Source organism: Procambarus clarkii, chromosome 38 (assembly GCF_040958095.1).
Source record: "Procambarus clarkii isolate CNS0578487 chromosome 38, FALCON_Pclarkii_2.0, whole genome shotgun sequence".
In the NCBI taxonomy this organism is placed as follows: domain Eukaryota; kingdom Metazoa; phylum Arthropoda; class Malacostraca; order Decapoda; family Cambaridae; genus Procambarus; species Procambarus clarkii.
The window spans coordinates 15,927,589-15,999,677 of record NC_091187.1 but is presented as its reverse complement, the minus strand read 5'-3'; the positions used below and the strand labels follow the sequence as shown (position 1 = coordinate 15,999,677).

Here is a 72,089-nt window from a genome sequence, read left to right as displayed (position 1 = left end):
GGGACGACGACGTTTCCGTCCGTCCTGGACCATTCTCAAGTCGATTGTGAAACGAAACGTCGTCGTCCCTTCACTTTCTAGTGTGTGGTTTGGTCAACAAAATGCTTATTATTACTAATATTGCAACTACTTCTGATTACAGCAGGCTGTATTCCCTCTTGTCACCCTGGCGCAGGTATGGTCGGCGGTCGACTGCGAGTCAACTCAGCCGCGAGGACAGCTGCCCACAGCGTGGACGCCCTCAGGAAGACTACCCTACGAGGTCCTACAGTCCTCATCTACCACACCCTCGGTAGATACGTGATAGTAGAACCCCTAGGTTTGCTGGAGTGAGGTGTTGTGCGTGCTTGTATGTGTTCGCGGAGAAGAACTTCAGATCTTGGGCCACGCTTCTCTAATTATTAGTAGTCGGACTCATTTACTCGGGGCTGGTTGGTTGCTGGTGTTGGGATTGTTGGCGGAAACTTGCTGGATGAGTTGGATGCTGGCTTGGGAGGGTTTGCTGCCTATGTGGTTGGTCTTTGTTGTGTGGGAGGGAGCTTGGTCGGTGTTGTGTGGGAGGGAGCTTGGTCGGTGTTGTGTGGGAGGGAGCTTGGTCGGTGTTGTGTGGGAGGGAGCTTGGTGGGTGTACTGGTTGGGGATACCACAGTCACTGGTGGGTGGAGCTGGTGTAAGGTAGCAGTTTGTTGGACTTGTGCCGCTGCTTCATCCTCTTGTGTCTGTATAATTACTGTTTCCCTGGTCTTACAGAAAGAAGTGATAACAATGTAGCTTCCGTGGCACAAGGTGCACCTGCGGTCAGCAGAGTTGGAGCATTTGTTTGGCTTACACACACACACACACACACACACACACACACACACACACACACACACACACACACACACACACACACGCCTGATTAATGATCGTAGCTGAAGCATTTTAAACATTGATTTTGTACTATTTTTGCAATGAGATTTAGTTTCGGGTGGATTTTATGCCAAAGGCTTAGATGCTAGTGAAGAGTGCTTTTGATGCTTCCTCTGCGGTTGCAAGAGTAAACTTCAGGCTTTTAGGGGATCAGTCTCCTCTTGATCACGAAGGAGTGGATGATATTGAGATCTAGGTTTTGTTTCAGTTATAATTTCTAAGTCAAGATGGGTTAACAAGGGGTTTACTCTGTTTAATGAGCATTGTTCTTTTAGCTTGCAACTAGGTTAGAGGGTAGATGATTAGTCCTTCATCTTTAAGTCTGTTGATGGATTCATTGGAAAGCAGATCTGGCAGGCTTCCAATCGTTCCAGCTGGGTAGAAGCAGTTTTCAGGGAAGATGAGTTTAACGTGGATATTGGTTACACCATAGACAGTCTTCAATATCACTGCAGTAGAAGAAGTTTATTAGGATGAGTCAGTGAACCAAACTTAATTAGCCATCATCCAGGGGAAACCAGATTAAGCTAATTCTTCCTGCAGAGAGAAATTTTGCGTCTTCTATCGTCCAGAAATTCTTATATAGCATATATAATGCTATATAAGAAGAATTTTTTTCAGCCACGTTATTGTGACTCTTCATCTGCATACTGTAGTAAGTTATTTTTTTTTCTCTCTCTTTCATAACAGGAGACAATGATTTGGCCTTCCTTGCAACGTCCCTTCAACGCAAAACATCACAGTTAGCCATCTTTAATCAAAGAGAATGGAAGCGCTTGTTTTGGGCTCCTGTCACAGAAAACGTATCAAGCGTAAGGAATCCCAGTAACTTAATAATTTTTGACATCTTAGATTTCATGTACATGAGACAACTGCTGTGTAAAGTGAAAGTTTTAGTGATATCAGTCTGTCTTGAGTCTTTAGATGCAATAGTACAGAGGCCAAAGATAATGTAATTAAGTGTGATTAAAAATATCCAAGCTTGTTCAAGAAATGAGTTCCCAATTGGCCTTTTCATTGACCTGAGAAAGGCCTTTGATATTGTAAATCATAACTACCACTTAAACTTCACTACCATAGTATCCAAGGCCTTGTTCTGAACTATATTCATTCACATATCAGTGACAGACACCAGTATGTAGCCATCCCCCCCCCCCCTATCATTTTTTTTTATTATTTTCTACCACAGACATGGCCACACATTTACAATGCTAAGCAGCATATATACATTTTCTTCTGTCCTCCATGGACAGGGTTAGAGATGTGTTAAACATATAGTTCAAGGGTTTATTGAACAATCAACCACAGAAGGTGATTCGGTGCTTTTAAAATGCTAAGCTAACCTACATACGTAAGTACATAGATACACAGATTTACGTATGCCCTATATAAACAGTAGGAGTGCCACAGGGCAGCATCCTAGGACCTCGCCTATTTCTTATATACATCAATGATTTGCCAAATGTTCCTAACATTCTTAAACATATACTATTTGCTGACGATACTACCGTCATTAATTCTGACCCCAACCCACAGACACTAAATAATACTGTCAATAATGAATTAAAAAAGTACATTCATGGATGTCAACCAACAAACTCACACTAAACATATTAATGACTTACTACATTTCATTTGGTAGTAATTCATCATATCAAAATCAACTTCAGATAGACAATGTTACCATGAGCAATAAACACGAGGGAAAGTTCCTTGGCCTATACATAGACAAGATTGAACTTCAGCACCCACATACAACACATAGCCCCAAAAAATCTCAAAAACGGTCGGTAAACTTTCTAAAATCATATATTATGTCCCCCCACTCTGCTTTCCTCTCATGATACTAAGCGCTAATCTATCCCTATCTAACATACGCTATCTGTGCATGGGGTTTAACCACTGAAAAATTACTTCAAGCCTATCACCAGTCAGCAAAAATCTGTTATCAGAACTATAACAAACTCTGTCTTCAGACAACACACACACACACAGCCCCTCTGTTTAAGTCCCTTAACATGCTAAACATACACTCCAAAAATTCTCATGTGCTATTTACATGTACAAAACATTGTTCCAACATACTAATCTTGATCTGAAACTTTTCCTTGATAGGTGTACTACAACCCATGAACACCACACCAAAAATAAATATCTTATATCCCCAGAGTCAAATTAAATCTGTGCAAACACTCCATGCAAATAAAGGGATCCAGTCTTTGGAACTCAATCCAGAGGCTACAGTTAATGATTGGCACCCGGTCAATCCCGGCCTGGATACGAACCCAGGTTAAAGTGCTCGCAAAACGTCGGGCGAGTGTTTTACCACTACGCCACGGGGACAAATGCTTTACCATATATTGAAAACAGATAATTGCCAGAAGAATAATTCTAACCAATCCTGTCTCGGCCTAACTATACTTAAAATAATACGAATTAATAAATTCTTTTTACCACGTCGTAGCTCAGTCGATTAAGACTGAGCTAGGTTCTCGGACGTAGGTTCGAACCCTCGTCACGGTACCTTGTGCATGTTCATTTAATATGAATTAATATTGATTTATATTCGAGAAAATATAGTTATGGCTAACGGGACCCAGCGCTTCAAACATAAGCCGCTCGTTGTGTTCTCAACACCGCCGACGACTCTCCGCTCCTCAAACAACACTCGAGCCTTGTGTCTCCAGCTATGTGCATCTGGAGCTGCTTAAATTTTGCCCCGAGGGGCAAGTTTGTTGGGCAGCGCCACTTATTCTCTGAGTGGACTTACCGCCAGAGCAGCAGTTGGCTCATTAATTCGTTCTGTAAATGGTTGTGCTCTATACGATTGTCAACACTGATATAGGTACGTAGGTCTCTTTGGATTAACCATCCTAAGATTACTGGATGCAATGTTCTCTATATGTAAGGTTTTATTGAGGCTTATTAAGTTGTCCATGATCAGAGCGTTCAAATATGAACGCTTTGATCATGAACAACTTAATTTAACAACTTTCAAAGCTAAATGTCCGCCGCTGGTCAAGCACTTCTCTCATATTGCGACAGATTAACTACGGGCTCACCATAGCCCGTGCTACTTGGAACTTTTTGTTCCAGGTAGCGAATCTTAAACAACAACAACATGCAACAGATTATTATCCTTAGTAAAGGAGACATTTGAAGCAATACTGCATCTTTATCCCCATAAGTCCTCAGTCGTAACTTACGTTCGCCGTTAGCCAGGTTTTCAGAATATAAAGTGAAACAGTTATTAGCATAGTTTCCAGAGAAAGGAATATGTCTCCTTTCATGAGACGCAAGTGTTTAATTGTTTTCATAAAACGCAAGTGTTTAACAGTCTGGATCAAGAGAAAACGGATGATTTCATTAAGTAATTAAGTTTAGGGAAAACTAATTCAAACATTCAGTGATGTTCCAACATTCCTCAAGTCGTCATGCCAGGAAGACAAGTAATAACTCTCAGTACTGTTTCAGCGCTGCTTCAGCGCTGCTTCAGTTATGGATTTCAGAAAGACCAATATAACTGGTGTTCCAGGAAGGCTCGTCATTGGATTCCAGGGAAAACAAAACGTAGTCTGAGCTTCCATTATCGTTCCAGAGATATCAAACGGTCATTAATGAGTGGTTTGGTAAGTAAGATTGGCAGTCGAGTAAATAAAGGCAATACTGCCATACCACCAAAGCTTCCTCATAAAAATGAAGTCGGGAGGCGGTGAGGAATGGAAGGTTTATGAGACCAGAGACCCACCCTCACACCCATAATGAAATGTCTGAGGTCGGCTCACAGCCAAGCAACTATGTCTGGAATGTGCTGGTGGTCCAGCAAGTTGGATGATCATACTTTCTCTCACACATTCTCTCCCTTCTCTCTCCCTCTCTTCTCTCTCTCACTTTCTTCTGTCTCTCCCTCTCTTCTCTCTCCCTCTTTCTTCTCTCTCCCTTTCTTCTCTCTCTCTCGTAAATTAAGTTGTAATAAAAAGTATTGTCTTGTTGCAATTTTAATAACACCATGACATCTATTTTTTAAATTGAATATTGTAGACTATTTTGTGCCTTTCCTGAATACTTCTGAAGACTGTGATGATATTAAAATGTTACATATTCTTCTGCCCTCCTTATTCTCTCACCTGTCATACTGTCGCACCTCATACTCTCACCCTAACACCCACGCCAGCACCTACACCAACATCCACTCCAACACTCACACCGTCACCCATACCAGTGCAACAGTAGAGGGATAACTACACCATATTTACACACCTCTGGAGACTTTTTCCTTAGACACCGGAAGACTTCACAGCACCTAATGTCCTAAATTGATATTCAACTAATAGTTCCCTGTTAGCTACATTCATCCACGTTCCTGTTCAATATTATCTAGTGTTTCTGTTCACACAAGAGCTCTTAAAACGCATATTTTGTTTTTAATTCTATTTGGGTAGTACACCTAAAGGGTCTAATCATATTAAGGCCCACCTCCAACCCTGTTTGTTTTACCCAAACAGTTTCAATGCCATTACAAGCATTTATTGCCCCATTTCTCTACATCCGTTCCAATTCACCGATTATCGAACGGTTTAAACCCAAACAAACCATTCCGACCCCATATTTCATCGAACAGGCAACAGGTATTAACCGGAGACTTATATAAATATACCCCATCCCGAGTATTCATATTCTTTCCATAAAAGCGTTCTCAGTTATCAATGAATGAAACTGCATTGTATTTGCAATATTTCTTTAGTCGGCAGTTGAACATCTAGGAATGTTTTACCTCCACGCGTCCTATGTGACAGAGCCAAAGTGCGTGGGAAGGGGGGGGGGGGGGATTGCGTGAAAATCCTGTTCCGGCTTCAGTTCAAGCCTCAGAAAATCCTTGTGTGTTCAGTAGAACTCCAGGTTGCAATCCTTATCCATGTTGTGGTCTAGTGGCTAGAAGCGTGTGCGTGGGAACACACACCGCATAGGTTCGACCCCTCACCACGGCTCATACGGATTTTCTCATTAATGTAGTCACGTTAGTGTGATTACTCTGTGTGGGGTTTAGCATTCTTCCAATTTCTGCACCACTAAACATCAATTGGACCTCTCTCAACACATCTGTATGGCTATCATTATAGCAATATATATATATATATATATATATATATATATATATATATATATATATATATATATATATATGAATGAAAACTCACACCCCAGAAGTGACTCGAACCCATACTCCCAGGAGCAATGCAACTGGTAACTACAGGGCGCCTGTAGTTACTGGTAACTACCAGTTGCGTTGCTCCTGGGAGTATGGGTTCGAGTCACTTCTGGGGTGTGAGTTTTCATTCGCATATAGTCCTGGGGACCATTCAGGCTTGTTCTCATATATATATATATATATATATATATATATATATATATATATATATATATATATATATATATATATATATATGAGAGTGTGTACATGTATATATAACATCAATAATTTTGTAACTAGCGTCAAAAACTGTTATTTGCTTAGCTAAACGAACTAGAGGGTTCAGTTCCTGAACCGATTATGTGCCTCTGTAATCCTTTACACCACCGCCCACGGGATGGGTATGGGGGGCATAATAAAGAAAGAAATTGAATTGAACCGTCTTACCTCGGGGATGACGGTGATGAGTTACTGCTCTTCCAGATGAAACCCAACTGATGACTATCTCTAGAAGGCACCTTAATATTGTCCTGGCATAGGACTAGACAAGAAAAAACTGATTTATAACCAAATAATTACACATGAGTAAAATTTATGAAAAATTTGCCTTCTAAAGATATGTGAATCAATGTACAATTGTTACAAATTAAATCAACAGACACGGCTGTATAAAATTCAAATAAGTTAAAAGTCTCTTAATTTATAACATAATGGATTAGAACTTACCTTCGTAAGAAAAGAAAGGAACACAAAATGCACACCTAATTACAGGAAAATTAACTCTACATAACGAAGAAGTTACAAATATTTGTATAAAAATAAAATAGGAAATACAAAGATTCTACAACGCAATACAAATTTTTTTTACAAAATAAATAGCAAAACCTGTAATTTCAAATTAAACAATTTAAATTCAAATAATAAAATAACTTACAATAAATTTGTAACCAGGATACACAAAAAATTAATGAATACAAAATATTAATCACTTAAAAATTTAAATAAAAAAAATAGCGTATTAAAGACGGGAAACTGAAGAATTTGGATTTAACCTGAACTGTTTAAAGTTGTACTGACAAGATTACTGGTTAAAAAAGACTAAGTTTAATTTATGCTTATTGTTTTTCTTGTTGATGTTGGTTTTTAAAGTTTTTTGTACATTATTTATTTTATTATTTAAATTTAAATTGTTCGTTTTAAATATTAATTCTTTTATATTTAATTTTAAAAGATTTTGTATAGATTTCTAGAATCAGTGTAATTTTTATTTAATTTTCAAATATGTAATTTTAATTTTACCTCAAAATTTAGACTGTATCCGTAGTTATAATTTTTTTACTATAGATAATACTGCATAACAAGTGAGTATATATATGTTATAGGTTTAAATGAGGGCCTTCGAATACTTGTTCGTCGGTTAAGGTGTTAACGTGTCTTAAATAACGTTCTTTAAGCGTTAAGCCCAACTCATAACTAAAATGTTACTTAATTAATTGTTCTGATATGACCACACTGTACATAGAAATTTAAATACGCTTATTGAGATATAAATACACACAATGGGATGAAGTAGCTCAAGCTATTCTCATCACAAACAATCGACATATTACGGAGCATTCTAAGTGAACTGTAAGTAGAGTTCTTTACTTTATTATATACAATGTACAAAACTTTACTTTAGTATCAGCTCATTATATTTTATTACTGGTGGAAATTTAACTTTCTTTAGACTCTAGCATGTTTTTTCGCTTGATTAAATTTATCTGTAACTTTAATATATTGTTTATTTTTTTTTTAGATGTGATGATGAACAGGGAGCTGCAGACGATGAGTCACAGTATATGACTGAAGAGTTAAGACTCATTCCACACGTCTGAAAATGAAGAAACGACGACGTTTCGGTCCCTCCTGAACCTTTATCAAGTTTTGAAATAGAGAATGAGAAAAAATAGAGTTGACCAGACCACACACTAGAAGGTGAAGGGACGACGACGACGTTTCGGTCCGTCCTGGACCATTCTCAAGTCGATTGTCCAGTCACAATCGACTTGAGAATGGTCCAGGACGGACCGAAACGTCGTCGTCCCTTCACCTTCTAGTGTGTGGTCTGGTCAACATACTTTAGCCACGTTATTGTAACTCATCGCCTGCAAAAAATAAAGGGTTTCCCCCATCTTTGAGGGGAAACAATGGAAGGGCCGAAAATGAGATGAATGAAAGATAAAGATGAAAATAGTAATAGGATGAAAGGTAAGAAAAAGATAAAAGAAACGAATAAGAGATAAATTTAAAAATAACGTTCTTAACGATAAGTTCATGGACAAAGAGATAAAGAGAGGCCGCAAATAGAAATTTCATAAACATGTGAGTTTAGACAATTTAAGGAGACAAATCATGACAAATAGTGGAAACTTTGACTTGTTCCCGACTTCCTGTCCTAATCAAAGTCACAGGAGAGATAGTGGCTCTCAGGTAAATTCAGGTCAACTGACAAACATTCAGTGAGTGTGTGAGCAGAGAATGTTCTCGAGGGTGAGTTAGTTGAAGCAAATACATCTCTCAGCTTTCGAAATAGACACAGCAAAGGAGATAATTGAGAGTGAAATTGCCCCAGATTCCTGACTGTAAACAACAGGACTCAGCAGCTCCTCTTCTACTGCCTGTCAGCACTAATAGGTAAGTATTAGTAGGTATGGGAGGCGGCGGTGAGTATCTCCACTCACTCTTTACCATGAGTAAATCTACAGACACACTCAAGTGACCTAAAAAATGGGTCCAAGTGCTGAAGCTCGACTCCACAAGCACATATAGGTGAGAACAGACACAATATAAGTAATGCAATGTATTTATCATTTGATTAATTCTGCTAGAATTTACCTACTTAAAATTATCTGTTAGATTAAAAGGACCTGCCCGAAACGCTGCGCGTACTAGCGGCGTTACCAGATTGTAAATACTATGCTATGTATTCTCACAAACCCAACGTACCTTCTTGTATATATATAAATAAATAAATAAATAAGTCCATCCTTCCCCTCTCCCACTCTCCCCCTTTCATCTCCCTCTCTCCCACTCTCCCTCTCTCCCCTCCCTTCTTCCCCGTTATACGCACATATCCGCCACGGCTTCCACTCCCTCTCTGGTCTAGGTATAATATCTCAGGTTGCCATGGTAACCATTATCCCAGCCTGGTGAGTCTTGAATGCTAATGTGTCGAAGATGCTCCCTCGCGCTTGAGCGGGAGGTTAGGATAGGTTCTCTCACGCTTGAGGGGGAGTTAGGATTGGTTCTCCCATGCTTGAGGAGGAGGTTAGGATAGGTTCCCTCACGTTTGAGTATCACCTAATTGAGCTTGAGGGGGATGAGCTCTGGCTCCTTGGTCTTTGAGTGGAGAGTTAGATTGGTGACCACGCGCTTGAGCGGAAGATTAGAATATGTTGTGTCACGCTTGAGTTGAGGGATAGGTGAGGCCAGGTTAGGTGAGGCCCCCATTCGTTTGAAAACTATCGCTTGAAAAGCCACTATTGCGTAATAGTGGCTTTAGGCATTGTATATACTAGCTCTATCTATAAATCTATCAATTTTTGTAAAATCTCTTGTATGTATGTACGTTACCTGACTAAACATTTATTTATTATTTATTTATTTATAAAAGATGGATAGGTTAATTATTTTAGCCATCCACACGCCTGATGGGTAGGGATAAGTTAGGCTGAAGTCCCACATCTTTAAGGGTAAACAAAACCTAGCCTCTCAAATTTGTCAACAAAACGGACTTTAGTAATGACTTTCTGGCGACAATGGAGGAAACTCTTGAGTGATCACCGTGCCGCTCTCAAGAGCAGGGAGGACTCACGCGCGCCACACTCGACTGTAACTGACGTATTGTAGCGAGGACATGGATCACAGGCTCATTCATAGGTGACTTGTGGAGCGTGGATGTGTTGATGATTTCTCTGGCATTGTCAGCTGCTTCAACCATACACTACAATGTTTCTGGTTGTTGAATGTAAGGACTTGCAGAATGACGATCAGCACTGAGAGAGAGAGAGAGAGAGAGAGAGAGAGAGAGAGAGAGAGAGAGAGAGAGAGAGAGAGAGAGAGAGAGAGAGAGAGAGAGAGAGAGAGAGAGAGAGAGAGAGAAAGAGAGAGGAAGACAATGAATCTCAAGAATTTGCTGGATTCAATAGGCCACGTTTAAAATATATATAATATATATATATATATATATATATATATATATATATATATATATATATATATATATTTATATATATATATATATATATATATATATATATATATATATATATATATATATATATATATATATATATATATATATATATATATATTTATATACAGTTCTTCGAGGCTGATCGTTAACTTCTGGTCCAGTAGAGATATCCAAGGAGATGGGAACCCACTTGACGATGCAGGGAGTGTTTTATCATGTTATGACATTTGCAGAGCTTCTGTGAGACACCCGAAGGATCCTATCAAGAAATTTAAGGATCTGTTGAATTCTACGACGACCTTCAGTGGGTGCTAAGAGCACGTTCAAGTGGACTCTCTCTCTCTCTCTCTCTCTCTCTCTCTCTCTCTCTCTCTCTCTCTCTCTCTCTCTCTCTCTCTCTCTCTCTCTCTCTCTCTCTCTCTCTCTCTCTCTCTCTCTCTCTCATACCGTACATTCTCTCACCCACTGTAAGGCACATCTACACTGTACCTGAAATGCAGTTTGGGAATAGTTTTTGGTGTGCTGAAAAATGCTTGTTTGGAGGCCAGTGTAACGGTCCCATTGATGTTGTATTTGTGTCTTAGTAATGTTGTTGGCGATGTTGTGGTGGTGGTGAGGCGATGTTGAGGGGTGGGAGGTTAGGTGATATTGTGGTAGTAGCGTGGCGTATATCCAAGAAAATCTTGAATATACGAAAGAATTCTTGCGTGTATTTTAAGAGTTCTGCTTCCAACGTCTGGTCTCCAGAACCTTTGGGGGATTGGCACCCAGTATTGACGTCTCCAGCTATCTGTCCCAGCCTGGCTATTGCCTCAAGACACATATATCTCTTTTTTCATCTTACTCTTAACCCAGGAAACATTTAGGAAAACTGGGAACGTTCCATTTCTTCTGCGTCTCCTGTGTCGACCCGGTCATTACTTTTCCTTATTTTAAGGCGCTTCCTCCCGCTCTCCTTGCTGAGAATTCCCTCTTCCCAAATGGCTACGCATTCTCCCTTTCCTCCTCCTTCTCGGTATAATCTCCTTCCACTCCCCTCAGCACGCGCCCTTATTCCCCCAACACACTTGACTGGCACTCGAGCAGTCTGAGTGGGAGGGCGCATAGTCTGGGACATAAGGCGAGTAGGAATTTAACTCTGAGAAATGCGTTGATGATTGTTGGCCCATTGGAAATATTTAAATGAAAGGCTCAAGAATCACCCATATTAGTTCACTTCTTCAACCCCTACCCACTCAGGTATTCATCCTAAAACACTTATGTATTTATCCAACAATTTCCTCTCACGTACTTATTCAACCACACCACTCATGTACTTATCCAACCAATCCCAAGTGTGTAGTTCCCTAACCACTTTCCCTCGGGCACTTATCCTCGGTCGCCTTACAGACCTCTGCTTCTTTATTCCCATCCTTTTATACAATAAATAAAGTGAATAGAAGATGTTAATATTTATAACTAGTAAATAACAATATATTGCAGCATATAACAGTCTACAGCAGTGTATAACAGTATATAACAGTATAATAGTGTATAACAGTATATCGTAGTCTATTTATAGCAGTATTAAAAGTTCATAATAATATATATAACATTATATTACAGTATATAACAGCACTAATTTATATGGTATACATGTATAAATGTTCCAGCAGTAATGCTAAGTATGTTGGAAGTTTCATTTGAAACTTACATAAATTATTTAAAATCCATTTAAATTATTTAAAATCCATTTAAAATTAGGATACTGAAATACAAGAAAATATTTTTTAGGACGGGCTTACCATCACCTAAGCCAGCATTTTCAGAAATCAGAAATAATTATTATAAGAACCATTCCTCACACAAATCTGTTTTTTCAGTGTTAGACATATGCACAAATGGCCAGTCTGACCTGCGAATAATGGAATCACTATATTATCAGAGAGCTGCGGCTTTTGTTATATTATAATGTCTCAATTGTCCAACTGTATACAATGTAGAACTCGTAAAGGTTTTTGGTTCCACTTATGTTGTATTTATACTTCATTTTATATATTTATTTTAGTCGCCCCTTCATTGAGTCTTTAGTGTTCCTGGTTTTTATAATTATATCTGCATAATTGTGATACTGAGTACAATGTTTGTTGTTTATTATTAAGTAACAGCTGTGTGCTTTTTATAATCTATGCTATTGTAATCTATTATGTACTTTATTTTTTATTTTTATATAAGATTTTTTCATCAATTTTGGCCATAAATGTAATTTAGAATTAATTTGTTATATTAATGCAGAATATTTTAAAATTTTATTTTATTTCTTAATATATAAGTTGTGCTGTAACTTCACAAGTGCCTACGGGCTTACCATAGTCTGTGTTACTTGGAAATATTTGTTCCAGGTAGCAAATCTTTAACAACTATCTCACACTGGTCCTAACATGTGTGTTTGTATTCCAGTTCAGTATTAGTAACTTTTTCTTCTGGTTAGCTATTATTTTCAATTTCTGTATTTTATAGATCTGATGATGGATATAAGAAGTCTTCGACACGTTAAGAATTTTAATTAAAAGGTAAAGCTGATTTAAATGCAGCAAGATATTTGTCACGTCAATCGTCCTCCTGTTCATCTTCAAAGTATATAGTAATGTATAGCAATATACAACAGTATATAACAGTCTATAGCTGAATCTATAAGTTTATAACAGTATAGTAGAATATATATATCAGAAATTAATAGTATAAGAGAATTTAACAGTTTATAGTAGTGTATAGCGATATATAACAGTATGTATATCAGTATATAACATTATAGAGTAGTGTATAACAATATATAGCAATATATAAAAGTATATTGTAATATTTAACAGTATACAGTAGTAATAAGAAGTGTACATCAGTATAGCCGTATTTAGCAGTATATATTGTGGTATACAACTGTATATAGGCGTATATGGCATTATATGATCATATAGACGTATAAAACAACATATAACAAAATATAACAGCATTTTACAGATTTTAGGCGTAATTAGCAGTATATAACATTATATGGCAGTATATACCATTATAAAAAAGGAATATCATTAAAAATAGTATATGAAGGCACATTGAAACATATATCGGGGGTTTAATAGTATATAAATACCATTATAAAAATAATGGTATTTAAGAAGGTATGGCAGTATATAGCAGTATATAATGTTAATACAGAATATAGCGAGATATAACAATATATGGTGGAGTATAATAGTACATGACATCATATAACAGTGTATAACAGGGTATAACAGCATTTAACAGTATTTAACGAAGTAACTTTATCTACCATCTATCTAGGGAGCCGGTGGCTGAGCGAACAGAACACTGTACGCGTGATCCTGTGGTCTCGGGTTCGATCCCGGCCACCAGCGAGAAACGATGGGCAGAGTTTCTTTCACCCTGATGCCTCTGTTACCTAGCAGTAAATAGGTACCTGGGAGTTAGTCAACTGTCACGGGCTGCTTCTTGGGGGTGGAGGCCTGGTCGAGGACCGGGCCGCGGGGACACTAAAGCCCCGAAATTATATCAAGATAACAGGAAGATCTCAAGATAACCAACGGACCTAAAGATGTACTATTATCATACTGTTAATTTAATGTAAAGATATCTCTAAATTCCTATTCAGCATTTTTCCCTATAACAATGCAATTCAATATGCAACAGTGGCTATTTACGAAGATTGTCTTCAATGTGCAGGGAGAGAGAAAGAGTCGGGTTGTGAGAGAGAGAGTCGGGTTGTGAGAGAAAGAGTCGGGTTGTGAGAGAGAGAGTCGGGTTGTGAGAGAAAGCGTCGGATTGTGAGAGAAAGAGTCGGGTTGTGAGAGAGTTGGGCTGTGAGGTCCGGGGAGAGGGCGGGGATTACATACCTGTTACATACCTGGCTGTAATTAGTGGGTAATGGGTCACACACACGTGAATGTCCCCACCAGTGTGTGGGCGGCGACGGGAGAGAGAGAGAGAGAGAGAGAGAGAGAGAGAGAGAGAGAGAGAGAGAGAGAGAGAGAGAGAGAGAGAGAGAGAGAGAGAGAGAGAGAGAGAGAGAGAGAAAATGTGAATTTTCACAGTTAAAAATGTTAAGTAATAAATTCTCTTGATGGCACAGCTTCAGTTTTCCCTTTGTTTGTCCGCTTTACCCCTTGTGTGGGTCACCTCCAACACTGCTGGAAGCCTCCCCCACCTCTGCTGCACGTCCAACACTGCTGGAAGCCTCCACCACCTCTGCTGCACCTCCAACACTGCTGGAAGCCACCCCCACCTCTGCTGCACGTCCAACACTGCTGGAAGCCTCCACCACCTCTGTTGCACCTCAAACACTGCTGGAAGCCTCCACCACCTCTGTTGCACCTCCAACGCTGCTGGAAGCCTCCCCCACACTCTACTACACCTCCAACACTGCTGGAAGCCTCCCCTACACTCTACTACACCTCCAACACTGCTGGAAGCCTCCCCCACACTCTGCTGCACCTCCAACACTGCTGGAAGCCTCCCCCACGCTCTGCTACACCTCCAACACTGCTGGAAGCCTCCCCCACACTCTACTACACCTCCAACACTGCTGGAAGCCTCCACCACACTCTGCTGCACCTCCAATACTGCCGGAAGCCTCCCCACACACTCTGCTACACCTCCAACACTGCTGGAAGCCTCCACCACACTCTACTACACCTCCAACACTGCTGGAAGCCTCCACCACACTCTACTACACCTCCAACACTGCTGGAAGCCTCCACCACACTCTACTACACCTCCAACACTGCTGGAAGCCTCCACCACACTCTGCTGCACGTCCAAAACTGCTGGAAGCCTCCACCATACTTTACTACACCTCCAACACTGCTGGAAGCCTCCACCACACTCTACTACACCTCCAACACTGCTGGAAGCCTCCACCACACTCTGCTGCACGTCCAAAACTGCTGGAAGCCTCCACCATACTTTACTACACCTCCAACACTGCTGGAAGCCTCCCCTACACTCTACTACACCTCCAACACTGCTGGAAGCCTCCACCACACTCTGCTGCACCTCCAACATTGCTGGAAGCCTCCCCCACACTCTGCTGCACCTCCAACATTGCTGGAAGCCTCCCCCACACTCTGCTGCACGTCCAACACTGCTGGAAGCCTCCCCCACACTCTACTACACCTCCAACACTGCTGGAAGCCTCCCCCACACTCTGCTGCACCTCCAACACTGCTGGAAGCCTCCACCACACTCTGCTGCACCTCCAACACTGCTGGAAGTCTCCCCCACACTCTGCTGCACCTCCAACACTGCTGGAAACCTCTATCACACTCTGCTGCACCTCCAACACTGCTGGAAGCCTCCCCCACACTTTGCTGCACCTCCAACACTGCTGGAAGCCTCCACCACATTCTACTACACCTCCAACACTGCTAGAAGCCTCCCCCACACTCTGCTGTATCTCCAACACTGCTGGAAGCCTCCACCACCTTTGCTGCACCTCCAACATATTCTCCAGCTTACTTTTCCTCCCACAACTTTCCTGGTATTCTGTGATCTGTTTGTATTTGGCTTATCAGATCATCGCCTTTGTGGTCGTATTCCTGCGGCTCACCCGCAAGTTCCAGCTGTAGCCTTTTGGGCTCGTCCTTCCGAATTCAATGAAATTTCAGGGGGAAAGTGTTGTGTTATGAGTTGTAGGAGATTGTTGTATCTGGCTTACAGGGTTGTGATTTTCACAGATGGTGTAGGGTGTGGGAGAGTGATGTGGGGAGCTGTGGGGGTGTGGGGGACTGATGTTGTACTCAATAATTAAACTTTGCACGGGGACTAATGGGTGGTGCTGGATTGTCAAAGTTGGTTTGGGGTCCAACCCATGACCCCATTGCATGAAATTGCAATTGATGACAAATTTTAATGCCCAAATAAGTATCATACACGTACCCATATAAGAACCATTCAGATGCCCATATCAGTACCATACACATGCCCATATAAGAACTATATACATGTTCATATAAGTATCATACATTTGCCCATGCAGGTATCATACATATGCCCGTATACGTTCCATATATATGCCCTTATAAGTACCATACATATGCCCATATAGGTACCATACATATGCCCATAAAAGTACCATATATATATGCCCATATGTATCATATATATGCCCACATAAGTACCATTCGTAATAATATATCTCTAAGTAAATAAAGAATACTGAAATTATTATTTTTATTACCCATTTTTTAATAAGATCAATATAATTATTATTAGATGTTTTTGAACTCATTTTGCTTAATAATATGTTGAAAAAACCTGATGATTTGTCTGATATTTGAGATGGCTGTATCTTGGTAAATATGGCTGTAAAGGCCTTCATATTTAATATTAGCAAAGAAAGACTTTACAGAAAGAAATGTAAATTGATGTGGTAAATCTAATGGTACCATTTTCAAAGCGATTCTATGGCTGGTTTTGATTTTGAGATTTGAGAAAAATGACGATTTCGCCGAGGCGTCGATTTTTTCTTGTCCACAGTCTGATTGTGTGACCCGTCACCAAGAAGCGCTAAGTTTACTTTCATTATATGTTCTGTTTTAGTTTTTAGTGAATTGGTAATTGATTAATTACTTTCCCTAAGCTGTTTGAGACAAAGAATTATTCCCCCTCAAAGTAAAGTTTGAGGGGAATTATGCAATTGTCTATACCTTGAAGGCACAAGCAATTAGTAATTAACGCTTACTTCCCCTGGATTATAATATAGAATAGCATCGATTACGTAGTCAACATTGATGTTTATTTGTTACGTAAGAAAGGCGTAACATTAACTCTTTCGCCTAGGCTGCAATCACGCCTATTGAATTAGGATGCAATTAACATGGTGAACCAGGGATAAAAACTGGCTGAGTCAGGATACATAGATATCCTATATCCTGGTAATAATGAAATAAGATCTGGTATACCGTTGACGAAGAATTAACATCTTATAATCCTAAGACATCCTTCATGCTGTTAATAAAACAGGAAGATCTGGTATCCTTCGTTATCCTTTATCCAGACGTTGTTTCTCTTGATATCCTACATCCTGATGTAGACTGATGTAGACTGCGACTATATCGCAGAGCTATTAGTATCCTTCACTGAGCATCCTGCAGGAAGTCTTCGCATCTAAGGATATCCATTTTCTTTTGATAATTCAGGTAGGTTTCCATTGGATATCCAACATCCTAATAACTTTTCAGGCAGTTTCTATATAGTCACTGGAGGATCTGGTAGGCAAGGACCTTCCAAAAACTCAAAGGAATAAAATAATCCCTAAATACACGAGGAGCAAAGAAATACATGTATTTTAATATCCATTTAATATCAATCATACTTTATATATTATTTCTAGATAATCAATCAGTTCATTTTTCTTAATAACATAAGAAAACACCATGATATGTTTTTTATTTGAATTGACTGTATCGCTGCAATAATAAGGTTAAGCTAAAATATAAAATGATATCATACAATGATATCTTTCATCTTGCTAATAATGTAGGGAGATCTTGTATATCGTTGATGCAGCAGGGAGATATGACATCCTCCATCCTGTTGATGGAGAAGGAAGGTCTAGCATCCAGGGCCATCCTCCATCCTGTTGATAAAACAGACAGATCTGACCTTCTGGGATATCCTTCATCCTGTTAATAATCCTCTCCCATCCTTCCCTAATCTCTCCTCACCATACCCACCTGCCCTATATTCTTCCCCAACACATCCTCCCCTCCCTTAACCTCTCGACAAATTCCCTATCATCTCCCCATTTCCTATACCCTTTCTACCCTCTCCCTGCCACTTCCACTTCTCTTACCCACTCTGCTACCCACGCCCCAAAACACCCAGGGTATGGTGGGTATGTGGGCCTGCGGGCCGCTCCAAGCAAGTGCCTGGTGGACCAAACTCTCACAAGTCAAGCCTGGCCTCGGGCCGGGCTTGGGGAGTAGAAGAACTCCCAGAACCCCATCAAGCAGGTATATGTGGGCCCGCAGGCCGCTCCAAGCAACAGCCTGGTGGACCAAACTCTCACAAGTCAAGCCTGGCCTCGGGCCGGGCTTGGGGAGTAGAAGAACTCCCAGAACCCCATCAAGCAGGTAACCCCCCTCTCTGCTACCCACGCCCCATCACCCCCCCCCCTTCCCTCCTCATCCCCTTACCCATGGACCTCATGAATGTGCAGCGACACGCTCGCCGCCTCTCTCCTCAGCAGCTGGGAGATATTATCAGCTTTACAGACAAATTACACTTGTTAAAGATGTTTGTGTTCCGGACGCGGCTCGTCGCTCCGCCGTCCTGGGCTCCGTGGCGAGGCTCGCGTTGGCCGGCTGCTTCAACTCCTGAAAAATTAATTGGAGACAAATTTACCGCATTATCCAAGACTGATGATAGTTTGTCGCGGCTGTTATGTTGTGTGTGGTGTGAGGCGCTACACCCTAGGTGTCGTGTGGGGGCATACTCACCCTCCAGGCTACACCCTATGTTGACCAGACCACACACTAGAAAGTGAAGGGACGACGACGTTTCGGTCCGTCCTGGACCATTCTCAAGTCGATTGTGTTTATCCTATGGTTTTTATACACCCTATGTATACACATAGGGTGTATAAATACATTTTTATACACCCCTATGTATATTCTATGTTTATTATACACCCTATGTTTATCGTGTCGATTCATCTCATTACCTCCATGAATCCACACACATACAATTGAACCAGAATGAACCGCGTTCGGGGGTCGTAGTTCGAAAAATCCAAGGTTCGATTCCCGGCCAAGGCAGAATCAAATGGGCAAAGATTCATTCACCTGCTGCCACTGTTCACCTAGCAGTAAATAGATACCTGGGAGTAAGACAACCTCTACGGACTGCATCCTGGGATATGTGTGGGTTAAAGAGAACTATATATAGTAGATATAATAGATGAACAAAATATATCGGTTACAAAGGCATGGCCCAAGAGCTTTGACTCTACAAGAACAAACAGTAAATATTAAAGCACAACAACACAGTGTTGCGTGAACTTCAGGGTGCGTCTCTCTGAGTAATGTTTATGCACTCCGACATTAATGTAGTCACGGCACGCTGTTTAAAGTCGTGGGCGTTGTTTACTTTCACTCTCGTGTAAATGTAACTAAAAATTAACTTATTTTGTGGTTACTGCGATTATCAACTCCGGGGACCTATTTACATTCTTTCTTACGTTCTTTCCAACTTTTCACATGCTTCTATGCTAATTTATCGTCAAACTTCTTATTCTTTACTTTAAAAAGCAAGGATTGCAAGAAGATTTATATTGTCTTGCGTTCCATATTGTAATATAAGGTAAGGCATGCACAGAGGCGCGACCCTCGCCACAGGAAGCTACTATGTATACGGTTCCACTATTCCCCAGATGTTGAAGGTTCCTTGATGCAATGCATTCGTGGAAACTAGGATGTAAATTGTTGTTATCGATTGTAAATTGTATTTTTATTTATGTGTTGAAAAGGAGATGATGAGGTAATTCTTACAGAACCAGTAACATCTATAAAGTTCTCTGGTGCCCGAAACGCTGCGTGTACTAGTGTCTTTACAAGATTGTAAATACCATACTATGTAGCCTCACAAACCCAATGTACCTTCTTGTATATAAGAGTCAATTAAACAGTTATCATATTGCTTTTCTAACCACATACTGTGTGTAGAATGAGTGAACTCAAGGATGAAGACAAAAGCAGTAGACCAACACCCGACTAAAATATATTTCTAGAGTTCACAACGACTACAGAACTATTACAAACTGAGACGAGCAAGTGTGCTGTAATCACACGACAAAACACCCTCCCAAGGACAGGTTTTGTACGAGATTACGATCCATTAAACAACTGCTCGTGCCTAAAGTCTCTTTTTGGCATCCATGTACATATCTCCGATTAAAATATATACCTAATAAATTTACCGTCATATATCCTAACCATCAAACTGCTTATATTTTTGACTAGTATTTATTCTTAACGGGAAATATCTCGAAATTAATTTAAAATCTTCTAAAAAAATAAAACTCCTGACCTGTAATGTTAAGTGAATATGAGTTTACGGAAGGCCGAGAACATGAGAAGGCCGACTGTGTTATACACTGTTGGAACATGACACACTTACAATGGTGTCACTGATGATAGTAAATATACACCCTAAAACACACAATATTTACCTTCACACTATATCGTTGGCAAGAGTTGAAAAGATGGAAAGCCAATTTGTAACAAGGAACATGAACACACTCACACACACATACATACACATATACACAGGCAATGACTATGTCTCGTCTGACTTCCAACCACCTGAGCCAAACAACTTGGTTCGAAGCAGCTGACATAGCCAACTTAGGCGGAAAGCTGACGGAGGAAAGACACACAGCTGGACACAGCTAAAGACACACAGCTGGACACAGCTTAAGACACACAGCTGGACACAACTTCTCGTCAAGCTGACAATCACCCACAACCACAACACATCTTTTTAAGGAATCGAGTTCTCATGTTTAGAATTTGTTTATGTAATATTGACAAGATAATTTGAATATAATGTCATATTGTTTTGACTTGATATATATATATATTTTAAAATGAAGATTCACTTAGGGAATTTTAGTTTAAATATAAACAGGAGGACGATTGACATGAGAAACATATTGTTTATTTAAAATCTTCATTACTTTTAATTTAACCCAAAGCGTTTCAAATACTTCTAATATTCATCATCAAATCTAAAATTTATTAGTGACATTAATACCAAACTAATAAAACAAAACACTTACTCTGGACATGCTAAACTTCAAGTATTAAAATAATATAAAACTAATTATAAAATAAAACACAATACAAAACTAAACTTACGTAAATTGATGGCACAAAAGTAAGATTAAACATTGTTTACCAACAACAAAGACGAATTGGAAATTATATTTATAACCGAAAAACATTACAAAAATCATATACAAATAAAAAGTTCAAACAAATTACAGATTACAATTATGTCAATTATAAAAAGAATTCAAATATTACGCAATAACTGTCATTAAACATTATACTCTGTGACACAATTAGGTAAATATAATTATGAGATCAGTAGTCACTCAAAGTGAGCACTGAAGACACAGTGAAGGGGAGACTAATATATATATATATATATATATATATATATATATATATATATATATATATATATATATATATATATATATATATATATATATATATATATATATATATATATATATATATATATATATATATATAATTAAAAATACATGTAATATAAGTGGAGACTTTCAATGTTAAATGATAGGCAACCTATCACCAAATTTAACATAAAACTCTATAATGTTAGACTAAAATCTTACTCAGCCGACTTATCTAGATAGGAAAGTCGGCTGAGGATGCTTATATAACATTATTATTCTCAAATAAACTTTAAGATTATTTTCGTTAATACGAACACAATAAGGTCCAATTTTAAGTTTAGAGATAGACTGCCTATTCCCTTGGGCTCTAGTATCGTATACATGTATAAATATTCCAGCAGTAATGAGGGATATTTTGGAAGTTCCATTTGGAACTTAAGATTAGGATACTAGAGCACAAGGGGATATCTTTTATATCTAAGCCAGCATTTATATCTATGCTATATCTAAGCTAGCATCTTCAGAGATCAAGAATAATTATCATGAGACGAACCATAATTACAATTCTGAATTAATCTTAGTTGTCGATGCAGAATATTATCAAATCTTATCTTGAAGTTTGTATTCCTGTTCAATATAAGTTTTTTAGTCTGCTGATTAGCCTTTAATGACACTTCTGGATTTTAGATCTGATGATGAATATGAAAAGCGCTCGAAACTTTATGAGTTTTGATTAAAAGTAATTAAGATTTTAATTAAACAAGATGTTTGTCACGTCAATCGTCCTCCTGTTCATCTTTAAACTATATATATATATTTTATATATATATATATATATATATATATATATATATATATATATATATATATATATATATATATATCTATATATATATATATATATATATATATATATATATATATATATATATATATATATATATATATATATATATATATATATACTCAAACAGAGGTATATACGTCAAACGAAAGTAATGTATACGTATACTTCAAACATATGCATATATACTGTACGTTAAACCAAAGGATATACATTACCACATGGCAGATTAATACGTCAAACTAAATAATATTTACCTCAAACCACTTTTAACAATTACTTTGGCCATCTAGAACATCGTGGCAAGAAAACATTAAATATTATTGTCCGGTGGCCAAGAGACCACTATAGCTAATTATTTGATGGAGTTATTATGAATTTGCTTTTATGTAGATATGACTTAGTATTCCGCAGAATACTCTTATGTAATTTATGGAAGAATTTATTGAATCGTAAGAGAATCTTTAGCTTAACCCCCCCTCATTGTCCTGTTTTTATGGAGTGGGGATGCGCTTGTCCATTGAAGACAGGACATGAGGGCAGCAATCAGATATTTTAGATAAATATATATAAATCTCCTTAGCTTCTTCCCAATAATGTCATTCAATTATAAATGTAGATGCAGGAGATTGTATTCCAATGATTTTGCTTGGGAACTAAGCACATCCACTCTTCCTCGGGCCTTATTATTGGAAAGATAGAGATGACACATCTATGTTCTCGGAACGAGGAAGGGGCTGGTCTTCACAGCGTCCATTCCCCCATAACTCGACGCACTAGTGAACAACTTCTATCCCTGTGCTCTCTCTCGTTGTCATTCTTGGCTAATCACCCTACTGCTGCTTGCGTAGAGGGCGCCGCCAGGAGTCATGGGAGGGGCATGAGACTCCTGACGCTAGTGTAGCTCGCTAGTCCCCATGTAGGTTGCACTTGAGTCAGGCGTTCCGTCACAGGCACCTTGGCGTCCATCGGGGAGAGAGGCGGCTCCAGCACGTATTGGCCCATCCTGTAAAGGGGTTCAGAAGGCCCTGATCACCACCACTCAGTAAAATCAAGTTAATGCTAAACTGCAGACGAGGAGTCACAATAACGTGGCTGAAATATGTTGACCAGATCACACACTAGAAAGTGAAGGGACGACGACGACGTTTCGGTCCATCCTGGACCGTTCTCAAGTCGATTGTGATTCCTGATCACTCTCACAATCGACTTGAGAATGGTCCAGGACGGACCGAAACGTCGTCGTCCCTTCATTTTCTAGTGTGTGGTTTGGTCAACTTAATGGTAAACTATTTAAAATCTACACTGACATACTAAATGAAAATTGTGAATTTAGAATAACGCCGAAAAGCCGAATATTCCCCGAAAAGGACCAGGAAGAAATATAGCCTGTTGGATAGATCACCAGAAAGGATAATTGGACGATTGACTGTATGATGAGGTATTTGGCACACGGCACTTGATTGGTCCTCGTGAACAGGACCTGCCATATGTTCTCACCCAGGATAAAAATGGGGAAGACCTCGTGAACAGGACCTGCCATGGTTCTGAACCAGGATAAACATGTAGAGACTCTCATAAACAGGACCAGTGACGGTTCTCTCACTATGGTTCATCATGCGGAAGGATCTGCTTCAAAACAAAAGACTCACCTGAAGGGATATATGGGTTCCTCGGGTCTGGAGCAGAAAGTGCGGGATATGAGAGCAGCAGCCACCACTGAGGACCCCAGAGTGACGGCCACCAGGCCCACCAGCAGGAGGGCGTCTACCTGGGCGTTGTGTGCTGAGGCCACTTTGTCCACCACTGATACCCCGCCGTTCTGAAAATGGGACAGTTTTAGTCACCATCCTGCAGAGTCGACAGGTTTGGCCCACTGTACTACAGAATTCACAGGTTTGTCCGCCTTATTACAGACAGTTACAGCCCCGCTCCTGTGTCAGATAAGTCCACTACGGGCTCACCATAGCCCGTGCTGTTTGGACCTTTTTATTCCAAGTAGTTAAATCTAAAACAACAACAACATTATTACAGATTGAACCCGTATGTCCACCGTACTATAAAATGGACAGATTTGTTCATCGTACCACCGTATCAAAATTAAAGTATCTTCTGGTTGTTGTTTTAAATTCAGTTACTGGGAACAAAAAATTCCAAGCAGCACGGGCTATGGTGAGCCCGAAGTGAGCTTGCCTGGCACAGAAGATGTGCGATCTTCAGGTAATCATAAGTTTAGCTTATGATCACTACTGTTAAAATCTGTGAACTTTTATAGAATAAAAAATGAGGTGACTGAACGAAGGGACTTGTTCTTATACGAGGGAAAATATGACTGAAAAAGGGGAGATGTGACTGAATGAGAGGACATATTATTGAAAGAGGGGATACATGACTGAACGTAGAAATAAACGACTGAACGAGGGGACATGAAACTGAAAGAGGGTATATATAACTGAAAGAGGGTATATATGACTGATAGAGGCGATTTATGATTGAAAGAGGGGGAGGAATAATTGGTGTACATACATATAAATAGAACCAGCAAAATGGATACAGACTAACAATAAGATTCTTACAATATTTCAGCAAATCTTTAGAACATAACTGACAGATGCATGAGTGAAAACAACAGAGTGCATATTTGACCTCTCATCGCATGAGCCAGCAGGCATTCTGCAGACCTGCTGACTAGCACGGATCAGTAAACACACTGAAGTGTCGCTGACTAGCACGGATCAGTACTCTCTCTCTCATGCTGGTGATTGGGCAGCAACACTTCAGCACACTGAAGTGTTGCTGCCCAGCACAGACTAGAGGGCCTACTGCAGTTCCGTAACTTGTAAAAAAAGGTATGCACCTCACCTGTCCGACAACGACGGTCCTCCTGGCGGCGACGGCTGCGACGACGAAGGCGACGACCCCCAGAAGCAGCAGGAGACCTCCCAGGACCAGTGAGAGACGGAACACCGAGGAGGAGCAGCCGCTGTCCCCGTGCTTGACTAGAAACACTTGCTCCATCTGAGGAGACAGCGGAGAGACACGTAAGTAGCAGCTGAGAAAGGGAATGAAATTATCACTGGAAAGTGCCCAGCCATTACGACTATATAGCACTTGGAACGGGGTCAGGATAAGGATTTTAACGGATGAAAGATGTTGCAATAGATCTACTCGACTGAAAAGTGTGGCGAGAAGTATAGCGTACTGATAGAGAGTAGAAGGATAGACGGAATGGAAGACGTAAACACTCAGGATTATGTTAAGGATAATTCTATTTAGCAGAAGTCATGCAGTGTGTCTTTATAGTGCACCAAGTATATAGGGACCTTGCGAGAGTTATAACCGTCACTTCTGGTAACAGGTCAGAAATATAAGGCTCCTAAAAGAGAGTATTATACACTCAGAAGCTCTCAAGGACATCCGTGAGGTCACAAAGACTCACAAGAGTTCGCATGGACACACCGGAGCTCACACGGATTCACTAGAGCTCAAAAGATTCATCAAAGCTCAAAAAGACTCACAAAAATTTTAGGAACTCCCAGGAGATCAACTAGCACGCTTCAGAGCTCACAATTACTCACAAAGACTCACAATGATTCACAAGAGCTCGCTAGGACTCATAAGAACTCACAAGAACCCATAAGAGCTCACAAGGACTGACGAGAGCCCGAGAAAGCTTTTGTTCAGCCAATTTATTTGCAGTTAAGTCGGGTCCTTAATTTGCTGCGAGGCGCCAGAGTTGCTGATTACGTCCCCCCTCCCCCCCCAATGCTCTCAATGCCCCCCTATGCCCCCCCATGCCCCCCATGCTCCCCTCACTCAGCTTCTCTCTCAGGATCCATTCAAGCTACCTACCCCCCAATGGACAGTGACAGTTTAGAAAAGAACTTTATTATGACTTTTGTCTTCAATTGGCTTCAGTGGGAGAGCCAATTAATTTTATATTAATAATATATAATTAATGTATTATTTATATATCGTTTTATATACATCATATATATTATTGTTTGGATCCTCACCACCGCAGAAATATAAACTCTGGTGATCCATAAAAGCCAAAACTTTACTACATAATCCACGAAAGTCATGAGTAAACCGCATGTCAAAAAAAAGTCTAACATCCACTACATAACCCACATTAGTCTAAACTTCACATAACCTATAGAAGTCTGAACAATACCACATAACCCACAAAAGTTATAACTACACAACAAATCGGACATAAGTCTAAATTATAACACATAACCCACATAAATTAAGCTTCGCTACATAAACCACATAAGTGTTAATACCAGATAAACAAAGAAAATGAAGTTTAAAGTTCAACTCATAACCTGCAAAAGTCTAAACACAGCAATATTTCTCACAAAAAGTCTAAAAACTGCAATATTTTCCGAAAAAAGTCTAAATTCCAGCAGAAAAGGCTCAACACTCTTCAGGAACGCCTCCCAAGCAAGGCAATTAATTACAAGCCTGGCCTAATGGTCCAGCTGTGCTGGTAACTGCACAGTTCCACACACCTGCAGCCATCTAGACCTTCATCATCTGCAGTAACTACACGTGATGATTTGTGGGCAACAGTCCCACCCCCTTAAGCCCTCACTTCCCCTTTCCCTGAGCCCCCCTTACCCACCTCCCATCCCATACCCCCCTATCTCCAAGCATCTCCTACCCTAAACCCACAGCTTCCACTTCCCTAAATCCCTGGTCACTCCCCTAAATCCTTGGGCACTTCCCAAATCCCTGGGCACTCCCCTAAGTCCCTGGGCACTCCCCTAAATCCCCGGGCACTTCCCTAAATTCCTGGGCTGTTCGTTTAGTGATTATAGCTAATTTTTATATATCAGAAATCTCTGGAGGGGATTTATTCCCTGATATCTTAAACAAGTAATATCTTAAGAGTAATACTCAGTGACAAATTCAACTTTCGTAATATTATTAGTTTGTCAAAAAAGGACACATTACTGATGGTGTCATATGGTGGGTTAAGGTGTCATATGGTGGGTTAAGGTGTCATATGGTGGGTTAAGGTGTCATATGGTGGGTTAAAGTGTCATATGGTGGGTTAAGGTGTCATATGGGAAACATTATTTTGAGGCAAGAGCCAGTAAGACACTGATCCGCAAGGGGGCCTTATGAGGAAAGAGGGTACCAGATCTAATGCTAAATTGGTTTAGGTCATGGTTAACAGGTAGGAAGTATGGGAGACATACCCTAAATAGGGAGACGTTTGGGTGGGGATCATTTACAATTTGAGCACCCTCAGGGCCTGACCAGATCACACACTAGAAGGTAAAGGGACGACGACGTTTCGGTCCGTCCTGGACCATTCTCAAGTCGATTGTCGATCGACTTGATTCACAATCGACTTGAGAATGGTCCAGGACGGACCGAAACGTCGTCGTCCCTTCACCTTCTAGTGTGTTGTCTGGTCAAACTACTTCAGCCACGTTATTGTGACTCCTCGCCTGCATATGGATACCCTAAGGGTCTGTCCTGAGACCTCTAATTTGCAGAAAATTTGGTGCATCATCAAGTCAAAGGAAAAATTGACAACTGCAAGATCTCAAAAGTCTTCAAATTGAGACGAAGTTTTTATGGCCAAATAAAATGCAAATTATAATCAGGAACTGAATATTATACTTGATATCTGCTCAGAGACGTCGATATAGCTATACCCATCAACAAAAGTGATGTGTGAGTAATTAATAGTAAAATCCCACAACTAACAGAGTTGTGAATTACTATGCATATTAAAGGCCAATTGATCCTCGACTTTAATATTGATATCCTTCAATCATACATTTTCTAGTGTTATTATAAGATAAAAGTCAATGTTGACAGAGTTAACAAACACAAATGCTTCTAAATAGTGAGTTTTTCTTCCAATTATGTAATATTAGCATCATATATATATATCTTTTTGCCAATTTTACAAATATATAAACAGTAAGAAATGCTGACCAATCCACACACTAGAAAATGAAGGGACGACGACGTTTCGGTCCGTCCTGGACCATTCTCAAGTCGATTGTGGACCAAGTCACAATCGACTTGAGAATGGTCCAGGACGGACCGAAACGTCGTCGTCCTTTCATTTTATAGTGTGTGGATTGGTCAACATACTTCAGCCACATTATTGTGACTCATCGCCTGCAGTAAGAAATGCTATTGGTTTTTATGTATTAGTGCTATTACAAATTAACGTTAAGCGCAGTCTAAGGGTTAAGCAACTGACCGGAGGCAGGTCCTCATAGAGGGCTGGGTCGCTGATATCCTGCTTCTCGTAGAACTGGTGAAGGTAGTTCTTCACGCCGAATATTGGACAGATGGGCGTCGGGGAATCCGGAGCGGCCTTCTCGCTCCATCCTTTACAACTCCGCTGCTCGTTGTCCTCCTCAGCACTCTTCTCATTTGTCTCAGGCACGAGGGAGAGTCGCGGCCGGATGTTTGCAAGGGGTCGAACCCCTGGTGACCTTGGGCCAGCCACACGCCCCCTCGCCGCCGCCGTCTCCGTCGTCTCCGCCCCCGCGTGGACAGTTCCAGTCCCATGACGCACCAGCGGCTCCGTCTCTGCCGCTTCTGATTCGCTATCATCCATGGCGGCAGCGGGCCCAGGGCAGCGCCTCCCACGCCGTCCAGCTGGCCTGCCTGCGGGGAAGATGAATAAGTTATTAAGAAGTCTCTCTCTTTAAGCAGGCGACAACCACTTGGACTGGACGGTAGAGCGACGGTCTGGCATCATGCAGGTCGGCGTTCAATCCCCGACCGTCCAAGTGGTTGGGACTCATTCCTTTCCCACCCGTCCCATCCCAAATCCTTATCCTGACCCCTTCCAAGTGCTATATAGTCGTAATGGCTTGATGCTTTCCCCAGATAGTTCCTTTAGTTTAACCAGGCGAGGAGTCACAATAACGTGGCTGAAGTATGTTGACCAGACCACACACTAGAAGGTGAAGGGACGACGACGTTTCGGTCGGTCCTGGACCATTCTCAAGTCGGTTCTCTCTCTTTAATGATAGGGTTCATTAGGACTGTCATAACTATTCCTGATGAAACTGGACTCAGTAGCTTATATCACTTGTGTGAACCCGCCCAGAAAACCCATTTCTCACTGAGATGCTGCTGCTAGAGGAAGCAGAGTTAAGGTATATTTATGGAATGCATAGTGAAGGCAAACACAGTTGCCTTGACGTAACAGTGTTTGGAAGCATTTGCTACTTACGTATCTCGGCCTACACTAACGGAACTAACAAAGGAACGTCCCGTTAGGTCGGCAGCGAGTGTTGGAACCGGTTGAAGCTAAGACTTCATGCTATCGAAAACCTTCCCAAACCTCCAGTTGGAAGCAGGTTGACTTAGAACCCAGTGTATACACATTCATGTATCTGTATCTACTATAGAGAATGTTTGTCTATCAAAGGTTGGAGGCCTCCTAGTTAAAGTTAGCCTCATACAGCTTTCCATGGTAAATTGTGATTACATGGCGGGTGCCATAGGACAGTAAGGGGTCGCTCCCATGCCTCTCTTTATGTAGGATTGGCTCCAATTGCGAAAACAAAAGGGGGGCCTGACGGCTGAGGGGAGAGCGCTCGGCGTTCGTAGTCCCCAGGGTCCGGGTTCGATCCCCCAGCGGAGGCGGAAACAAATGGGCAGAGTTACTTTCACCGTGATGCCCCGCTTACCTTATTCAGTGAATACACTATCTCGTTTATATATATATAATATATATATATATATATATATATATATATATATATATATATATATATATATATATATATATATATATATATATATATATATATATATATATGTCGTACCTAGTAGCCAGAACTCACTTCTCAGCCTACTATGCAAGGCCCGATTTGCCTAATAAGCCAAGTTTTCATGAATTAATGTTTTTTCGTCAACCTAACCTACCTAACCTAACCTAACCTAACCTAGCTTTTTTTGGCTACCTAACCTAACCTTACCTATATATATAGGTTAGGTTAGGTTAGGTAGGGTTGGTTAGGTTCGGTCATATATCTACGTTAATTTTAACTCCAATAAAAAAAAATTGACCTCATACATAGTGAAAAGGGTTGCTGTATCATTTCATAAGAAAAAAATTATAGTAAATATATTAATTCAGGAAAACTTGGCTTATTAGGCAAATCGGGCCTTGAATAGTAGGCTGAGAAGTGAGTTCTGGCTACTAGGTACGACATATATATATATATATATATATATATATATATATATATATATATATATATATTGCAAGGCTGAGGTGCAGGAACGGAAAATTTTTGTCTCTTGGGTCATTTGTTGCTGTAATGAGGTTATCACCCAACTCATTAAAGAATTTGAGTACACATTTCTCCAACGTTTTTCTCTCTGCTGATTTTAATGCTGCTGCTGCTGCTGCTGCTGCTGTTGCTGTTGCTGCTGCTACTGATGCTGCTGTTGCTGCTGCTGTTGCTGCTGCTTTCTTCTGTTTTTGTTCCTTTTACTAATAGTACTGCTCCTATTGTCATTTATTTTACTTCTGCTGCTGCAGCTGCTGATCCAGCTGTTGCTGCAGCTGCTGCTGCTGGTGCTGCTGCAGCCACTGCACCGGCTTGTGCTGCTGCTGCTGTTGTCACTGCTTCAGCGAACATAGCTTTCCATCTTGAGGGTTATCTTGAGATGATTTCGGGGCTTTAGTGTCCCCGCGGCCCGGTCCTCGACCAGGCCTCCACCCCCAGGAAGCAGCCCGTGACAGCTGACTAACACCCAGGTACCTATTTACTGCTAGGTAACAGGGGCATTCAGGGTGAAAGAAATTTTGCCCATTTGTTTCTGCCTCGTGCGGGAATCGAACCCGCGCCACAGAATTACGAGTCCTGCGCGCTATCCACCAGGCTACGAGGACCCCATCACCGAACATATATATTTCCAGAACCAAAAATGTCCAGAAGCAAAAATTTCCAGAACCAAAAATGTCCAGAAGCAAAAATTTCCAGAACCAAAAATGTCCAGAAGCAAAAATTTATCAAGCAAGATGTTATATAGAACAGATATATATAGATGTATATGTATATCTATATATATATAGATGTATATATAGAATATATGTTATATGTGTGTTGTTACTCTGAAGCGTTGAAGCGGGTCCGGTGGGCAGCCATCGCTAAGATATATCTACTCTATCAGCTAATTTTTTTCACCACTGACGAAGATCAAGAGATGAACTATATCGCCGTAGTGTACACGGTTCCCAAGAGTAACGTAAATTCAGTATTGATTCGACGTTGAATGATAGATGATATGGTTGATTCAGCGTCGAATTATAGTTGATAAAGTTGATTCACCGTCGAGTTATAGTTGATAAGGTTGATAAGGTTGATTCAGCGTCGAATTATAGTTGATAAGGTTTGATTCAGCGTTGAATTATAGTTGATAAGGTTTGATTCAGCGTTGAGTTATAGTTGATAAGGTTTGATTCAGCGTTGAATTATAGTTGATAAGGTTTGATTCAGCGTTGAGTTATAGTTGATAAGGTTTGATTCGGCGTCGAATTATAGTTGATAAGGTTTGATTCGGCGTCGAATTATAGTTGATAAGGTTTGATTCGGCGTCGAATTATAGTTGATAAGGTTTGATTCGGCGTCGAATTATAGTTGATTTTGACGTATAAATCCCTTAGTACTCATCCTGTAACTACACTTAGGTAATTACATACACACACACACACACACACACACACACACACACACACATACACACACACACACACACACACACACACACACACACACACACACACACACACACACACACACACACATCAAATGCATTAGGCAGTGTTGTGGTGGAGGCTGACTCCATACACAGCTTCAAATAGAGATATGATAGAGCCCAGTAGGCTCAGGAACCTGTACACCAGGTAATTGACGGTTGAGAGGAGGGACCAAAGAGCCAGAGCTCAGCCCCCGCAAGCACAAATAGGTGAGTACAAATAGGTGAGTACAAATAGGTGAGCACACACACACACACACACACACACACACACACACACACACACACACACACACACACACACACACACACACACACACACACACACACGTCTACGATCCCCCAAGTATTGTCTTGACAAACTTCGGAAGATCCTTAAAAAAAACTTTTAATTGCATCCCCAGACGGGAGCGGCGGCCTCGTGGGCTCATCTACCCAGTCTTCCGGAAGGAAGTTATCACATTTGCATTGTGATCACATGATATCATCTCGTAGTTGGGAGATAACCGGCGGGGATCACCTTGTATCACCAGCCTCCAACTTCGCCACACCAGCAAATTTCATTGGGACGCGGCTTTCAACTTCTGTTCTTCTCTAGATTTACCATTTGATATCATTGCCAGTTACAGTCCTAGATTCACTTAGATTCATGTCTTTTATGACTGTTATCTTCATAAAACATAATCGTTATGAAATTTAAGAGTTGAAGTGTTTTTACTGTGTGTACTCACCTAGTTGTGCTTGCGGGGGTTGAGCTCTGACTCTTTGGTCCCGCCTCTCAACCGTCAATCACCTGGTGTACAGGTTCCTGAGCCTATTGGGCTCTATCATATCTATATTTGAAACTGTGTATGGAGTCAGCCTCCACCACAACACTGCCTAATGCATTTGGTGTGTGTGTGTGTGTGTGTGTGTGTGTGTGTGTGTGTGTGTGTGTGTGTGTGTGTGTGTGTGTGTGTGTGTGTGTGTGTGTGTGTATTCATCTAATTTGCAGTTCACTAATTGTGCCTAAAATATCGAGCTTTAGTTTCGTATATGATAATTGCTAACCATTTTTCTGGTCTCCTAGCACTTGTTCCAATTTCCATCATCTTACACTTGCAAGTGTTGAAATCCAGAACCCATTTCTTGGGTCAACTCTGCATTTTGTCTAAATCATCTTGTAGAATCTATCAATCTTCACCTGTCTCCTCTCTTTGATATAATTTTCCATCGTCTGCAAGCATCGACATCCTCGACTCAACTCCTGTATTTTGGTAGTTAACTTTGACGAGAAATAGTATGATTTACAGCACCGATCCTTGAGGTACTCCTTGAGGTACTCCTTGAGGTACTCCGCTTGTTACTTTACGCCAGTCCGCCGTCTCACTCCTCGGTATGACTCTTTGACTCCTGTCTGGTAGGTATTCTCATAGCCATATCAGTGAACGACCTACCACTTACTCCAGACTGCTTTTCAAGCTAGTGTAGCACTCTGGGGAATGCATGTGAGAGAATATATGGGTGAGTTACCAAGAAAGATTGTGAGGGCGTGAGAAACCGGGCCTCACGCTATGTAGTTTAGGAACGCTCTGTTAAACCGTCGTATACATTTTGTTCATCCTGTTCACTGTTTACTGTTCAGACAGTATCCCTTTTTTGCTGTTATAAACGGTAGTTTTGTGAACTTATTCCTCGTTTGTCCACTGAATGTTGTGGTATGACGCCAGGATCAAGCTCCTCGCTTCTCTGCCAACACTATATAACGGCAAGATCAATGTGGCACAGACCAGCAGGTGGCAGAGACCTCGGGGTACACCACCAGTCCACCCAATATCAATAACCATCACTCACACACAAGCAAAAATAATGAAACGTGAGAGAAGAACCGTAAAATACAGAGCTTTTTCGTACCACTTTGCTGCAATATTTCTCTCTCCCTGTCTCTTTCTCTCTCTCTTTCTCTCTCTCTCTCTCTCTCTCTCTCTCTCTCTCTCTCTCTCTCTCTCTCTCTCTCTCTCTCTCTCTCTCTCTCTCTCTCTCTCTCTCTCTCTCTCTCTCTCTCTCTCTCTCTCTCTCTCTCTCTCTCTCAGGAAGAGCGCAGATAGTATTCACTGAAAGTGTGGGAAAATATATACGAAAAGTCAGAGCTAGAACACCAATAAAAGCTGGTGAGATATCCGCTGATCAACTCAGCTATCGGGTTAAGCCGGCAACAGCACAGAGAAAAAATGATGTGTTGTCAGACGCTGTTGGATGATGGCAATATAAAACTGGTACAATATAAGTCGAGAACGATATCAGCAAGTTGGCAAACTCGGCTGGATGCAGCGCTCTGTATCTCCAGGGTTCGACCTTTGGCAGTAGTTAGCTAGTTGGCTGTCTTGCTGGCTGGCTGGTTGGCTGGCTGGCTGCCTGGGTGCCTAGCTGTCTGGCTGGCTACCTGGCTGGCTGCCTAGCTGGCTGGCTGGCTGCCTAGCTGGCTGGCTGGCTGGCTGCCTGGTTGGAAGTTCTTGTAAAACCGAGACAGCCGCCAAGAGTTAGACTCTGGAAGAGTTAGGTAGTTGGCTGTGGTCCAGGGCGTTGTGAGACCTGAGGTCTGGTTCCTTCCAGGGCAGCCGGAGGGAGAGTCCCGTTTCGTCCCTTGTGGAATGATAATCATGTATCATAGCCCTCAGCACCAGCCCTCAGCACAGGGCTGTCACAGCTGAACATGGTCACTGCTGAGAGTGGTCACTGCTGAGAGTGGTCACTGCTGAGAGTGATGTTAAAGGCAGCCCTGGTTGCCCTTGAGGTGGTAGTGACACCAGGGGTTGACGTGGCACTAGAGTTTAAGTGGCCTCAAAGTTGGCCAGCGTCGAAGCATCGTGTGCTGGTGCCTGTAGGCGCCTTGCTCGACGAAGAGTCCCTAGTGGGGGCTCGTCCCTGGTGGGGGCTCGTCCCTGGTGGGGGCTCGTCCCTGGTGGGGGCTCGTCCCTGGTGAAGACGATTTTTCCTGATCTGGCGTGGAAGAAACCCTGGCGTGAAATCTGCCACGGCGTGGAACATGGGCTGGCAGCATCCCCCCCTGGTAGTGATGATTGCAACCTGTGATCATCAGAAGTGGTTTGGCAATTACAATTTTCTGGCGCGTTTTCCCTCCTTTGCTTCCTCTCCATCGTGTTCATCGCGTCTCTCCCTCTAGTTACCCCTCTACACTATCTCTCCCCCCTCTCCCTAGCGTCTCTTCCTCTACCTCTCCTCTACACTGTTACCTCCCCTCTAACGTTATAACAATTCTGAAATGAAACTCACCACTATAACCACTCAAGTGACAGTCATCTTTATCATAACAGAGGTTCTGTGTAGTCAGCTTAAAGGGAAAGAGACAAAGGTGAAGAGAGAGTGGGAGAATTGAAAGAGGGAGAGGGAGTAGGAGGAAGAGATTGAGAACGTGAGAGAGAAGAGAGACAGACAGAAATAGCGAGAGAGACATATATAGAAACAGAGATAGATAGATAGATAGAGAGAGAGAGAGAGAGAGAGAGAGAGAGAGAGAGAGAGAGAGAGAGAGAGAGAGAGAGAGAGAGAGAGAGAGAGAGAGAGAGAGAGAGAGAGAGAGAGAGAGAGAGAGAGAGAGAGAGAGAGAGAGAGAGAGAGAGAGAGAGAGAGAGAGAGAGAGAGAGAGAGAGAGAGAGAGACAGAGAGACAGAGAGAGAGACAGAGAGAGAGAGAGAGAGAGAGAGACAGAGAGACAGAGAGAGAGACAGAGAGAGAGAGACAGAGAGAAAGAGAGAGAATTAATGGGAAGAGGAGAGGGATAGTGGATAGTACCTAACAACATGGCTCGACACTACAGCCACGGTCTTGCTTCATGCAAGTCGGCATCTCAAGCTCCGTCCACAGACTCTGTGCCTCACACTCACTCACTCACGACCCTCACTCTCTGTTTCACTCAGTCTATGTTGCATCAGTTAACCAGACCACACACTAGAAGGTGAAGGGACGACGACGTTTCGGTCCGTCCTGGACCTTTCTCGAGTCGAACTTTAGCCACGTTATTGTGACTCATCGCCTGCATATGTTGCATTATTTATGCAACCCTTGGGGGAGGCCTGATGAGGTCCTTCGGAGTCTTTTGATGTACATTTGTAATCAAAAGCGGATTAGCAAGTCCGCAACATAACTGACAACTTCGTTATCTCAAACGCAATGGACCTGACCTAAGTTTACCCTTGTTTTCGCCCGAAGGAGTTGAGAGCTATTTTCTACAGCAGTTGTTACCAAACTCTTTGTGGTAATTAACCACAAAGAGTGGTTAGTCACAAAGAATGGTTTTTAACCACAAAGTGGACGATGTATGATAAAGGGTAATTAACCCTTCATACAGTATCCTTATTAATTGCTGCCCACCTTTACACTCGGTATTAAAAAAAATTAGTATCTTTTGAGCTCACTCCATAAGCCTGGAATTTCCCCCCTAATCTTTGGTATGATAACCTGAACACTGCCTCAATTCATGGTCCTCCTACATATTACACAACGGCCGCCAGGGGCCCATGGTCCTCAGTTTGGGAACCAGTTGTCGATAGCAAGACTGTTTGATATCACGCCAGACCTGTCCCCTGAAGCCCATATCAAGAGGATAACATCAACGGCATATGTCAGGTTAGCTAACATAAAAATGGACTTTAGAAACTTGTGTAAGGAATCTTTCAGAACTTGTTCCAGAACCACACCTAGGGAGCCGGTCGGCCGAGCGGACAGCACGCTGGACTTGTGATCCTGTGGTCCCGGGTTCGATGCCGGGCGCCGGAGAGAAACAATGGGCAGAGTTTCTTTCACTCTATGCCCCTGTTACCTAGCAGTAAAATAGGTACTTTGGGTATTAGTCAGCTGTCACGGGCTGCTTCCTGGGGGTGGAGGCCTGGTCGAGGACCGGGCCGCGGGGACAATAAAAGCCCCGAAATCATCTCAAGATAACCTCAAGATAACCTCAAGATAACCTCAAGATAGACATGTTCCACTGTTATACTGTTCTTCTGTTTTGTTACAGCTATTCCCTCTAGTTTCCCTGTGTAGTGTTTCCTCACCTAGCCTCTCTCCCTCTATTTCCTCTTTGCACTATCTCCCTACTCTAGTATCTCTGCCCCTGTGGGTCCCCTCTGCAATACTCCCTCTCCTAGAATCTCTCAATCTGGTTTGCCCTCTGTTCCGTCCCCTCCCCTTGCTAACCTTCCACAAGAGTGCCGTAACAACACGTGTCTGAAGCCAGCTCCAGGAGCAGGAGGAGTTGCAGTAGAAGGAGGGGGAATGAGGAGGAGGTAGAGTGGGTGCAGTAGAAGGAGGAGGTAGAGGGGGTGCAGTAGAAGGAGGAGGTAGAGGGGGTGCAGTAGAAGGAGGAGGTAGAGGGGGTGCAGTAGAAGGAGAAGGTAGAGGGGGTGCAGTAGAAGGAGAAGGTGGAGGGGGTGCAGTAGAAGGAGGAGGTAGAGGGGGTGCAGTAGGAGGAGGAGGAGAAAGAGATGATAATGCAGGCGTCACAGCCAGGACTAGCGCGCTAAGTGACGTATTCATCTCCCGAGGAAATGTGTGTTTGGGACTCAGAGCTTGTATGTTCAGACGTGTGTGTGTGTGTTTACTGTTTGTGCTTGTTTATGGTAAATAGGGACTCCGGGGCTCATGTGTTTGTGTGTAATTACCTAACGATAATTACCTAGGGGTAGTTACAAGTGGGGAGCTACGTTCGTGGTGTTCCGTCTTCCAAGTACTCTATGCCGTATAACGCTTTGAAACTATCGAAGACTTTGGTCTCCACCACCTTCTCACTTAGACCGTCTACCACTCTGCTAAAGGACATTTTCCAATATTTTTTTCGGCATCTCTGTTTTCTTAGCTTGAATCTGTTTTCTCTTGTTCGTGAAGTTGCTGGTTTCAGGAATTCCTTTTTTGTCAATTTGATCTATTCCTGTTAGTATTTTGTAAGGGGTGATCATATCACCTCTCCTCTGCCTTCTAGGTTTGGCATGTTTAACGCCTCTAGTCTCTCCTCGTAACTCTTGTTTTCAGGTCCGGAAGCCATTTTGTAGCATGTCGTTGCATCTTTTCCAGTTTCTTTATGTGCTTCTTAAGACTTAGGCACCATACTAGTTCTACATATTCCAATTTTGCTCTCACAAAAGTCATGAACAGTTTCTTTAGTATTTCACCATCCATATAATTGAAAGCAAGTCAGAAGTTGGAAAGCGACGCATACGCTCCTCTCACAATGTTCTTCATGTGTTCCTCTGGCGATAGATTACTTAAAAACCACCTCTAGGTCTCGTTCTTTATTAGAGTTCTGTAATTCCTTTCCACATATTTTGTAAGTTGTGTGAGATCTATTTTCTCCGATTCCACATTCCATAACATGGCATTTATTCTCATTGAATTCCATTTACCACCTTCCAAGCACTTATTTTATCTAGATCAATTTGAAGGGCATTACAATCGTCTGTGTCTCCTATCTTCCTCAGAATCTTAGCATCATCCACAAACATGTTCATATAATTCTGTATTTCTTCTGGTAGATGATTTATGTAGACGATGAACATTACTGGTGCAAGAACTGAACCCTGTGGTACTCCGCTAGTAACACTCCTCCAGTCAGATACATTGTCTCTGATTACTGCCCTGTGTGTGTGTGTGTGTGTGTGTGTGTGTGTGTGTGTGTGTGTGTGTGTGGTGTGTGTGTGTGTGTGTGTGTGTGTGTGTGTGTGTGTGTGTGTGTGTGTGTGTGTGTGTATGTGGTGTGTGTGTGTGTGTGTGTGTGTGTGTGTGTGTGTGTGTGTGTGTGTGTGTGTGTGTGTGTGTGTGTGTGTGTGTGTGTGTGTATGTGTGGTGTGTGTGTGCACTCACCTATATGTGCCTGCAGAATCGAGCTCCAGCTCTTGGACCCTAGAGCTAGAGCTGTGTGTGTGTGTGTGTGTAATTACCTACCACATCCCTCCTAGCCCTCTCTCTCCAGCAACTTGAAATCCATCCCAGCTTCCTATCCAGCTCCTCTAGCAACCTTCACGCACGTTCTTAAGATCCTCTCGTACCCCTTGGCAGCTCTTTCCGAGCCCTTAACTAACCCTTCGTTATCTTCACCCTAGCCCCCAACCCCAGCCCTCCCCAGCCCTCCCCAGCCCTCCCCAGCCCTCCCCAGCCCCAGCCCCGCCACGCGTGTCGAAACCCCCCAAAAAAGTTGAGTGTCGACGCTGGCATTATAAAGTATTATGCGCCCCAAAAGCGTGTGTTTCCAAGAACCTTCATCACATATGCATGATTCTGAAGGCGTCGACGAGGAGTTTAGCTCCGCCTCTCTCCCTCAGTCTTCTTACGAAGCTAAATTCCCCACAAAATCCCATGTCTCTAACAGCCAGCGTCTGACGTACGTTGTGTGGGGGAGGGAGAGGCCTGGCCTGTGGCGGCCGTCTCTCCCGCCCCCCTCCCTAGCAACGGAGGCTGCAGTAATAGGAATAATATTAACAATGATATTCATCCGGATAAGATTTGGTGATGGTGGTGATGATGAGTTGGTGGTGATGAGTTGGTGGTGGTGGTGGTGGTGATGAGTTGGTGGTGGTGGTGGTGGTGATGAGTTGGTGGTGGTGGTGATGGGTTGGTGGTGGTGGTGATGAGTTGGTGGTGGTGGTGGTGATGAGTTGGTGGTGGTGGTGGTGATGAGTTGGTGGTGGTGGTGATGAGTTGGTGGTGGTGGTGCAGGCGTGGGTTTTAATGATGATAGAGTTAGTTATGATGATAGAGTTGTAGAAGATAGAGTTGGAGATGATAGAGTTGTTAATGATAGAGTTATGGTGATGATAACAGAGTTAGTGATGATACTACCGCTTTACAAACGTTGTTGTAGGTCCTTGGGATCACTCAGATGAGTGTATGAGTGTTTGTTTATTATTTATATTAACTTTTTGTGCAAGCAGTAAAGAGCTGTTAGCTCCTGGACCCCGCCTTTCTAATTGTCGGTTGACTACTGACTCCTATTTTCCTATTTTCAACCTATTTTCTCCTTATCATATCAACTACATATTTTTCTCACACTCACACGCATATCCCCAAGCATGCAGCACATAATCGCTGTCTATCTTTCAGGTATTAACTGCAAGGTGAACAACAGTATTAGATGAAAGAAACTAATTTGCCCATTTGTGAAAGAAACTCTGCCCATTTGTTTCAGCCTCGGCCGGGAATCAAACTCGGGCTCTTAGGATTATGACACACAAGTGCAGCGAGACCCCTCTCGCGAGCTGTGTGTGTGTGTGTGTGTACTCACCTAATTGTACTCACCTAATTGTGCTTGCGGGGGTTGAGCTTTGGCTCTTTGGTCCCGCCTCTCAACCGTCAATCAAGTGGTGTACAGATTCCTGAGTCTACTGGGCTCTATCATATCTACATTTGAAACTGTGTATGGAGTCAGCCTCCACTACATCACTTCCTAGTGCATTCCATTTACTAACTACTCTGACACTGAAAAAGTTCTTTCTAACGTCTCTGTGGCTCATTTGGGTACTCAGCTTCCACCTGTGTCCCCTTGTTCGCGTCCCACCAGTGTTGAATAGTTCATCCTTGTTTACCCGGTCGATTCCCCTGAGGATTTTGTAGGTTGTGATCATGTCCCCCCTTACTCTTCTGTCTTCCAGTGTCGTAAGGTGCATTTCCCGCAGCCTTTCCTCATAACTCATGCCTCTTAGTTCTGGGACTAGTCTAGTAGCATACCTTTGGACTTTTTCCAACTTCGTCTTGTGCTAGACAAGGTACGGGCTCCATGCTGGGGCCGCATACTCCAGGATTGGTCTTACATACGTGGTGTACAAGATTCTGGGTGTGTGTGTGTGTGTGTGTGTGTGTGTGTGTGTGTGTGTGTGTGCGTGTGTGTGTGTGTGTGTGTGTGTGTGTGTGTGTGTGTGTGTGTGTATGTATGTGTGTGTGTGTGTGTGTGTGTGTGTGTGTGTGTGTGTGTGTGTGTGTGTGTGTGTGTGTGTGTGTGTGTGTGTGTGTGTGTGTGTATGAAGGCAGTTTTGTCAGTTCTCGATAAAAACTTCCGTGCTAATGCTCGTCACTATAGCAACAAGATGAGCGATCTGTGGTGGCGCCAAGATGGCAGACTCCCTTCCCATTATGCTTCCCTCCCTTCCTGCATTCCTCCGTCCTTCTCTCCCTCCCTCCTCCCTTCCAATCCTCCTTACCTTCACCCCTACCTTACTCCAGCCCTTCATAGTATCAGCTCACTGCCTTTCAAAGGAATATAAATAAACAATTATATCCAAGCGCATCATATAATACTGTTTATATATGATCCGAAATGTGGGATAAACCCTCCCTCCCCTTTCCCTTCCCTAATCTCCCCTACTCCCTCTTTCCTATCCCATTTCCTTCCCTTACAATCTCCCTCCCTTCCTCCTGAACGTTCAGAAGGTGGCAGATGATGTTCGTAGCATCTGGGAGTGAACGTCGACCCGTCTTACAGCTTGTCGCTTCACGATGCTCCCGGAGACATAAACAGTGTCATCCCAGGCAGTAGAGACGAGCAGCCATAGTGGAGATCCTTGTGTCTGATGGCTGCTTCTTTCCGGCCGACAGGAAGGCTGGCAGACATTACGGCGGAAAGACAAGTAGGCAGACCAGCAGAGATCAGCAAGGACACTGTCAGACCAGCAGAGATCAGCAAGGACACTAACAGATCAGCAGAGAGTCAGCAAGGACACTGACAGACCAGCAGACAGTCAACAAAAACACTAACAGACCAGCAGGGATCAACAAGGACACTGACAGACCAGCAGACAGTCAACAAGGACACTGTCAGACCAGCAGACAGTCAACAAAAACACTAACAGACCAGCAGGGATCAACAAGGACACTGACAGACCAGCAGAGAGTCAGCAAGGACACTGTCAGACCAGCAGACAGTCAACAAAAACACTAACAGACCAGCAGGGATCAACAAGGACACTGACAGACCATCAGACAGTCAACAAGAACAATGACAGACAGGCAGGTGTAAGTTCTGTGAAGGGCGACAAGCAGGACTACAAACCCTTGGGTTAAACTTCGTTAGCTCCTAAACTTCAGAGGCTGACTAAATGTCTCGAGACTCGTGTTATGTTTGGAGAATAATTAATTCTCATATATGAAATGGTATATTGCTGATTTTCCTTTTATGCAATGAACATTACACAACTCTAAGTGTCAGCAATTGATCACTCAGCCTCTGGAGGGTTGTAAAATCCACCACAATAGCTTATTAACCAACGAGCAAGAATAGGGGGTCTCTGTGGCGCAGTCGGCTTCGTTCTCGACTCACAATTTGGAATTTCGCGTTCGAATCCCGGGCATGAAAGCCGCATGAATATAAGCGGCTTATATTGAGCCATGTAATACCCTATCAATTTCCCGTATGTTATGCTATTCATCCACTTGTTTCGTCCACTTGTTCTGTATCACCTCACCCAAAGAGATTATAAGCCTGTGCAAAAAAATTGTAAATTTCTCGGGCTCACCATAGCCCGTGCTACTTGGAACTTTTTGTTCTGAGTAACTGAATTTAAAACAACACAACAACATGGTAAATTTACGGGCTTATTATATAATATTATATTATATTATATATATATATATATAATATATATATATATATATATATATATATATATATATATATATATATATATATATATATATATATATATATATATATATATATATACATACATACATGAAGAATTACTCGCCGTGTTCTTCACGAATTACTCGCCGTGTTCTTCACGTATTACTCGCCGTGTTCTTCATGTATTACTCGCCGTGTTCTTCACGTATTACTCGCCGTGTTCTTCACGAATTACTCGCCGTGTTCTTCACGTATTACTCGCCGTGTTCTTCACGTATTACTCGCCGTGTTCTTCACGTATTACTCGCCGTGTTCTTCACGTATTACTCGCCGTGTTCTTCATGTATTACTCGCCGTGTTGTTCACGTATTACTCGCCGTGTTCTTCACGTATTACTCGCCGTGTTCTTCACGTATTACTCGCCGTGTTCTTCACGTATTACTCGCCGTGTTCTTCACGTATTACTCGCCGTGTTCTTCACGTATTACTCGCCGTGTTGTTGCATTGCACACGAGACAAACTTTTGTCTCAATGTATCACTAACTTTACTCTTTCTCCCAAACTTTACCCCCTCCCTCCCTCTCCCCCCTTCACATCTCACCTACTTTTCACCCCCCTTTTCCTTGGTCTCTTCTTCTCCCTTTTCCTCCCTTCTCTTCCCTCTTTCTCTCCTACTCTACCCTCCATTCTCTTCCCTTCCTCTCTCCCTCATTGTTCACATCCTCTCTCTCTCTCTCTCTCTCTCTCTCTCTCTCTCTCTCTCTCTCTCTCTCTCTCTCTCTCTCTCTCTCTCTCTCTCTCTCTGTTTATTAAAATGTAATAATGTAACATCAATGAATCACGTTTAATCGCTTTCCAGTAAACTGTGATCTTGTGAGGCGGGTGAATGACAAGTTTAAGCTTAAAACTCTACGGAAAGCACAACCCACGATTTGATTACTGCATAAAAAAACCACAAAGTTTGCTAAAATGCTGGTTCCTCCATCATGTTGCTATCTTTCTACAGCCCTCTAGTTCCTCCATAATCTGGCTATCTCTTCAGTCTTTCAGTCTGGCTATCTGTCTTCAGTCTTTCAGTCTGGCTATCTGTCTTCAGTCTTCCAGTCTGGCCATCTCTCTTCAGTCTTCCAGTCTGGCTCTCTCTTTCAGTCTTCCAGTCTGGCCATCTCTCTTCAGTCTTCCAGTCTGGCCATCTCTCATCAGTCTTCCAGTCTGGCCATCTCTCTTCAGTCTTCCAGTCTGGCCATCTCTCTTTAGTCTTCCAGTCTGGCTCTCTCTTTCAGTCTTCCAGTCTGGCCATCTCTCTTCAGTCTTCCAGTCTGGCCATCTCTCATCAGTCTTCTAGTCTGGCCATCTCTCTTCAGTCTTCCAGTCTGGCCATCTCTCTTCAGTCTTCCAGTCTGGCCATCTCTCTTCAGTCTTCCAGTCTGGCCATCTCTCTTCAGTCTTCCAGTCTGGCCATCTCTCTTCAGTCTTCCAGTCTGGCCATCTCTCATCAGTCTTCTAGTCTGGCCATCTCTCTTCAGTCTCCCAGTCTGGCTCTCTCTCATCAGTCTTCCAGTCTGGCTCTCTCTTCAGTCTTCCAGTCTGGCTCTCACTCTTCAGTCTTCCAGTCTGGCTCTCTCTTCAGTCTTCCAGTCTGGCTCTCACTCTTCAGTCTTCCAGTCTGGCCATCTCTCTTTAGTCTTCCAGTCTGGCTCTCTCTTTCAGTCTTCCAGTCTGGCCATCTCTCTTCAGTCTTCCAGTCTGGCCATCTCTCATCAGTCTTCTAGTCTGGCCATCTCTCTTCAGTCTTCCAGTCTGGCCATCTCTCTTCAGTCTTCCAGTCTGGCCATCACTCTTCAGTCTTCCAGTCTGGCTCTCTCTCATCAGTCTTCCAGTCTGGCTCTCTCTCATCAGTCTTCCAGTCTGGCCATCTCTCTTCAGTCTTCCAGTCTGGCTCTCTCTCATCAGTCTTCCAGTCTGGCCATCTCTCATCAGTCTTCTAGTCTGGCCATCTCTCTTCAGTCTTCCAGTCTGGCCATCTCTCTTCAGTCTTCCAGTCTGGCTCTCTCTCATCAGTCTTCCAGTCTGGCCATCTCTCTTCAGTCTTCCAGTCTGGCTCTCTCTTCAGTCTTCCAGTCTGGCTCTCTCTCATCAGTCTTCCAGTCTGGCTCTCTCTCATCAGTCTTCCAGTCTGGCTCTCACTCTTCAGTCTTCCAGTCTGGCCATCATGTGACCTCCTGTCCCAACTAGGTTCCACTTTACATCGATTTTCAATCCGTTCTCTGCCCCCCCCCCCCTGAAACTCTGATCATATTTCAATTCTTTGAATACTTCCTCCATTGTCTGCCACCCCCATTAAAAGCATACCATTCCTCCCCCATTACTGGTTCCTCACCACCCTTGCCCTTCACCCTACGACTCTGTTCGCCCCTCGCACACGCTCCTTCCTCCTCATTACCGATCTACCAGGATATGGACCAGGATATGGTCCATATCCTGGTCGTTACCTGTAGAATTCGGTCATATTCTACCTGCTAAGTAGAATACTTAAATATTCTACCATGCTTTCGTTCTGCGATATCACATGCCTAATCACCACTTAGTAATTACTAGAGTTGCCTTAATTTGTCCTACTCATTCTTCTCTTATTATTCTCTTGCCCAATTCCCTCCATTGGCGGTCCAACTCATCCAGTTCCATCACGAGATGAGACGTCCATTAACAGGTTCGTCGTAAAACGTCTGTCCTACCTCGGCCCCATTATCTCATAATGCCCTCTAGGTTGTCTGTCTCTCTGTCGACTCTTTACCCCCCTTGACACACTCCTCGTCGTGCCTATCGACTCCTAACCTCATGACACAATGCTAAATTATGATCACAAACCCCTTCCATGCACCAACTTCAGCTGCATGATCTTACAGTCAAAATGTAGACTCGACATAAAATATCTATCCACTTGGGTTGGCCGGTACAGCCTCGATTCTTGCATTCTGGGGCTCGAATCCCGATGGTTCACGTGGTTAGGCACCGTTTCTACCCACCGTCCTATCCCAATTCCCTGTCCTTCTATCCCATCCAAGTGTTATATAGTCGTATTAACTCACCACTTCCTCCTTATAACTAGCAGCCTCACAAGACACTGTGTGACGGGTGAGGGGGCGCTGGGACGGCTGATAGGAGCTGGTCTCGTGGTGAAGGTGATTAATGGAATTTGAAGTGATAGTGAGGGAGGAGGTAATTAAGGTAATACCGCAGCGGATACGTGGGCGTTCCTGGTAACCTTGGGCGGTGGCCAGGAGCGTGTAGTGGTTGTCTGGCGACGGCTACATAGGCTACCATATGCTCCTTCATGCTCTGCTGGGGTACCACATGCTCCTTCATACTGTGCTGGGGTACCACATGCTCCCCTACGCTATGCTGGGGTACCACATGCTCCCCTACACTATGCTGGGGTACCACATGCTCCTTCATACTGTGCTGGGGTACCACATGCTCCCCTACGCTATGCTGGGGTACCACATGCTCTCCTACGCTATGCTGGGGTACCACATGCTCCCCTACGCTATGCTGGGGTACCACATGCTCCCCTACGCTATGCTGGGGTACCACATGCTCCCCTACGCTATGCTGGGGTACCACATGCTCCTCTACGCTATGCTGGGGTACCACATGCTCCCCTACGCTATGCTGGGGTACCACATGCTCCCCTACACTATGCTGGGGTACCACATGCTCCCCAACACTATGCTGGGCTACCACATGCTCCTCCACACACTCCGGCTGCTGCTGCTCCAAACAAAACTAACATGACAAATGTGTCCAAATTGGGAACACTGGTAAACACACATGCAAGGACATTATTTATCCGGTAAACATCATTAATATTTTGGTTTCCCTCATTGCCTTTCCTATATTCCTGTTAAATTCATATCCAAAACTTTTTTACATTAGCATGTAGACATTAGTCAGTCTCATCTCCTTTTGCTCTCAGGATGACGAGGCTCTGTAAACGTGACGTGACGGAGAGGTTTGGGTAATATTCCTCTCTGCTCCTCACAGCATATCGACCTCCCGTTGCTCGCTTCACCGCTCGCTCCCAGCACTAAACCCTTCCACTGCTAGGAGTCCACACGGCCTCTTTGACCCTGGCCTAAATGTGTAGGGAGTTATCACTTGCTAGGAGAGAACTGCATCTCTGGATCATGTTCCAAATTTGACTCGGTTTTATATGTAATCTCTTAAAAGCTGCTGCAGATCAGATATGTAAGTCACGTTGATTGGCTGCAGAGTTGTTGTGAATACATTGGCGCTCAGTCTATATTTTACCACAAAGGTGGAAATTCCCGGTAGGTTGAAACTTGTGATTGTTTCAGTGATGCGGACTGCTAAAAGATGATGATGCTGCCATGTCTCCTGCATGGGGGGCATCCACGGCAGTGAGGCAAGCGCTAGCTTGCTGTTAGGCGAACTAGGAGTATGGTCGTAACTGTCCTTTCTTCAACTGGACATTCCCAACTTGACTGTTCCTGTTTTTCTATCAAATCTGCACCGGGTGCAAGAATTGTAAATACAGGCGATTGATTGAAGCTCTCAGTGAGAGCATCTAGGTGTTCTAAAAGGATATATTTTTTTTACAAAGCCATTATATTCAATGGAGGAAACGAAGTCTTACCGATCAATCTGTGAAGCTGCGCGGGCACCAAGGCCACCAAGTCTGACAGGAAGAGCACTTTGCTTGAGTAGTTTGTTTATGTTTTTCAAGCACACATGTCAAATAAAAGTCATACTCACTTAGATTGCTGCCGCTGTAAGACAAAAAACATCTGAACAAATAAATTAGCTTAGGGAGGGATAGGAATCTTGTGAGAAGGGAGAATAGACTGTGAAATCCTTTTTTTTGTCTGTCATTTAACTGGTAAACTTTAGGTCGATGATTTTTGCATGTACTCCTAGAGAAGAAGCCAAAACGGTAAAGTCATGGAGGAGCATCCAGGAGGGTACAGTCACAAGGAGCACCAGGAGGGTACAGTCACAAGGACCACCAGGAGGGTACAGTCACAAGGAGCACCAGGAGGATACAGTCACAAGGAGCACCAGGAGGGTACAGTCACAAGGAGCACCAGGAGGGTACAGTCACAAGGAGCACCCAGGAGGGTACAGTCACAAGGAGCACCAGGAGGGTACAGTCACAAGGAGCACCCAGGAGGGTACAGTCACAAGGAGCACCAGGAGGGTACAGTCACAAGGAGCACCAGGAGGGTACAGTCACAAGGAGCACCCAGGAGGGTACAGTCACAAGGAACACCCTGAAATTTCAGTCCAAAAGGAGAGTTCAGTCCAGACAATTATGTGACTGATATGAATTCTTTTAATCGACCAGTAATGTGTTAGGAGCAGTTAAGGATGAGCCACGGACTACCTCATTGCTCTGGGAGTTGGATAATGTCCTCCGAGAGGAAATCAAAGGTACCAGCACAGGTACCAGCACAGGTGCCATCAAAGGTGCCATCCAAAGAGTCGTATACTGAGCTTACTGGACAGATTATAAGTGACCTTTTCAATAACTAAGCACAAGCATGGACGGCAGGTAAGGAGTCTCCCTCTTGGAGACATTCGCTCGACTATTTTTCATGTTCCCCTCAATGAAAAATTTGAGGTCGTCAGTGTTCAACCTGTCCTTATGGAGGAGGAACTTAGGAGATAATAACTTGAAAACCACTATGGTATTGATGCTGTTATATACTCACTATCCATGGTTAGTTGATGTTAAGGTTAGGTTAGATTTCATTACGTTCGGTTACGTTAATACAGTGTATTATTCTCAATCTTGTGAAAAATTAAATTAAAAAACTATTTGAGTACCCCCTAGAACTTTTCTTCAGAAAACCATATTTGTTAGACAGTTTCAAAGAGAACGAGTTAAGCATAGACTATTAGATTATTAACCAATATAGTAATGATTTTAGAATATCCTCTGTTTCGGACAAAGTTTCACTTGCCAGTTTTCATGTTAACTGTTATTGGAACCATAACACGCTATCAGACCATCACAAATATCTAACAACTATCCAATTGGTGTGAGAATGGGTGTCTTGTGTTAATCGGGGGGGCGTTAATCACACGCTCTAATTTCAGGGTTTTCAGATGATTTAGTGTTTACAGTTTGCCCGAAACGCATTGCGTAATAGTGGCTTTAGGCTTTGTATGTACTAGCTCTATCTATATATCAATCCATTAATGTAACATCACTTGTATGTATATACCTTACCTGAATAAACATCTGAATCTGAATCTGAATCTGAATCTGAATCTGAATCACTTTACTTGACACAGTAAGCAAGCGAGCAAGCGACTCATATCCCAGTAGCCTCAGCTACGAGGCGTCGGAGTGTGTTGGCAGCAGCAACTGGCCTGATTCCTTCAACCTTGTTTTTTTAGGACACAGAGAGCCACGCCATCCTCCCCCAATAAAGGTAGAGGCCTGATGACCTTGGGAACTTTGCTAGCCAGAAAGATCTTCACCCAAGTGACCCTTACTAGCATCACCAAGTGCTGGTCAGGTGATATATTCGATGTGATGGGTTGTAGCTTCGTGAAGCCCCCTTAAGACACGACTGGTTATTGGTTTTCAAATTCTTGATGTGTTCTGCTTTTAGTTCTGGTTAGTGTTGGTGATTACTGCTGTCAAGTACGGCTGTAAGTGGGTGTTTGACTCGTAGAGCTTGAGCTGTGGTAATGTCTCTAGTAGTAATTAGAGCCTCGCTTATAGTAGTTTTGATTGAACCTTCTTAATCCCAAACTTCTATTTCCATTCAAATTTGGGCTCTAATTTCAGGGTTTTCAGATGATTTAGTGTTTACAGTTCTATAGCAGGTGCTTTTGTTGAAGGAGGAGGAAGGTAGACTAGTTTATTTCTTCTTCAAGTGATCTTTATAGCCCAAACTACTGAAGTTGTTAAGCTTGCCGCTCCGTGGTGGGTGAGCGAGGCATCCGATGAGAAACGACAAGAGATTGTGTCACACTCTCATGTTTCTTGAAGCTTTTACTTTTATTAACAGGAGAGTAATAAACTGAGATACTTCTTGCAACTGGGGACTATGTAGCAAGGCTCTGGGAGACGTTGCTTTGATTCCATAAGGTTTCCTGGTGAATTGAAGGAAATGGGGGTGTTAGTCCTGACTTCTTAAAAGGGGAGAGTTGATGCTTATTCTACCTGGGGTGGACACAGGGCCGCTGGACACACGCACACACACACACACACACACACACACACACACACACACACACACACACACACACACACACACACACACACACACACACACACACACACACACATTAAGGGGTCTGGTAGCTGAGTGAACAGCACGCAGGACTCGTAATTCTGTAGCCCGGGTTCGACTCCCGGACCAGGCAGAAACAAATGGGCGAAGTTTCTTTTACCCTGATCCACCTGTTACTAGTAAATAGGTACCTGGGAGTTAGACAGCTGTTGTGGAGCTGCTTCCTGAGGCTGTGTGTGTGTGTGTGTGTGTATGGGGAAAAAATAAATTCGTTAGTAGTTAGTAATTGTTGATTGACAGTTGAGAGGCGGAACAAAAGAGCCAGAGCTCAACCCCCTCAAGCACAACTAGGTGAGCACACACACACAGGATGTACTAAAAACTAGTCACATTTACAAGCCATATTCGAACAACCATTAGCAAAACATAAAACAAAAAATACCCATAGACCTTGACAAGTTGTTGAAGGCTAAGCTTACAGCAGCTCACCCAAGTTCATGTCAACTACATGAGCACACACCAATAACCTGACTGATCAGACTATGGCCTTATGAGACAGGCTTATTTATACACAGTACATGAAGACTGGTAAATATGGCAAAGGTCTGAAAACTTTTGATTTTGTTCAATCTTAATTCGAGTTTAACTCAGACTAATTTCTCTCACAATATTTTTTGCATAGATTTTATTTCTTCTCGGTTAAAGGTCGCTATCTTTATCATCAGAATTTACGTACTATAAAGCACATCAGAGTTGCGTAATTGATCACACACTAAGAAAAAACTCGTCGTCTGTGACAAACATATAAATGACCATTAGTGTTTTCTTTGCCTATAGATCTATTTAAGATTTATCTGCGATAAATAATATAGAGTAGTAATGTCCAGATCTCCTCCCTCTGGCTTTGACCCAGAAGTGGATCCTGTCTATCCTTGAGCAAGAGAAAATCTCCCTCAGACTTTGATCCAGAGAGAGTTCCCCCCTCTGTACTTGATCAACAGAAAGTCCCCCTTTGGCTTGATCAACAGAAAATCCCCCTTTGTACTTGATCAACAGAAAGTTCCCCTTTGTACTTGATCAACAGAAAGTCCCCCTTTGTACTTGATCAACAGAAAGTCCCCCTTTGTACTTGATCAACAGAAAGTCCCCTTTGTACTTGATCAACAGAAAGTTCCCCTTTGTACTTGATCAACAGAAAGTCCCCTTTGTACTTGATCAACAGAAAGTTCCCCTTTGTACTTGATCAACAGAAAGTCCCCCTTTGTACTTGATCAACAGAAAGTCCCCTTTGTACTTGATCAACAGAAAGTTCCCCTTTGTACTTGAGCAACAGAAAGTCCCCATTGTCCTTGATCAAAGAAAAGTCGGACGTCTAAGTCAGGTCACGAGAAAGGCCTTCCTGTGTCTGTGATCCGGATCAAGTGTCCGTGTTGTGTCACTCTGGGTATGGGGTGAGTGGCGGTACCTGTATCATGACACTTAACACATGGCGCCCATCATCTCCCCTGCGGGATGGTGGGGGAGGGGGCCGTGATGATCGGCCCAGGACCCCCCCACTCATCACGTCGTGAATCACTGATCACCACAAGCAACAGGTAGTAACCGAATACTCTACAGGTGTAATCATCACACAAGACGTGCTTGAAGAGCCACAAGCAGAGAGTGCAGGCGAGGTACGATGCCGTGAGAGTGAGAGACTAGCGTGAGTAAGTGAGGCAGACGACACACCGCGAGGATTGAACACTCACCAGCCGTGCCAGCTCCGGGAGCAGCGGTTCTCTCCTCACCAGGGTGTACCGGGCCACTGAGCTCCGCCACGCCATTCCACCTACACGCTGGTGAGAGACCGTGCTCCCTGCACTGTTACCACACACATCCCTGACACGTTCCTCTCTCTCACACCCTTCCAACCTCACCCTTCTTGCTTCCTCATCAATTTGGGACGTGTAATCCACTCACCGGATTTATGAGTAAGCTGACTTTAATCCCAGATGATGAGCAAATGTATTTTTTCATGATGTGTTGTCATTGTAGAGATAATATCTTATGTTGGTATGACTCCAAATCACACTACAGGCATGCGCAGAGCAACACATAAAAATGCGTGGGCTTCCCTACACTTTATCATACTACAAAACTTGTTGTAAAACAAGCATGAGTTTGAGGACTAAACACAAGGTCTTTTTCTCAAGGAATGAACTGTAATTGGAGTGATTAGAATGGCAGCCAATCGCTAGCGTTTGCCAGGGCCAACCGAGAAGAATGAGACAACTCAAGTGCCAAACAAAGGCCCAGTGCCATAGTGGGACACTGTATGCACCTCCCACTGTAGGATGGTTTAAGATACACTTCCGAAGACAAATATAATCTATGCTTCAAGTGCCACAACTTAACTGTAACTCTCCATTAATACGTTATATACCAGAAGCCTTATTAAGCTTCATTCCAGCCCTTCCTCTCCGGAAGAGAGCTAACGCGCGGAACGACAATCTCTCTGGTCGAGGTTCGAGGCGCTACACTTAACAATTAACTCGTAGCGTTGGAAACTAGACATTGAGGACTTTAAGCTGTATGGAGAGAGAGAGAGAGAGAGAGAGAGAGAGAGAGAGAGAGAGAGAGAGAGAGAGAGAGAGAGAGAGAGAGAGAGAGAGAGAGAGAGAGAGAGACGGAAGGAAGGAAACTATCAAGAGAAAGCACCAAACCATTACGACTATATAGCACTTGGATGGGATCAGGATTTAGGATGGGACGGGGGTAAGGAATAGTTCCCAAACCACTTGGCCGGTCGGGGATTGAACGCCGACCTGCATGAAGCGAGACCATTGCAGGACAGAGAGAGAGAGAGAGAGAGAGAGAGAGAGAGAGAGAGAGAGAGAGAGAGAGAGAGAGAGAAAGAGAGAGTGTGTGGGTGGGGGCTGGAACACGCATGCCCAAAATTAGCTCCTCCCACAAGCCTTAGCAACTGATTCTTCCCTGTGAGAGGACAATGAATGGGGGGTTTTTACTCCACAAAAGATAGTTCCCTTTGATCAAATAATTTGCATTATAAAAATTATCAACGTTAACCGCGTGGCGTTCATCTTATTGTTCTCCAATTTGCACGGAATTTGCTTCTTATTCTATAACTTGAGCAACATTACATAACAAAGAGATTTTTCAATTTGATTCACAATTCACCGCTTCGAAGGTCACAGGCAAGACATTTCGTCGTGGTGTCGTAGCGGAGTGGGTGACACCAGCAGCGTGTCGTCGTGGTAACGCCCTCGCCACTCAAGCGACAACACCTGGTTCGAGTCCCACAGTCTGGAAGGGACAGATATGGGCACCGTACCGTCAAGGTTCAATCCCCCTAAGCACCCGGTAGTAAGTGGAAACCTGGATGTAAAACTATTAAATGATCGTGTTAGAGGGAAAAGACGCGGTTTTCGGCTAGTTTTGCTCTCAAATATGTACACAAAGATGCCAGCAAAGATGCCAAAGATGCTAAAGAAGCCAGAGACATGTCCTGGGTTGGTCACCACCTGATCTGTGTCAATATGTCATGCTGTGTCAAGATGTCATGCTGTGTCAAGATGTCATGCTGTGTCAATCATGCTGGTGTCATGATGCCTTCTGTAAATTTAAGTTATATAAATCCATTCCAATATAAATAATGTCTAATGCTTAAATGTCGCCAGGTGAAGATGCTCTTGGCACTCAGAAGTGAATAGGGAAACATAACTCTTGTACTCTTGTAACTCTTGGAGTAGATAATGGGGGTGGAAATGAGGGAAGATGCGGAAATTGGAAGAGATGGGGAAGTGATAATGGAGATGGGGGAGATGAGGAGCAATGAGAGCTATGGGTGGAGATTGAGGAACTGTGAAATGAGAGACGTTAGGAATGGGAACAGATACTTGAAACACGAACCATAGAGTAAGATAGAAAGAAATAGGGAAGTTGGAGGAAATAGAGATGTGGAGAAAAATGGGAGATATAGGGATGGGGTTGTAGAGGGACGTACCTTTTCGTGCAATAATATAGACTCACAAGGAATGTGAGTCTATATTATATGATGATATACACTTTGCAAGGAATAATGAAGATTCAAGGCTCATTGTAAACAATGGAGACTTCGAGGATGATGGAATTACTGGAGGCCTCTCAGGGCTCTCAGGGCTCTCAGGGCTCTCAGGAAGATAAGAATAATGGTCTTTTGCCTACGATGTTGAGACATGTATTGTGCGGAGGAAGGAAATAGGAGAGCGGGTCTGAAAGTTGGGAAAGTATGAAATAAGAACAAGTTGTCTGCAAAGCGGGGATTAGGGAAGGAGGGAGGAAGAAGCTTTCTGGAAAGGGAATGGAAGGTCTTGAAAGTAGGGGAAGTGAAGGGTTATGTTGTGTCTGGAAGGTGGAGAGAGGGGGTAGGTAGGTTGGTGGCGTCTTAAAGGAGGGGAAGGGAGGGAGGGAAGACACAAAGTTGAGAAAGGTGAGAGTTGTTTGTTATAAAAATGTAATTCTTATCAGCCAGTTCCTTGAGGTAACATTTTTTGGGGGTTTAGGAAGAGGTGAGGAGGTGGTTCTCGCTCCTGGAGGAGGTGGTTCTCGCTCCTGGAGGAGGTGGTTCTCGCTCCTGGAGGAGGTGGTTCTCGCTCCTGGAGGAGGTGGTTCTCGCTCCTGGAGAAGGAGATGATGCTCCTTAAACATGCTATTAACAACCATGCATATCATTAAGACACTTCCTTCCTCTCCCCCTCCACCACAAGTTTGCTATTTGCAACCAAACCTGACAACCCCAAAATCAACCAACCCCGACCCAGCGTGTTACTGACATTCCTCCGACCATGCTGCAACCAGACAGCCAAACACTCACGGCCACGCAACCCAACTATCCACAAGCCTCCGCATCCGTTCTGTTAAACTGTTACTCTCGCATTAGGCAAGCATAAATATTTTAACATGTATTTAGCGCCTCGTGGGCCATTTAAACCTTCAGAATAGGTGACCCTAAATTTTCGGGGGACAGATTAAGGTTAAAACATGTTACTAATTTGATCTCAATGGTTTAAAAAATTAAATAAAAATTTTCAGCACGTCGTGGGGGTATGATAATGAGAAAATGGGGGGAGGGGGGTGTGGTTGATGGGAAATAGTGGGGGTTGATGGGGGGAAGAAAGAGGGGTGGCAGGGGTGGGGGGGAGGATGAGAATTGTGAAGGGGTGGAGGAGGGAGAAGGGAAGGGAACTATGAGGAGGAAGCGCCAAGCCATTACGACTATATAGCACTTGGAAGGGGTCAGGATAAGGATTTGGGATGGGACGGGGGGAGGAATGGTGCCCAACCACTTGGACGGTCGGGGATTGAACGCCGACCTGCATGAAGCGAGACCGTCGCTCTGGGGGTGGGGGTGGGGAGAGAAGGAGGGTTAGTACGGGGATGGGAAAAGAGGAATGTTGAGAGGGGATGGGAAAGGAGGGGATATGGTAGGCGGTGGGGAATGGATGAGCGGTGGATAGAAAGACACAGATGATCGTGGGAGAGATTGGGGACAAGACAATGCTCGACTGTTGATAACAAACCTACAACTTCACTTCCAACACAATAAACCTTAAAAACATTCGCCAAGATTGCCACCTTTCAAGCCACATATCCATCAAGTAGGTCCAAAAACAATTACTAGTTCTAAGAAGAACAGGTAAGAACACCGGGCAACAGTAAACAAACAGATGTTCACAAACTTTCCAACAACGGCAATCCATCAATTTACGCAGATATTAAATGCAGCTCTTGCATCTGGACCATTCCCCCTCCTAATTCAACACTCACACTATCAGATTAATTCCCAAAACCAATTTCCTTACTTGGGGCACCAGGCAAAATATTAAAAAAACGCATCAACCCCAAATTGGTGAAGCAAATGAATTTAAAAAAAAAATTATAACATCAGTCATTCACCATCATATATATATACATCAATTATAGCATCAGTCAAAAATATATCATCAGTCAACAAGGATTCGGAAACCACAGAGGCGCCTATAATGCTATAGCCCTGATATATGAATATGTAGCCAAAACCCATGACGATAAATGTGCAATGTAATTACTGCTTAGAAATGAAACGCAATGCAAGGCAATTATATGGAGAACGCGCCGAGCCATTACGACTGTATAGCACTTGGAAGGGATCAGGATAAGGATTTGGGATGGGACGGGGGGTAATGAATGGTGCCCAATTAATTGAACCGTCGGGGATTGAACGCCGACCTGCATGACGCGATACAACCGTCACTCTACCGACTAGCCCAAGATTTATCGAAATGTTGCGACAAAGTCTGGGACACAGACCTAAAATACAACTATCTGAACTAGAGGTTCCACAGATATTCACCGCCACACTGAAGCTTTATAGACAACAGAACTGCTTGTTATAGCGGCTTGGGTGACGCAACAATGCTTGGTAGCTGCTTGGGTGACGCAACATTGCTTGGTAGCTGCTTGGGTGACGCAACATTGCCTGGTAGCTGCTTGGGTGACGCAACATTGCTTGGTAGCTGCTTGGGTGACGCAACATTGCTTGGTAGCTGCTTGGGTGACGCAACATTGCTTGGTAGCTGCTTGGGTGACGCAACATTGCTTGGTAGCTGCTTGGGTGACGCAACATTGCTTGGTAGCTGCTTGGGTGACGCAACATTGCTTGGTAGCTGCTTGGGTGACGCAACATTGCTTGGTAGCTGCTTGGGTGATGCAACATTGCTTGGTAGCTGCTTGGGTGACGCAACATTGCTTGGTAGCTGCTTGGGTGACGCAACAATGCTTGGTAGCTGCTTGGGTGACGCAACATTGCTTGGTAGCTGCTTGCGTAACGCAACAGAACTGAAACGTTAAGTACCCTCAAAGAATCTGCCAATCACCCACTTGTTTCAACATATACAACTGCTGACCTGCCACTTCTACATGACGAACATATCACATATGCAGATAACCAAATTGTAATTTAAACTATATCACATATACAGATAACATAACAGTAATTGAAAATAAGTGACAATAATGAAAGGATCCAAATAATACACAAAGCAAAAAGAAATCCACAGCCCATCATCTTTGACAACCTATCTTGAGGTTATCTTGAGATGATTTCGGGGCTTTTTAGTGTCCCCGCGGCCCGGTCGTCGACCAGGCCTCCACCCCCAGGAAGCAGCCCGTGACAGCTGACTAACACCCAGGTACCTATTTTACTGCTAGGTAACAGTGGCATAGGGTTAAAGAAACTCTGCCCATTGTTTCTCGCCGGCGCCCGGGATCAAACCCGGGACCACAGGATCACAAGTCCAGTGTGCTGTCCGCTCGGCCGACCGGCTCCCTACTATTAATTCTTCTTAAGCTTTCTCTTTCACCGCACTACTCCTTCCTATCTCCCTCTCCAAAAGAGGATGAAGATGGTTAGGAGAGGATGGATGGTTAGGCGGGATAGTCAACAGGTAATGTATGAACACGGAACAGGATATCAGATGATGGAGGACCCGTCTCTGAGAGGAACAAATGATCATATTCACTAACTTTCACTCGAGGTCAGAACGATGTCCGGATAATATAGAAGTCTCGCTACACGTCCTCATCAACAAAGCCTAAATGCTCGTTAATTTCTCCCACATAACCCTCCCTTGTTTACGAACGAAAACCCTTAACACACGAACCACAACTGTTGAAGCACGTACATCTCTCGAGCAATGCTTCGTTCACGTGCCGAACTCTAATCCCAACTCTGGTATTGCAGATACCAGTAATTGCCAACCGATCGTAATCACCTAAGTTAGGTCTGACTATTCAACACTTCCTACTGTCTAATAATATTAATATTAATTCGAGAAAATACCTGAGGCCAGATACATGGTTCGACAACTGCTTGTGGGACGAGATCCCAGAATGATGTCCCAAGCAGCTGTAAATATTATAAAACACGCCGGAATATGCAAGTAATAATAATATTAATAATAATATATGTAAAGTTTCAGGTACAGTGCCAAGGAGTTGATGGTCCGAGTTGTATGAAAGGATAGCAGTGGAAGCCTGTGTATTCACTGGCAGCCTCCCGCTGGCAGGGTCTCAGTGTAGCAGTGGAAGCCACCGTATTCACTGGCAACCTCCCGCTCGCTGGATCGATGGTGCTAGGACACGGGGATGGAAGAGAGAGCTGCAGGATAGGAGGGAAGGTTGGAGAGAGTAGGAAGGGAGAGTTGAGGGACGGGAGGAAAAGGATGAAAGGCTGAGGGATAGAAGAGTAGCAATCTAGAAGGTGGAGAGGCTAAAAAGGGATTTGCTAGAGGAAGGGAAGGGATAGATAGTAGGAAGTAGGACAGACGAGATGGGAAAGTGTTCACTGCTAATCAATTTTCAAAATTGAGTTTTTTTGGGCCAGTCTATTAGATTGGCCCCAAAATACTTATTTTGTTTTAAATTGAGTAGCTAACTATCTCACTGTGTTACTTGTTGCACAAGAATTCCCCTACAATAAATTTGTGCTGAATTAAACCATATTTAGTGAAGGGAGGATAGTACCTATCCGCCTGTGTGGGGTAGGAAAATTCTTTTTTACGAGAGTAGAGAGGATAGACCCCTTTCTGCGTGTACAGGGAGAATCATTCCTATCTACATGTGAAGGATGCATAGTCCTTATCTAAATGTTTATTGAGGATAGTTCCCATCCACATGTGTATGGTAGATAGCCCCCTATCTGCAGGTAAAGGGAGGATAGTTCCTATCTACAAGCGTATGTGGTCCCTATCTGCAGGTAAAGGGAGGATAGTTCCTATCTACAAGCGTATGTGGTCCCTATCTGCAGGTAAAGGGAGGATAGTTCCTATTTACAAGCGTATGTGGTCCCTATCTGCAGGTAAAGAGAGGATAGTTCCTATCTACAAGCGTATGTGGTCCCTATCTGCGTATATAGGAGAGGTTAGACCCTATCTACACGAAGGGAAGGTAGTCAGGGGTCTCGCGCCAATAAAGCCAGCCATAAATAGAGTCTGCTCACCTTTTTTACACAGTAATCAATAACTGTAGTGGTTCAGAGGAAATTAGGTTGCTTGCTCGTGCGGGGTCAGATATCAAAAATGACTTCCTAATGAAAAGAAACATTGTAGTCCTGAATATATATATATATATATATATATATATATATATATATATATATATATATATATATATATATATATATATATATATATATATACATATATGCGTGAAAATGCCCAGAGAGTACTGCTGTTAATTTTCATATTTATCTATATAAATATTTACAAAAGAGTGTCTGTCTGTCTGTTTCTATGTGTGAGTTTGGAGACCAGACGCTTCGGGCTAGTCTCGTCCAACATTTCAGGGTGAACCACCTGGGGGTGGGGACATACATAAGCTGGTTGGGGTCGGTTTAATTGTTCCTATTGTGATGTATTTGGGAGGTGCCGGACCTTATTGTAGGTGAGCCCTTGGCCAAAACAGCTAAATGGGTCTCATCCTGTGTTCAATGTGACTATTCAAAGGCTAAACACCTATATGTAGAAATCTCATATATCATAATATGTAATGATTAATTATTAACGTTCTATTATGCATAGTTTTGCAAAAGGAACACTTTAACGTCATGTGCTCTCTGGTGCTGCTCCTCATTTGTGCGAAACGTCTTGTGGAACGATGCAAACGCGTACGACACGTGTACAGTACAAGCATAACATGAAAAAGTAATCGGGCAGTGTTAACAAATAATTGATTATTCCAAGTATTATTTGATATTTCTCCATTTTGATGGTCTGAACAAGTGCTGGTGGGCCCCTTACATGGCACTCGTGGGCCCCCATTGTGCTGCTGAGCCCTCTGGTGCTGGTGGGCCCCTAGGTCATGGCCTACTTTGAGTAATCCGGTCCTGAGGTCTGACCAAATCTAGACCCCTTACAACCAAATAAGTGAAAGATGGCTGGCTGAGTCCCTAGATTGTTTCACGTTTTCTGTGTCGGGGATCTCACTCGGGTATAACCCAATTTAATGCCACAGTCTTTGCAGGAAGATTAGACCGGCAACAAAGCTGAATTAGAGCTAGGTATCCCCTTCTCTGTTGTCAAGACTATATCTCCAGCGCCTCTGTTATTTAACTTTTTAGTTTTAGATGAAGATAGTCTAGACGGCAGCTAGTAAATGCCTCAGCGGCTCTGACCAAACAACGGCATTGATCGAATTAGTGGTTATTCAAATTTAATCAAGCCCAAAAATAAGTGCTGCGTTATAGTTTTTCATTTGTGGATAGGAGTCTTATAAGCCTTATAACCCAGTAGCTTTCTGGTACCTGTTAACTTCTAGCTAAACAGAGGCATTAGATCTAAACAAAACAAAAAGTGCCCAAACGTTTCGCACTGTCTGAGATTCAAACTCTGGATTTGTCGGTCGTGAGCCAACTGCGCTAGCCCCTACGTCCTCCAATTGCTGTTAATACTGGGGGTTTAAGCTACCTTAACTTGAGGTTATCGTGAGATGATCTCGGGGCTTTAGTGTCCCTGCGGCCCGGTCCTCGACCAGGCCTCCACCCCCAAGAAACAGCCCGTGACAGCTGACTAACACCCAGGTACCTATTTACTGCTAGGTAACAGGGGCATAGGGTGAAAGAAACTCTGCCCATTGTTTCTCACCGGCGCTTGGGATCGAACCCAGGACCACAGGAGCACAAGTCCAGCGTGCTGTCCGCTCGGCCGACCGGCTCCCCGGCCTTAACTTAAACTAAGTTACGTTACAGGCTAATGGAACTGAATCTCACAACTCAAAAGGACAGAAAAAAGAAACAGAGGAGGATAAGATCAAATAATTTCTAGCAAGTTATTTCTAAAGGAAACACTTCCTTCTCTTCCTCTCAGTAAGGAAACGAACACAACCCTGGAAACACAAACCGTAAATGTCTCTATTTTCCGCTTGTTACAACTTGTAATAAAGTTGTTACATCTTGGCTTAACGTGTTAATGACGTATTAGAACATTGTTACAACTTGCTATATTGGTTGTTATAACTGGTTAGGTGTTAAAACTTGTTCGAACGTTGTACCAACGTCGTAGTTTCGGTGTGTGTTTGGCGGGAGTGGACAAGAACGATAATTTAGCTAAGGTATGGACACAACAACAAAGCGAGCGGTGATTAGGTACTAAAAAACATTAAAGAGAAGTAGGGGAAGGGTGAGAGAGTCGTGAAACTTGATTCAATTTGGTATTCGGAGTCACTGCACCAGATGAATTCAAATGATGGCGGGACAGAGGGCAGGAGCTGGAGCTCAACCTCCACAATCACAGCTAGGCAAGAGCACACACACACACATCGTCATTAAACCAAGCAACACAGCCACGTCCACACGCCAACCATGTTCTCGCTTACATATGATTTAGACACTTATAAATAGCTGATTTGCGGGTCATGAAGCCTCCAGCCGGTGACCTTCATTGAGGAAGGTCACTCACTCACTGTGAGAGGTCCCAGTCCTAGCAGTGCATAGACTGTGAGAGGTCTCAGTCCTAGCAGTCATAGACTGTGAGAGGTCCCAGTCCTAGCAGGGCATAGACTGTGAGAGGTCCCAGTCCTAGCAGGGCATAGACTGTGAGAGGTCCCAGTCCTAGCAGTGCATAGACTGTGAGAGGTCTCAGTCCTAGCAAGGCATAGACTGTGAGAGGTCCCAGTCCTAGCAGGGCATAGACTGTGAGAGGTCCCAGTCCTAGCAGGGCATAGACTGTGAGAGGTCCCAGTCCTAGCAGGGCATAGACTGTGAGAGGTCCCAGTCCTAGCAGTGCATAGACTGTGAGAGGTCCCAGTCCTAGCAGTGCATAGACTGTGAGAGGTCTCAGTCCTAGCAAGGCATAGACTGTGAGAGATCTCAGTCCTAGCAGTCATAGACTGTGAGAGGACTCAGTCCTAGCCAGTCCTAATGGACTTGTCAATATATTCAATATTATATTCAACAATATTGAAAATATTGAATAAACATATTGAATATTCAATATGTTTATGTCACCAGTCGACACTCTCCATGGAATGATGACCAAAGGACACATCAGAATAATAATAATAAAAAAATGACGTTTCGGTCCGTTCTGGACCATTACCAAGTTTCGTCCTGGTTTCGGTCCAGGAGGGACCGAAACGTCGTCGCTGTCTCCACCTTGTGATGTGTGGTTTGATCTTCAACCCACGTTGTTGTGACTCACAGACTGCACTGTTCATGGGACGGTCTATAATTCTTCACACCCGAGGTCTTGGTGGGTATACACACATATAATATAAATAAAATATGTTGAGATGTATATGTCCTATACGGTGATGAGAATTACGTAGAGGTTAATGAGAGAGAGAATGAAGGAAGAGAGTGAAAAGGAGAGAGAGGGGGGAGACGGGAGAGAGATTGAGAAGGGACAGGAAGAGTGAAATGGGAAAGCAAGAGAGAGAGAGAGAGGGAGATTGTAGAGACGATATTAAAGGCGAAAATGAAATGATAGAGTACAAGACAAGTTTGAGAGGAGAAAATGGGGAAATAGAGAGACGGGAACAAGGGAGGTTACCTTGAGGTTACCTTGAGGTGCTTCCGGGGCTTAGCGTCCCCGCGGCCCGGTCGTCGACCAGGCCTCCTATATAGGAGATATAGAAGGAAACTATTACCCTTCACAAACTCCCTCCACGACATAACAACAGTGGCTCCTGTCACAGTCTCCCCAGACATAAAGACTTGGCAACTCCTCCCATGGAAATAACTTCAGGGAAAATTGTACGAACTTAAGGCACCGGTAAATGTTAAAAGGATTTCAACTCCCTCAAGGAGTAAAGGTGAGGAGGTAAACAAGGTCTTCTGAAGGATAAAGTCTTCCATTAATTATCCTCTTGTTTATGTTTATGCAGCCAAACATCGATACTTACAAGTTTAAAGTTTCAACAACAATTTTTGGATGTTTGGGAATTTATGGTTTTATTTTTGTCAGTGAAACCGAGAGGAGAAGAGAGATCGCATCACTAAATGTGTGTGGTTAATGATTCCTATCACTATGTATGTGGTCAATAGTTCCAATCACTAGTTAATGGTCGTGTTAAGCTACGAAGATAGGGTAATGAAACAAAATATCACAATCCCTTGAGGATAGAAGGAACAGAGGGGTTATGATCACAGCATACAAGATACTGAAGAGAATAGATAACAAGAACTAAGACAGCCTTTTTCAGATTGAGAGACAGCAGATCCAGGACACAAGTGGAAGCTGGAAACACAAATGAGCCGAAGAAACGTTAGGATATACACGTACTCTGCACGGGGTAGTTAGCAAATGGAATGCTGTAAAAATAGAAGCTTTGGAAGCCACCTCCATCCACAACTCTAAGACCTGATTCGACAAAGAATTTGAACATCAAAATAGTTCAATTGAAACGCAACATGGACAAGACTAACAGGTGGAGCATAAAGAACCAGACCTCACTACCCTGTCTACTCTGATAGAAAAGGCAAGTACCACGCCCACCACCACGCCCACCACCACACCCACCACCACGCCCACCGTCACGAGGACAAACGCCCCTAGTAGTCCATATCTGGTCCCAGGGGGAAGGGGGGAGCAGCCCCCCCCCCTCATCCCCCCCCTGGCCTGTGGAGCCAGCGATAACAGGCTGTCATTACCTTGTTAGTGGTGTGGTGAGAGCGTGAAGGCCACTGTGACCAGTTTGACCCCCACTCTCCCCTCCCCCCCCTCGTTGGTGTTGGGGACGGGGTGGGGGGTCGATCGGTGTTCTTTAGGGACTTGTGCAGGGAATACAAAATACCTTTCCACAGTTTAGGGGATCTACACATTCAGGAAATGAATTCGGTTTAGGTACGTTAATTTACTCGTTGCTACCTTATTATTGAGGAGGAAATACCACCTTTCCAAGGCTAACAGGTACCTGTTAGCAACAGGTAACAGCTCTACCTGTTAGCGACAGGTAACAGCTCTACCTGTTAGCAACAGGTAACAGCTCTACCTGTTAGCAACAGGTAACAGCTCTACCTGTTAGCAACAGGTAACAGCTCTACCTGTTGCTAACAGGTAGCAACGATGTGCTTCATTAACCTCAATGATATGTAATGATCTGCTTCATCATCCTTGTGAGTACCCATGTGAGTACTCTACTGGTTGTGACCCCTATTTTATAAACGGTAAACAGGACCTGTAAACAACAGGACCTGTAAACAACAGGACCATACGTATATTTATGCTAAAAAACAGCCACTTGGAATGTATAAAAGCATGGGGGAAACATACAATATACCCGAGTGCTATTGTATTCTACAACAAGCTATGGATTATAGCCTTGTGTGTGTGTGTGTGTGTGTGTGTGTGTGTGTGTGTGTGTGTGTGTGTGTGTGTGTGTGTGTGTGTGTGTGTGTGTACTCACCAATTAAGTGAGTACACACACTCAAGGCCATAGCTTGTAATAGATTACAGTAGCACTCGGGTACATAGTATGTTTCTCCATATTCTTATACATATAAAGTGGCTGTTTTTTTAGCATAAATATATGTATGGACCTGTTGTTTAATGGTCCTGTTGTTTAATGGTCCTGTTGTTTACTGGTCCTGTTGTTTAATGGTCCTGTTGTTTAATGGTCCTGTTGTTTACTGGTCCTGTTGTTTAATGGTCCTGTTGTTTAATGGTCCTGTTGTTTAATGGTCCTGTTGTTTAATGGTCCTGTTGTTTAATGGTCCTGTTCTTTAATGGTCCTGTTGTTTAATGGTCCTGTTGTTTAATGGTCCTGTTGTTTACTGGTCCTGTTGTTTAATAGCCCTGTTGTTTACTGGTCCTGTTGTTTAATGGTCCTGTTGTTTAATGGTCCTGTTGTTTAATGGTCCTGTTGTTTAATGGTCCTGTTGTTTAATGGTCCTGTTGTTTAATGGTCCTGTTATTTAATGGTCCTGTTGTTTAATGGTCCTGTTGTTTAATGGTCCTGTTGTTTAATGGTCCTGTTGTTTAATGGTCATATTTACTATTCCACAAAATGGGGTCACAGCCAGAGGAGTACTGTGTGTGTGTGTGTGTGTGTGTGTGTGTGTGTGTGTGTGTGTGTGTGTGTGTGTGTGTATGTGTGTGTGTGTGTGTGTGTGTGTGTGTGTGTGTGTGTGTGTGTGTGTGTGTGTGTATGTGTGTGTGTGTGTGTGTGTGTGTGCTTTCTGAATACGAAACTCTCTATCCAGAAAACTAAGAAATCATATATTGAAATATTGGAATTTGCTTAACGTGATTAACTAGAGGACTGTGAGGGAGGAGCTTGCCTATCACCTCAGGCCTCGACCCAAGGCTCGTATCCAATCACTCCCCACCACTTTCCCCTCCCTGGCTCCCCCTCTCTCTCTCCCTCACCCCCGTTGTTGCGTCTCCCCTTCTCTTCCTTCCTTCCCCTCGTCCAGACCCCTCCCAGTGCACCCTCGGCCATCAACCAGGTGGTGCTCGGGTTGTCGCTAATGAAGACTCAGTGGTCAGTCTAGGTAGTGGGACAGCAGGGGTCAGCAGTCGTAGCCTGGGTCGGATGCCAGGAAGCTGGTCTATGGTGTGGTGCCAGGAAGCTGGAGTATGGGGTAGTGTCAGGAAGCTGGTCTATGGTGTGGTGCCAGGAAGCTGGAGTATGGGGTAGTGTCAGGAAGCTGGTCTATGGTGTGGTGCCAGGAAGCTGAAAATAAGGTACTTGTCCTACACCTGGAGGACCAAACCCCTCACCACAGCTCGCACACTGAACACCATAACCGAAGGACTTCTTACACCATGTGAGGTCCGGCCAGTGTTTTCCCTTTCGCAGCATTTTGTAAACTCTGGTGCTATAGTAAAATTAAAATAAAAAGTGTGTGTATGTACATGTGGACTGACTCATCACACCTCAGAGAAGCAAGTTACTGAAACTACTAATTTTACTCATCAGTGATCTGTGTTCGAGGCTGTTAAGCTGTTCACTCTCATTCAGTGTGTTTTTGTGGAAAGAAACGATAAATGTGACGATTCAGAAGCATAACACATATGGTCGTGACATTAAACAGTTTTGGCTATTCAAAATTCAATTTTATTACAAGTGTAAACATTCAAACAAGAGAGAGAGAGAGAGAGAGAGAGAGAGAGAGAGAGAGAGAGAGAGAGAGAGAGAGAGAGAGAGAGAGAGAGAGAGAGAGAGAGAGAGAGAGAGACAGACAGAGAGACAGAGAGAGAGAGAGAGAGAGAGATAGATAGAGAGTGAGAGAGAGAGAGAGACAGAGAGAGAGAGAGAGAGAGAGAGAGAGAGACAGACAGACAGAGAGACAGAGAGAGAGAGAGAGAGAGAGAGAGAGAGAGAGAGAGAGAGAGAGAGAGATAGAGAGTGAGAGAGAGAGAGAGACAGAGAGAGAGAGAGAGAGAGAGAGAGAGAGAGAGAGAGAGAGAGAGAGAGAGAGAGAGAGAGAGAGAGAGAGAGAGAGAGACAGAGACAGAGAGAGAGACAGAGAGAGAGGTGGGAAAGATGAGAAAGGAGGTGGAGGGTAAAATTTGGAATACAAATTTCAGGAAGGTAATTGAAGAAAGTGATATTATTTGGCTTCCCAACCCTACGCATGACTCACAGGACTTGTCATGGCGGTCCTTGCCAGCCTCTCGATCAAGGGGGTCCTGTAGAGTGACTCCAGAGGACGAGTCCTGAATAACGACTCCCTAGTAGGTAGAATTCTTCTTAGTGGCTCTATTATTAGAGGAGTCCTGTGTAGTGACTACCAAGGGGAAGGAGTCCTGTGAAGGGACCCCCCTCAAGGAGTCCTGTGTAGTGATTCCCAAGGAGAAAAAGTCCTGAGTTGTAACTAAACAAACTCGAGTATTAGAGACTAGATCATCCTGAATGAAACTTCTTGATTTGGATGTGAATAGAGATACGCTGGTGTGTGTGTGTGTGTGTGTGTGTGTGTGTGTGTGTGTGTGTGTGTGTGTGTGTGTGTGTGTGGATGCGGGTAGGAATGCACCAGGGCTGGCGTACGTTGATCCTGAACTAAACAGATCAGAGGCTTCAATAAAAGCACTAGGTTTGTGGAGGTCCGTTGTCATGGAGATGCACGCTATTCTTGACACTGTGCAGACTGATGCTGGAGTCAGAAGAGAGCAGCAGCAGCATCAACGAAACTTGTCTGTGAGGGAGATGAGAGATGGAAGGGGGGGGGGGGGAGATGGAGAGAAGTCAAGGAGATATAAACGAATATATTATTGCAGCTAGCATGCTTAATACACTATATAATACACACACACACACACACACACACACACACACACACACACACACACACACACACACACACACACACACACACACACACACACACACACATACACACGTAAGCGAGTACACACACACACACACGTAAGCGAGTACACACACACACGCACTTTTAAAGCCACGTTTGTGTTCCAGGATTGATTTTTCATCCACGCAGAAACAAATTTTACATGGAACTTCTGCATATAAACCTGAGACTACCCATGGCTAACAAACCCATACAAGGCAGAATATTGTTACGAGATTGCTAATTGACCCCACAAGCAGTGCAACTAACACAAGGATCGCTGCAGGGCCTCAACACCACCACCACCACCACCACTAGCAGAGCAGACACCAGCACCACCACCACCACCACTAGCAGAGCAGACACCACCACCACCACCACCACTAGCAGAGCAGACACCACCACCACCACCACCACCACTAGCAGAGCAGACACCACCACCACCACCACCACCACTAGCAGAGCAGACACCACCACCACCACCACCACTAGCAGAGCAGACACCAGCACCACCACCACCACCACCACAAGAGCAGACACCACCACCACCACCACCACTAGCAGAGCAGACACCACCACCACCACCAGCATCACAGGTGGCAGTAACGGGTCCTAGCTACTCTACCTCGGTCCTATGAAGGTCAGGATGACGTCTGCTCAGCTGGCGCCCATCTTATGCCTCTTTAGCTTCGGTGAGTTTACATCCTCTGTTGTGTGTTTGTTATGTGTGATTGTAGGATGGACCTGTTTACATTTAGATGCCCGCCTTTTTACCCACCGGTTGTCTAATGTACTGACTAAACGATGTTTTTTCTATCTATTTCGCATATATATTCTTCTCTATGCAGGTCGGCGTTCAATCCCCGACCGTCCAAGTGGTTGGGCACCATTCCTTTCTCCCCCCCCCCCGTCTAATCCTAAATCCTTATCCTGATCCCTTTCAAGTGCTATATAGTCGTAATGGCTTGGCGCTTTCCTCTGATAACTTCCTTCCATTAGCATTCCAAATCGTTCTATCGTCACTAAAATTCATCATTCCTCTCCCTCACACACACAAACTTACATATGTACACCAGTTGATTGACAGTTGAGAGGCGGGACCAAAGATCCAGAGCTCAACCTTCGCAAGCACAACTAGGTGAGTAGAACTAGGTGAGTATACACACACACACACACATATTCACACATACCCAAACACACACACACCTACGGATACAGCAAGTAACAGCTGTCTAATTCCCAGGTACTCCTGTACTGCTAGGGGGAATAGAGGCATCAGGTAAAAATGACTGCCAAATGGTTTCTGGTTGCCTCGACCGGGAATCGAAACCCGGACTACAACATCCGACCGCTCTTACTATCATTAAACATAACCCTTCCATACGAATACGTTTAACATTTCTCCACATAAGAGACTTCAAATTTTCGTCACCTGTGTGCTTCTCTCCAGTTCACAAGGTCCTTAATACTTTCAGTCTCAGATATTTATTGACCGGCTTCTACTACACGAGTTGTGAGGTATGAGGGCGCTTGAGGAGTGGTCTGGACCCCACCTGGAGTCTGCAGTCGTGTAGATTATCCCGTTAATATTGCTCTATTGCTCATCAGTTGGGTTATTACAACAACTTTTCAGGCTCAAGTTGTGGCAGACCCCAAAGCCGTATTAGTTCATTTAATCGAACTCTACGTTAAAAATATATATATTTATAATCAAATATTTAGTAGTAGTATTACATTTTTTATTTTCCAGTGAAATTATACACAGGTTAGGTGTTTAGGTTCTGCTTAAATTTGTATTTACAGTACGTCGGGGAAGCGATTAATGGAAGTGCAATTCGAACATACGAAATGAGTGACGCACTGTTCGGGGAAAAGTTCGAACGTAATCAGTTGGGAGTGAACTTATCTTCACCAACAGAAGGGAAATGCCCGTTTATTAGTGAACCACGCCACGTAGGCGTGGTTCACTAATTCCTCGATGCTTTAGTAACAGCCAGAGGAAACTATAACATTCCAGTTGGGCAGCGGTTAGTTGCCTTTGGACTGTCCTATAGTATGCTGGATAAAGCTTTGGCTTAGGGGTCAGTGGTTCGAGTTTTCAAGTGCCTAGACGAAGGAAATAATAAGAATAAGATCTAAATAACAATAATAATGTTGACCAGACCACACACTAGAAGTTGAAGGGACGACGACGTTTCGGTCCGTCCTGGACCATTCTCAAGTCGATTGTGACTTGAGAATTCTCATAATCTCACAATCTCACAATCGACTTGAGAATGGTCCAGGACGGACCGAAACGTCGTCGTCCCTTCAACTTCTAGTGTGTGGTCTGGTCAACATACTTCAGCCACGTTATTGTGACTCTTCGCCAACAATAATAATAATTAATTACCAAGAAGAACAGGAGAAAAACAGATTACACATTACAGGACAAATGATGACTATTTGAAACTCCTCCATTATTTCTTTAATATATTTCATCTCATTCCCGGCCAGCGTGCGTGATGGTGGTGGGCGAGGCTGTGAGGCTGACGGCCCTGGGCGGCCCTAGCTACGCCCTGGAGGGCCAGAACGTGACCCTGACCTGTGGGTTTGACCTGGAGGGAGATGACCTCTACTCCCTGCTCTGGTGGCTCGACAGCTCTGTGGTGCTGCGGTACACCGCCCCTCTGTGTGAGTCCATCCTTTGTCCGACCCCCTCTGTGTGAGTCCATCCTTTGTCCGACCCCCTCTGTGTGAGTCCATCCCTTGTCCGACCCCCTCTGTGTGAGTCCATCCTTTGTCCGACCCCCTCTGTGTGAGTCCATCCTTTGTCCGACCCCCTCAGTGTGAGTCCATCCTTTGTCCGACCCCCTCTGTGTGAGTTCATCCTTTGTCCGACCCCCTCTGTGTGAGTCCATCCTTTGTCCGACCCCCTCTGTGTGAGTCCATCCTTTGTCCGACCCCTCTGTGTGAGTCCATCCTTTGTCCGACCCCCTCAGTGTGAGTCCATCCTTTGTCCGACCCCCTCAGTGTGAGTTCATCCTTTGTCCGACCCCCTCTGTGTGAGTCCATCCTTTGTCCGACCCCCTCTGTGTGAGTCCATCCGTTGTCCGACCTCTATGTGTGAGTCCATCCCTTGTCCGACCCCCTCTGTGTGAGTCCATCCTTTGTCCGACCCCCTCTGTGTGAGTCCCTTTCCTCTGGCCTGCCCCTCAATATGAGTCTTCCCCTGACCTGCCCGTCAGTGTGTGAGGCAATAAGAATGGTTTCCGGTTGACGACAACATGAAACATTTAAATGAACGAATCCACAAGGGCCGTGACGAGGATTCGAACCTACGTCCGAGATCATCCCAGACGCTGCCTTAATCGACTAAGCTACGACATGGTCAAAAAGAGTTGAAACCAGAATTTGTACCTAACTTACTTGGATCCTGCAGCCTCTCCGAGACACAAACCAGGGTTTTACACAACTCCCCCATGCACTCGAGCTATGGCAATAGGCCGTTCATTTAAAATTCATCGAGGTCCCAAAATTCACGCCAAATCCTTTGGATAATATCAAATAAAAAATCAAATATTACTGATATTCTGAGCATCACAAACTAATACAGAGCAATATTAGCCAGAATCCTGGGATTCTTTCGGACGTAGTTTCGAACCCTCGTCACGGCCCTTGTGGAATTCTTCAATATTAGCCCGTTCAGACCACCACAATCAGACCACCACAATCATGTACATAGCATCACAAGCCAGTTCAGACCACCACAAAAACAGTACAGAGCATCAACCACTTGGGCTGGACGGTAGAGCAACGGTCTCGCTTCATTCAGATCGGCGTTCAATCCCCGACCATCCAAGTGTTTGGATACCATTCCTTTCCCCCCGTCCCATCCCAAATCCTGACCCCTTCCCAGTGCTATATAGCCGTAATGGCTTGCTGTTCTCTCCTGATAATTCAATTCCTGCTAACAGTGTCCACCTCTTGACAGACGAGCCGAGCAACTGGACCAGCGAGGGGACACAGGAACCAGAGCTACGAGACGACCTCTTCCTGCTCGACCCCATCAGCAATGTCACCACACGACCTCTCTCATGGTTCCCTGCTGAGGGCCTTCAGGCAACGCTGGTGAGTCCAGTAAACTTTGTACATTGGTAGGTAAGGGTTCTATCAGGTGCGTCAAGACTTACGACTATTATAACACTGGTAAGGGACCTGTAGATTAGAACATTATGGACATACTAGAGCAACTTTGGAACATTTATACATACTATATATTTATAGTATGTGGCTCTAGTATCTATATATTTATACATACTAGAGCCACATCGGAACATATGATGACACTAGAGCCAGGGTTCTCTGTCTGGGGTATGCATCTTATGCACTCTGGTGTTTATATGTTCCAAGGTTCCTCTAGTGTGTTGATATGTTGCAAGTCAACAGAGCCTCCTAGGACCACACAAGCGTAGTGAAAGCACCAAAGGTACCTGCACCCTTCCAGGCTGAGAACCTCTGTGGCCGTGGAGGTGCACATGTCTCACCTCCCTAGCGAGGAGCGGCTCTCCTCACCCCGTCCAATCTCCCTCTCCATGGCGAGGAACGGATTTTCCAGCCCAACCACACCCATCCACCCCCTTAAAAGCAAGGAGCAGCACACACACACACACACACACACACACACACACACACACACACACACACACTCCCCGCGCTATTGATGAGTCGGGCGGGGCAGCGGGAGGTGGTGGTCACGCCCTGCTGATGGATGCGCCTCGTTATCACCCGTGG

General features: G+C 43.5%; 3 protein-coding genes across 3 annotated transcripts in view; 1 reads left to right on the top strand and 2 right to left on the bottom strand.

Annotated features, from left to right (window-relative positions):
- Positions 1–22,479: 22,479 nt before the first annotated feature.
- Positions 22,480–51,826, bottom strand: LOC123772035 (neurensin-1). Its single transcript, XM_045764895.2, has 5 exons — positions 51,760–51,826; positions 28,617–29,029; positions 25,244–25,399; positions 24,034–24,203; positions 22,480–23,387 (listed from the first exon to the last, which is right to left on the bottom strand). The coding sequence occupies exons 2-5, from the start codon at positions 28,977–28,979 to the stop codon at positions 23,249–23,251; spliced, it is 828 nt and encodes a 275-aa protein (XP_045620851.1). The 5' UTR covers positions 28,980–29,029; positions 51,760–51,826; the 3' UTR covers positions 22,480–23,248.
- Positions 51,827–56,396: 4,570 nt separating this feature from the next.
- Positions 56,397–56,834, bottom strand: LOC138372266 (adhesive plaque matrix protein-like). Its single transcript, XM_069337542.1, has one exon. The coding sequence runs from the start codon at positions 56,832–56,834 to the stop codon at positions 56,397–56,399; it is 438 nt and encodes a 145-aa protein (XP_069193643.1).
- Positions 56,835–69,820: 12,986 nt separating this feature from the next.
- LOC138372264 (uncharacterized) overlaps positions 69,821–72,089 on the top strand; it is an 8,061-nt gene continuing 5,792 nt past the window's right edge. Inside the window, exons 1-2 of the mRNA XM_069337541.1 lie at positions 69,821–69,989; positions 71,290–71,426. Coding sequence (XP_069193642.1) covers positions 69,821–69,989; positions 71,290–71,426 — 306 coding nt within the window. The remainder of the gene's footprint in view (positions 69,990–71,289; positions 71,427–72,089) is intronic.

Coding starts and splice junctions, on each gene's coding strand:
- LOC138372266 (XM_069337542.1), bottom strand. CDS start 56,834: ATGTTGCGTCACCCAAGCAGCTACCAAGCATTGTTGCGTCACCCAAGC.
- LOC123772035 (XM_045764895.2), bottom strand. CDS start 28,979: ATGGATGATAGCGAATCAGAAGCGGCAGAGACGGAGCCGCTGGTGCGT. Junction 25,400..28,616: donor TCTATGAGGACCTGCCTCCG/GTCAGTTGCTTA, acceptor CTGTCTCCTCAG/ATGGAGCAAGTGTTTCTAGT. Junction 23,388..24,033: donor GAACCCATATATCCCTTCAG/GTGAGTCTTTTG, acceptor ACCCCTTTACAG/GATGGGCCAATACGTGCTGG.